General features: G+C 46.9%; 1 protein-coding gene across 2 annotated transcripts; it reads left to right on the top strand.

Moving 5' to 3' along the window:
• The first annotated feature begins 35,620 nt into the window (after window positions 1–35,620).
• On the top strand, window positions 35,621–66,202 carry LOC120941707. 2 transcript variants are annotated; one of them, XM_040355294.1, is made up of 2 exons: window positions 35,621–35,742; window positions 64,488–66,202. In XM_040355294.1, the coding sequence occupies exons 1-2, from the start codon at window positions 35,721–35,723 to the stop codon at window positions 66,125–66,127; spliced, it is 1,662 nt and encodes a 553-aa protein (XP_040211228.1). In that variant the 5' UTR covers window positions 35,621–35,720; the 3' UTR covers window positions 66,128–66,202. The 2 variants fall into 2 exon arrangements, with proteins under 2 accessions (XP_040211228.1, XP_040211230.1); XM_040355296.1 differs by lacking the exon at window positions 64,488–66,202 and adding an exon at window positions 48,015–50,063.
• The last annotated feature ends 5,887 nt before the right edge of the window (window positions 66,203–72,089 follow it).

Here is a 72,089-nt window from a genome sequence, read left to right as displayed (position 1 = left end):
AGACTTGCTTTGGAGGTCGTTTTGGATGGGCTTGTCCAAAAAATCGAGGAGGCAATGTTTAAACAGCGTGAACTGAAAGAAACAGAGAGAAATCTGAAAGAACACAAGACGGACATTGAAAGGAACGAGCTTTTTAAATTTGAGGTGAGAGAAACTGTGAAAACAAAGATAGACTCTGAGACCGAATACTCAACCAACTGCCGGGAGTGCAGCTCCACGTGTCACCGAGACTGCCTCGTGTATTTCGACTCCCTGGTTTATTTTTGTGAAGTTTTTAACGTCAAGGGAACTTGTCGTGTGTGTGGACATAAGTCTAGCGCGCATTTTTCTGAAACGTCTTACTGGCAAACTCTTGTTGACAAAAAAATGAAAAGTTATGTCGAAGTAAAAGAAATATATGAAAAAGAGAAGAAGATGAAGATGACCCCAGAAATGGTTCTCAAAAAATTGAAGGATGACATTAAGACGACAGAGGATGAGGTCCTGAAACTTATTAAGAAGGTGGCCAAGATCCTAAAACATCTCCAGGAGATTGCCTTAAAGCCAATTCCAATGTCTGTTGTGGATTACATCCAGCTGCTCATCGAACAAGAGAAGCGGGAAGGAAGGAGTGGATTCGAGGAGAGAATTAACATGCTGGAAGAAACCAAAAAAAAATGTAATATTATCAGTACTATTCACTCTGATGGAGCAGGTGCCAGCTTTGACACAATTGTCAATCTGGAGTAGAGAACAGATAGAAGACTGGTGGGAAAAAGATGTTTATGCCTTCAGCTACCGTATTTGCCGGCGTATAAGACGACCCCCTAATTATCCAGCTAAAATGCTGGTTTTGGGATATACTCACTGTATAAGACGACCCCTCACTGTGCCATTATACATGCCTCACTGTACCATTATACATGCCTCACTGTGCCAGTATGCCTGCCTCACTGTGCCAGTATGCCTGCCTGCCTGGACGATCTTCCTACCTTCTGTCTGCAGAGTTTCTCAGGCTGCGGGCGTCCATTATTCAAAAGCCGCGCCTCCGCCTCGGGCTGTTCCGTGATAGGCAGAACACTAATTTTCCCAGCAGAGCCTCTGTCCAGTGTTTCCGCCTATCACGGATGTCCTCTCGTCCGAGGCCGAGGATGAGAAGGCATCCGTGATAGGCGGAACACTGGACAGAGGCTCTGCTGGGAAAATCAGTGTTCCGCCTATCACGGAACAGTCTGAGGAGGAGGCGCGGCTTTTGAATAATGGATGGCCGCCGTGGACAGACAGATACCCGACTCTTGGGGCATGGTTTTAGATGCAAAAAGTCGTCTTATACATCGGAAAATACGGTACTTACTGTTTTTTTTTTTGTCTTGACCCATACAAAAAAAGACAAATGACAAAAAAAATGTTTTATTATTGCATTTTAGTGCAAATATGAGGTCTGAGGTCCCCAGATCTCATATTTAAGAGGACCTGTCATGCTTTTTTTCTATTACAAGGGGTGTTTACATTCCTCGTAATAGGAATAAAAGTGACACAATTTTGTTTTAAAGAACAGTGAAAAAATTAAAAATATAAAGTAAAATAAATAAGAAAAATAAAAATGTAAACGCGCCCTGTCGAGCTTGCGTGCAGAAGCGAACGCATACGTGAGCAGCGCCCCCATATAAAAAAAACGGTGTTCAAACCACACATGTGAGGTATCGCCGCGATCGGTAGAGCGAGAGCAATAATTCTAGCCCTAGACCTCCTCTGTAACTCAAAACATGCAACCTGTAGAATTTTTTAAACGTCGCCTATGGAGATTTTAAAGGGTAAAAGTTTGTCGAGCGGGCGCAATTTTGAAGCGTGACATGTTGGGTATCAATTTACTCGGCGTAACATTATCTTTCACAATATAAAAAAAAAAATAGGCTGACTTTATTACTGTTGTCTTATTTTTTTTTTATTAAAAAAAGCATATTTTTTCCAAAAATAGTGCGCTTGTAAGACAGCTGCGCAAATACGGTGTGACAGAAAGTATTGCAACAACCGCTATTTTATTCTCTAGGGTGTTAGAAAATATATATATATAGGGCCAGATTCACAGAGGAAATACGCCGGCGTATCTGCTGATACTCCGGCGTATTTTCAAATTTGCCGCGTCGTATCTTTAGTTTGAATCCTCAAACCAAGATACTTTTGGCATCGATCCGACAGGCGTACGGCTTCGTACGCCTTCGGATCGTAGGTGTAATACTTCGCAGGCTGCTGGGTGGAGTTTGCGTAGTTTTCCACGTCGGGAATGCTAATTAGCTGTTTGCCGCGATCCACGAAGATACGCGCGTTCGTCGCATTCTCTTACGTCTTCGCTAGTCGGCTTTTCCCGTCGCAAAGTTACGGCTGCTATTTTATGGCTTAGATTTAGACTAGCCATGTTAAAGTATGGCCGTCGTTCCCGCGTCGAATTTCAAATTTTTTTTTGCGTAAGTCATCCGGGAATACGAAAGGACGTAACGCACGTGGCCGTTCAAAAAATTACGTAGGGGCGACGTCATTTCGCGCAAAGCACGGGGTTAAATTTGAAAACGGAGAATGCGCAGTACGTTCGGCGCGGGAAAAAAAAAAACAATATGGCGTGAGCCATACTAATGAGGCGTGACCCCATGCAAATGATGGGCCAAGCGTCATAGAAGTACTTAAAACGAACGGCGCATGCGCCGTCCCGTGGACGTATCCCAGTGCGCATGCTCAGAATCACGTCGAAACTACTCCCTAAGATACGACGGATCACTGCCTGCGGCGTGAACGTAACCTACGCCCAGCCCTATTCAGGTACTACTACGTAAACAACGTAAAATACGACGGCTGTTCCCTGGTCCATACCTTTGCATGAATTGTGCCTCATAGATGGGGAATAACTATACGCCGGATGTAAGCCTTACGAAAACCGCGTATATTATGCGCCGGGCGCAACTACGTTCGTAAATCGACGTATCTCCCTCATTTGCATATTTGCAATGAGGCGGCCAGCGTAAATATGCGCCCACGATACGCCGGCGTAGGAAAGTTACGTCGGTCGGATGAAGCCTATTTTCAGGCGTATCTAGTTCTGTGGGCACGGCGCAGAGATACGACGGCGCATAGTTACACTTACGCGGCGTATCTCGAGATACGTCGGCGTAAGTGCTTTGTGAATCCGGGCCAATAACTTTTGCGCAAAACCAATCAATAAACGCTTATTTCGATTTTTTTACCAAAAATATGTAGAAGAATAAGTATCGGCCTAAACTGAGTTAGGTTATTTTTTATATATTTTTATATATTTTTGGGCGATGTTTATTATAGCAAAAAGTAAAAAATATTGCTTTTTTTTTTTCAAAATTGTTGTTCTTTTTTTGATTATAGCGCAAAAAATAAAAAACCGCAGAGGTGATCAAATACCAGAAGAAAGCTCTATTTGTGGGGAAAAAAAGGACGTCAATTTTGTTTGGGTGCCGCATCGCACGGCCGCGCAATTGTCAGTTAAAACGACGCAGTGCCGAATTGCAAAAATGGCCTGCTCACTCAGCAGCTAATTCTTTCAGGGCTGAAGTGGTTAAAGTTCATGGGCCAGATTCAGATACAATGGCGTATCTGTCTGGCCCGCGTAACGTATCTCAGAACTTATGTGCCCTTAGTTACGGCGGCGTAACGTATGTGTTGCGGCGTAAGGCTGCGTAATTCAAATGGGGATGTTGGGGGGGCGTGTATTATTTTAATCTAACTTGACCCCGCGCTTTTGACATTTAATTTGAACGGCGCATGCGCCGTCCGTAAAATATCCCAGTGTGCATTGCTCTAAATGACGTAGCAAGGACGTCATTGCTTTCGACGTGAACGTAAATTACGTCCAGCCATATATTCGCGAACTCGGCGCGGGAACGACAGCCATACTTAACATAGGATACGCAGCAGATACCCCTCATATAGCGGGGGTAACTATACGCCGGAAAAAGCCGAACGCAAACAACGTAAAAAAAAAAAAGCGCTGGGCGGGCGGTCGTTTCTGAATCGGCGTAAATCCTCATTTGCATATTCCTCGCGTAAAAATACGGAAGCGCCACCTAGCGGCCAGCCTGGAATTGCAGCCTAAGATCTGACGGTGTAAGACACTTACACCTGTCGGATCTTAGGGATATCTATGCGTAACCTGATTCTATGAATCAGTCGCATAGATACGACCGGCGGAACTCAGAGATACGACGGCGTATCAGGAGATACGCCGTCGTATCTCTTTCTGAATCCGGCCCCCTGTGTGTAAAGGCAGGTGTCCCAATACTTTTGGTAATATATATATATATATATATTAATGAATACAGAGCTACATTAATTTATGTCTTTTATATCTTTTTATAGCTTTAAAGTCATCCTTGAAATTTTATTGGACTTCCATTTTTTTATTATAACTATTTCTATACTAACATAAAAATTTTAAATAATTATTTAGAAAACTTGAACTGGGAGATGAATATGATGATGTTTTCCTCTCACGCTGTTGTGTAGCACAGGAGATGGAATTGTTTACTAACTAGACATGTGCAATTTGTTTAGTTACGAAATTCAACTTTTAATGATTTTTGACAAATTCGTTAATTCCTAAATTAATTAATTAAAAATTTCCGAAGTTTCGAATTTCCGAATCTTAAAATTTTCGAATTTCCGAATCTTCAAATTAGCGAATTTTCGAATTTTCAAAATTCTGACATTTCGGAAACTCGGAAATGTGAAAATTCAGGAATTCCGGATTTCATAAATTCGGAAATGTGAAAATTAGACATTTTGGAAATTCGGAAATGTGAAAAACCAAAATTTCGGAATTTCGGAAATGTGAAAATTGGAAATTTCGAAAATTCAAAGTTTCGGAAATCCGTGAATTCGTAATTTCGTAAATTTGAAAATTTTGTAAATTCGAAATGAAAAAAATTTAAAAATCGGAAATTCAGAATTAGAAAATTGGAAATTAGAAAATTTGGCAATTAGAAAATTTGGCAATTAGAAAATTTGGCAATTAGAAAATTTGGCAATTAGAAAATTTGGCAATTAGAAAATTTGGCAATTAGAAAATTTGGAAATTAGAACATTTGGAAATTAGAACATTTGGAAATTAGAACATTTGGAAATTAGAAAATTCAGAATTAGAAAATGAGAAAATTCATAAATTAGAAAATTCAGAATGCGAAAAAGAAATAGAATATTAAAATTTTCGAATTTCCAAATTCCGAATTTTCGAATCTTCAAATTTACAAATTTTCTAACTTCCAAATTCCGAATTTTTTAATTTTCCGAATTTCCAAAAAAAGCACTAAAAACGAATTAAACGAAAATGAACACATTTTTCGGCAGTGCACATGTCTATGACTAACTAGACTTTGTTTACTATCAGCTGATCTAATACTCTGATTTATTATGTAGTAAATGTAAAGCAATGTTGTGCAGAACTGATTATTACTATAATGTTCTCTTTTTTTCTGTACATTAATTATAATAAAATAAACACTAATGACACAGTAATGGAGCTGATTGTGTTTATTAATTTTCAATAGCGTTGTAAAATCCTCTCAGGCTTTTTGGACATTGTGGGCCAGATTCACAGACAAATGGACAGGTGCAGCGTATCAGAGATACGCTACGCCGCTGTACCTTACCTGGCGTGCTTTCAAATCCACAAAGATTTTGCGCCGTAAGTTACGACGGTGTAGTGTATTTCTGGCGGTGGAATTCAATTCGGCGGGTAGGGGGCAGGTTTCATTTAAATGAAGCGCGTCCCCGCGCCGAAATGAACTGCGCATGCGTCGTCCAGAAATTTCCCGCCGTGCTTTGCGCAAAATGACGTTGCAACGACGCCATTTTTTTAAATTAGACGTAAGTTACGTCCATCCCTATTCACGGACGACTTTGGCAAAAAAAAAAAATTCTAATTTCGATGCGGGAACGACGGCCATACTTTCACATGGCAAGTCTATCTATACGCCGCAAAAATATCAGCTTTAACTATACGCCGGAAAAAGCCGACTACAGACGACGTTAGAAAATGCGACGGCTGCGCGTACGTTCGTGGATCGTCGTAAATCCCTAATTTGCATACCCGACGCGGAAAACGACGCGAACTCCACCCAGCGGGCGCCGAAAGTATTGCACCTGCGATCCGAAGGCGTACGGAGCAGTACGCCTGTCGGATCGAACCCAGAAGCCGTCGTATCTTGGTTTGAGGATTCAAACTAAAGATACGACGTGGGAAATTTGAAAGTACGCCGGCGTATCTACTGATACTTGCTCTGTGAATCTGGCCCTTTTTATTTATTTGGGGAGATTTTTTCCTTTCCTTCCCGTCCGAGAGACAGGTTTACAGGCAAGTGCTTTGTGAATCAAGCACTTGCCCGTAAAACTTGCGGCGGTGTAACGTAAATGCGATACGTTACGCCGCCGCAATTCTATGTGAATCTGGCCCCAAGAGTATATCTTGGGCCAGATTCAGATAGAGATACGACGGTGTATCTCCTGATACGCCGTCGTATCTCTGAGTTCCGTTGGTCGTATCTATGCGCCTGATTCATAGAATCAGTTCCGCATAGATCTCCCTAAGATCCGACAGGTGTAAGTGACTTACACCGTCGTATCTTAGGCTGCAATCTCACGCTGGCCGCTAGGTGGCGCTTCCGTTTGTATCCGCGAGGAATATGCAAATGAGGAGTTACGCCGATTCAGAAACGAACGACCGCCCGGCGCATTTTTTTTACGTCGTTTGCGTTCGGCTTTTTCCGGCGGAAAGTTACCCCTGCTATATGAGGGCTATGTTAAATATGGCCGTCGTTCCCGCCCCGAGTTTTGAATTTTTACGTTGTTTGCGTAAGTCGTTCGCGAATACGGATGGACGTAATTTCATTCACGTCGAAACCAATGACGTCCTAGCGACGTCATTTGGAGCAATGCGCGCTGGGAAATTTACCGGACGGCGCATGCGCAGTTCGTTCGGCGCGGGGACGCGCCTGATTTAGATTTTACATGCCCCCTAGCCGCGGAATTTGAATTCCGCCAGGGGATTTACAATACGCCACCGCAACTTTACAGGCAAGTGCTTTCTGAATTAAGCACTTCCCTCAAAAACTTGCGGCGGCGTAACGTAAATCAGATAGGTTACGCGGATCTAAAGATCCGCTGACCTATCTGAATCTGGCCCACTGTATGTATATAACAACTTGTGCTAACATAGTGGACTATTTGATAAGTAGATACATTGAATGATACATATACAGTACAGACCAAAAGTTTGGACATCCCTTCTCATTCAAAGAGTTTTCTTTATTTCCATGAGTGAGTCACACTGAAGGCATGAAAACTATGAAGTAACACATGTGGAATTATACAGAAGAAAAAAGTGTGACACAACTGAAAATATATTTCATATTCTAGGTTCTTCAAAGCCGCCACTTTTTGCTTTGATTACTGCTTGGCACACTCTTGGCATTCTCTTGATGAGCTTCAAGAGGTAGTCACCTGGCGCAGCACCCCATCACTCTCCTTCTTGGTCAAATAGGCCTTCCCCCGCCTGGAGGTGTGTTTGGGGTCATTGTCCTGATGGATGGAATAGCATGCCGCTGCAAGATGCTGTGGTAGCCATGCTGGTTCAGTAGGCCTTCAATTTTGAATAAACCCCCAACAGTGTCACCAGAAAAGCACCCCCACACCATCACACCTCCTCCTCCATGCTTCACGGTGGGAACCAGGCATGTAGAGTCCATCCGTTCACCTTTTCTGCGTCGCACAAAGACACGGGGGTTGGAACCAAAGATGTCAAGTTTGGACTCATCAGACCAAAGCACAGATTTCCACTGGTCTAATGTCCATCCCTTGTGTTCTTTACCCCAAACAAGTCTCTTCTGCTTGTTGCCTTTATTTAGCAGTGGTTTCCTAGCAGATATTCTACCATGAAGGCCTGATTCACACAGTCTCCTCTTACCAGTTCTAGAGATGTGTCTGCTGCAAGAGGTGGAAGAACCTAGAATATGAAATATATTTTCGGTTGTTTCACACTTTTTTGTTCTGTATAATTCCACATGTGTTACTTCATAGTTTTCATGCCTTCAGTGTGACTCTACAATTTTCATAGTCATGAAAATAAAGAAAACTCTTTGAATGAGAAGGTGTGTCCAAACTTTTGGTCTGTACTGTACATTGACCTACCTGACCCTACACTGACCTACCTGACACCTGCACTGACCTACCTGACACCTGCACTGACCTACCTGACACCTACATTGACCTACCTGACACCTGCACTGACCTACCTGACACCTACACTGACCTACCTGACACCTACACTGACCTACCTGACACCTGCACTGACCTACCTGACACCTACACTGACCTACCTGACACCTGCACTGACCTACCTGACACCTGCACTGACCTACCTGACACCTACACTGACCTACCTGACACCTACACTGACCTACCTGACACCTGCACTGACCTACCTGACACCTACATTGACCTACCTGACCATTACACTGACCTACCTGACCCTACATGGACCTACTTGACCACTGCACTGACCTACCTGACAATTACATTCACCTACCTGACCCTACACTGACCTACTTGACCACTTCACTGACCTACCTGACACCTGCACTGACCTACCAGACACCTGCACTGACCTACCTGACACCTACATTAACCTACCTGACACCTGCACTGACCTACCTGACACCTACACTGACCTACCTGACACCTGCACTGACCTACCTGACACCTACATTGACCTACCTGACCATTACACTGACCTACCTGACCCTACATTGACCTACCTGACACCTGCACTGACCTACCTGACACCTACACCTAATTCTGAATTTTCGAATTTTCAAATTTACGAATTTTCTAACTTCCAAATTCCGAATTTTTTAATTTTCCGATTTTCCAAAAAAAGCACTAAAAACGAATTAAACGAAAATGAAAATGAACGAATTTTTCGGCAGTGCACATGTCTATTACTAACTAGACTTTGTTTACTATCAGCTGATCTAATACTCTGATTTATTATGTAGTAAATGTAAAGCAATGTTGTGCAGAACTGATTATTACAATAATGTTCTCTTTTTTCTGTACATTAATTATAATAAAATAAACACTAATGACACAGTAATGGAGCTGATTGTGTTTATTAATTTTCAATAGCGTTGTAAAATCCTCTCAGGCTTTTTGGACATTTTTTATTTATTTGGGGAGATTTTTTCCTTTGCTTCCCGTCCGAGAGACACAACGGGAAGCGGGAGACAATCTGAGAGACAGTTTGCTAACTAGACACGTGCAATTTGTTTAGTTACGAAATTCGTCTTTTAATGATTTTTGACAAATTTGTTAATTCCGAAATTAATTAATTTAAAATTTCCGAAGTTTCGAATTTCCAAATCTTAAAATTTTCGAATTTCCGAATCTTCAAATTAGCGAATTTCCGAATTTTCAGAATCCCGAAAATTTCGGAAACTCGGAAATGTGAAAATTCAGAAATTCCGGATTTCGTAAATTCGTAAATGTGAAAATTAGACATTTTGGAAATTCGGAAATGTGAAAAACCAAAATTTCGGCATTTCGTAAATGTGGAAATGTGAAAATTGGAAATTTCGGAAATTCAAAGTTTCGGAAATCCGTAAATTCGTAATTTCGTAAATTTGAAAATTTCGTAAATTCGAAATAAAAAAATAAAAAAAATCGGAAATTCGAAAATTGGAAATTCGAAAATTTGGAAATTAGAAAATTTGGAATTAGAAAATTTGAAAAATTGGATATTCGAAAATTCAGAATTAGAAAATGAGAAAATTCATAAATTAGAAAATTCAGAATGCGAAAAAGAAATAGAATCTTAAAATTTTCGAATTTCCAAATTCCGAATTTTCGAATCTTCAAATTTACAATTTTTCCGAATTTTCGAACTTCCAAATTCCGAATTTTCGAATCTTCAAATTTACGAATTTTTACATTTTCCGAATTTCCAAAAAAGCACTAAAAACTAATTAAACGAAAATGAAAATGAACGAATTTTTCGGCAGTGCACATGTCTATTACTAACTAGACTTTGTTTACTATCAGCTGATCTAATACTCTGATTTATTATGTAGTAAATGTAATGCAATGTTGTGCAGAACTGATTATTACTATAATGTTCTCTTTTTTTCTGTACATTAATTATAATAAAATAAACACTAATGACACAGTAATGGAGCTGATTGTGTTCATTCATTTTCAATAGCGTTGTAAAATCCTCTCAGGCTTTTTGGACATTGTGGGCCAGATTCACAGACAAATGGACAGGCGCAGCGTATCAGAGATACGCTACGCCGCCGTACCTTACCTGGCGTGCTTTCAAATCCACAAAGATTTTGCGCCGTAAGTTACGATGGCGTAGTGTATTTCTGGCGACGGAATTCAAATCGGCGGGTAGGGGGCGGGTTTCATTTAAATGAATGAATGAACTGCGCATGCGTCGTCCAGAAATTTCCCGCCGTGCTTTGCGCAAAATGACGTTGCATTTTTTTGAACTTAGACATAAGTTACGTCCATTCCTATTCACGGACGACTTACGAAAAAAAAAAAATTCTAATTTCGACGCGGGAACGACGGCCATACTTTCACATGGCAAGTCTATCTATACGCCGCAAAATACCAGCTTTAACTATACGCCGGAAAAAGGCAACTGCAGACGACATTAGAAAATGCGACGGCTGCGCGTACGTTCGTGGATCGTCGTAAATCCCTAATTTGCATACCCAACGCGGAAAACGACGCAAACTCCACCCAGCGGGCGCCGAAGTATTGCACCTGCGATCCGAAGGAGTACGGAGCAGTACGCCTGTCGGATCGAACCCAGAAGCCGTCGTATCTTGGTTTGAGGATTCAAACTAAAGATACGACGCGGGAAATTTGAAAGTACGCCGGCGTATCTACTGATACTTGCTCTGTGAATCTGGCCCTTTTTATTTATTTGGGGAGATTTTTTCCTTTCCTTCCCGTCCGAGAGACAGGTTTACAGGCAAGTGCTTTGTGAATCAAGCACTTGCCCGTAAAACTTGCGGCGGTGTAACGTAAATGCGATACGTTACGCCGCCGCAATTCTATGTGAATCTGGCCCCAAGAGGACGTCACGTCGAAACCATCCTAGCGACGTCATTTGGAGCAATGCGCGCTGGGAAATTTAGCGGACGGCGCATGCGCAGTTCGTTCGGCGCGGGGACACGCCTGATTTAGATTTTACATGCCCCCTAGCCGCGGAATTTGAATTCTGCCAGGGGATTTACAATACGCCGCCGCAACTTTACAGGCAAGTGCTTTCTGAATTAAGCACTTCCCTCAAAAACTTGCGGCGGCGTAACGTAAATCAGATAGGTTACGCGGATCTAAAGATCCGCTGACCTATCTGAATCTGGCCCACTGTATGTATATAACAACTTGTGCTAACATAGTGGACTATTTGATAAGTAGATACATTGAATGATACATATACAGTACAGACCAAAAGTTTGGACATCCCTTCTCATTCAAAGAGTTTTCTTTATTTCCATGAGTGAGTCACACTGAAGGCATGAAAACTATGAAGTAACACATGTGGAATTATACAGAAGAAAAAAGTGTGACACAACTGAAAATATATTTCATATTCTAGGTTCTTCAAAGCCGCCACTTTTTGCTTTGATTACTGCTTGGCACACTCTTGGCATTCTCTTGATGAGCTTCAAGAGGTAGTCACCTGGCGCAGCACCCCATCACTCTCCTTCTTGGTCAAATAGGCCTTCCCCCGCCTGGAGGTGTGTTTGGGGTCATTGTCCTGATGGATGGAATAGCATGCCGCTGCAAGATGCTGTGGTAGCCATGCTGGTTCAGTATGCCTTCAATTTTGAATAAACCCCCAACAGTGTCACCAGAAAAGCACCCCCACACCATCACACCTCCTCCGCCATGCTTCACGGTGGGAACCAGGCATGTAGAGTCCATCCGTTCACCTTTTCTGCGTCGCACAAAGACACGGGGGTTGGAACCAAAGATGTCAAGTTTGGACTCATCAGACCAAAGCACAGATTTCCACTGGTCTAATGTCCATCCCTTGTGTTCTTTACCCCAAACAAGTCTCTTCTGCTTGTTGCCTTTCTTTAGCAGTGGTTCCCTAGCAGATATTCTACCATGAAGGCCTGATTCACACAGTCTCCTCTTACCAGTTCTAGAGATGTGTCTGCTGCAAGAGGTGGAAGAACCTAGAATATGAAATATATTTTCGGTTGTTTCACACTTTTTTGTTCTGTATAATTCCACATGTGTTACTTCATAGTTTTCATGCCTTCAGTGTGACTCTACAATTTTCATAGTCATGAAAATAAAGAAAACTCTTTGAATGAGAAGGTGTGTCCAAACTTTTGGTCTGTACTGTACATTGACCTACCTGACCCTACACTGACCTACCTGACACCTGCACTGACCTACCTGACACCTGCACTGACCTACCTGACACCTACATTGACCTACCTGACACCTGCACTGACCTACCTAACACCTACACTGACCTACCTGACACCTACACTGACCTACCTGACACCTGCACTGACCTACCTGACACCTACACTGACCTACCTGACACCTGCACTGACCTACCTGACACCTGCACTGACCTACCTGACACCTACACTGACCTACCTGACACCTACACTGACCTACCTGTCACCTGCACTGACCTACCTGACACCTACATTGACCTACCTGACCATTACACTGACCTACCTGACCCTACATGGACCTACTTGACCACTGCACTGACCTACCTGACAATTACATTCACCTACCTGACCCTACACTGACCTACTTGACCACTTCACTGACCTACCTGACCACTTCACTGACCTACCTGACACCTGCACTGACCTACCAGACACCTGCACTGACCTACCTGACACCTGCACTGACCTACCTGACACCTACATTGACCTACCTGACCATTACACTGACCTACCTGACCCTACATTGACCTACCTGACACCTGCACTGACCTACCTGACACCTACACTGACCTACCTGACACCTGCACTGACCTACCTGACACCTACACTGACCTACCTGACACCTGCACTGACCTACCTGACACCTACATTGACCTACCTGACCATTACACTGACCTACCTGACCCTACATTGACCTACCTGACACCTGCACTGACCTACCTGACACCTACACTGACCTACCTGACACCTGCACTGACCTACCTGACCCTACACTGACCTACTTGACCACTTCACTGACCTACCTGACACCTGCACTGACCTACCTGACACCTGCACTGACCTACCTGACACCTGCACTGACCTACCTGACACCTACATTGACCTACCTGACACCTACACTGACCTACCTGACCCTACATTGACCTACTTGACCACTGCACTGACCTACCTGACACCTGCACTGACCTACCTGACACCTGCACTGACCTACCTGACACCTGCATTGACCTACCTGACCATTACACTGACCTACCTGATCCTACATTGACCTACCTGACCACTGCACTGACCTACCTGACACCTACATTGACCTACCTGACACCTACATTGACCTACCTGACCCTACACTGACCTACTTGACCATTGCACTGACCTACCTGACAATTACACTGACCTATCTGACACATACATTTACCTACCTGACTCTACACTGACCTACTTGACCACTGCACTGACCTACCTGACACCTACATTGACCTACCTGACCATTACACTGACCTACCTGACCATACACTGACCTACTTAACCACTGCACTGACCTACCTGACACCTACATTGACCTACCTGACACCTGCACTGACCTACCTGCCCCTTACACTGACCCATCCGTACACTGACCTACCTGTTTCCTAAGAAAATGTCAGTGTTCTTCACTCACTGGGGCTCTGCTCTGCTCTGCATGCATCCGATGACCCTGAAAAAAACCTGCGTTGGTGCCTCCAGGCTCCAGCTGTCACCAGCCCCGGAGCACCTACTACTCTGATCCGATTATGCTATACTATTATTAGGACAGGCCGGGAGGGAGAGCGGGCTCTACGAAATGTGGTGACACCAATGGCGGATCCAGGGGGGGGGGGCTACAGGGCAATTGCCCCCCCCCCGAGACAATCATGTCACATTGGCTTTAAATTTTTTTTTTATCATTTTGTTTTTAAAACTGCTTTGCGGTGTCTGCAGCTGCCGCTGCCGAGTCTCTCACTCTCTCTCATCACCAGGGCCAGACTGGCCCAGCCCGGTAGGCTGCCTGTCCTGAGGCTGCTTTGAGCTGTAGCTGACTGCAGCGCTCCCCCTCTCTCCTGCGTGTATGACACCGGGCATCTCTCGCTGTGTGTGAGAGCTGGGTCTGTGTTCTGCTGTGCTGCCTGTGCTAGACCTGCTTGTGTGATAGTAGATGGAGATGGAACACTGATTGAATCAGTGTTTTGTCTATCACACAAGCCCGTCTAGGGGGGGGGACCTTGCTAGAGCACACTGCCCTGCCAAACACAGACCTACAGCTCCTGGTTGTTCCATGACACACGTCGGGAGAGGAGATACCTGCTGTGTGTGATCGAGGCAATGCCACGGTGAGTGCCATGCACAGTGAGGCTTCATTCATATACAAAAGTGGGGCTGCATTCATATACAAAGTGGGGCTGCATTCGTATACAAAGTGGGGCTGCATTCATATACAAAGTGGGGCTGCATTCATATACAAAGTGATGCTGCATTCATATACAAAGTGGGGCTGCATTCATAGACAAAAGTGGGACTGCATTTATATACAAAAGTGGGACTGCATTCATAGACAAAGCGGGACTGCATTCATATACAAAGTGGGGCTGCATTCATATACAAAGTGGGGCTGCATTAATATACAAATTGGGGCTGCATTCATATACAAATTCGGGCTGCATTCGTATACAAAGTGGGGCTGCATTCGTATACAAAGTGGGGCTGCATTCGTATACAAAGTGGGGCTGCATTCATAGACAAAAGTGGGACTGCATTTATATACAAAAGTGGGACTGCATTCATATACAAAGTGGGGCTGCATTAATATACAAATTGGGGCTGCATTAATATACAAAGTGGGGCTGCATTTGTATACAAAGTGGGGCTTCATTCATATACAAAGTGGGGCTGCATTCATATACAAAGTGGGGCTGCATTCATATACAAAGTGGGTCTGCATTCATAGACAAAAGTGGGACTGCATTCATATACAAAAGTGGGACTGCATTCATAGACAAAAGTGGGGCTGCATTAATATACAAAAGTGGGGCTGCATTTATATACAAAAGTGGGGCTGCATTAATATACAAAAGTGGGACTGCATTCATAGACAAAAGTGGGATTGCATTCATATACAAACGTGCGATTGCATTCATAGACAAAGTGGGGCTGCATTCATAGACAAAAGTGGGGCTGAATCCAGGGGGGGGGCTACAGGGCAATTGCCCCCCCCCCCCGAGACAATCATGTCACATTGGCTTTAAATTTTTTTTTTATCATTTTGTTTTTAAAACTGCTTTGCGGTGTCTGCAGCTGCCGCTGCCGAGTCTCTCACTCTCTCTCATCACCAGGGCCAGACTGGCCCAGCCCGGTAGGCTGCCTGCCCTGAGGCTGCTTTGAGCTGTAGCTGACTGCAGCGCTCCCCCTCTCTCCTGCGTGTATGACACCGGGCATCTCTCGTGTGTGTGAGAGCTGGGTCTGTGTTCTGCTGTGCTGCCTGTGCTAGACCTGCTTGTGTGATAGTAGATGGAGATGGAACACTGATTGAATCAGTGTTTTGTCTATCACACAAGCCCGTCTAGGGGGGGGACCTTGCTAGAGCACACTGCCCTGCCGAACACAGACCTACAGCTCCTGGTTGTTCCATGACACACGTCGGGAGAGGAGATACCTGCTGTGTGTGATCGAGGCAATGCCACGGTGAGTGCCATGCACAGTGAGGCTTCATTCATATACAAAAGTGGGGCTGCATTCATATACAAAGTGGGGCTGCATTCGTATACAAAGTGGGGCTGCATTCATATACAAAGTGGGGCTGCATTCATAGACAAAAGTGGGACTGCATTTATATACAAAAGTGGGACTGCATTCATAGACAAAGCGGGACTGCATTCATATACAAAGTGGGGCTGCATTCATATACAAAGTGGGGCTGCATTAATATACAAATTGGGGCTGCATTAATATACAAAGTGGGGCTGCATTAATATACAAAGTGGGGCTGCATTCATATACAAATTCGGGCTGCATTCGTATACAAAGTGGGGCTGCATTCGTATACAAAGTGGGGCTGCATTCGTATACAAAGTGGGGCTGCATTCATAGACAAAAGTGGGACTGCATTTATATACAAAAGTGGGACTGCATTCATATACAAAGTGGGGCTGCATTAATATACAAATTGGGGCTGCATTAATATACAAAGTGGGGCTGCATTTGTATACAAAGTGGGGCTTCATTCATATACAAAGTGGGGCTGCATTCATATACAAAGTGGGGCTGCATTCATATACAAAGTGGGTCTGCATTCATAGACAAAAGTGGGACTGCATTCATATACAAAAGTGGGACTGCATTCATAGACAAAAGTGGGGCTGCATTAATATACAAAAGTGGGGCTGCATTTATATACAAAAGTGGGGCTGCATTAATATACAAAAGTGGGACTGCATTCATAGACAAAAGTGGGATTGCATTCATATACAAACGTGGGATTGCATTCATAGACAAAGTGGGGCTGCATTCATAGACAAAAGTGGGGCTGAATTAATATACAAAAGTGGGGCTGCATTAATAGACAAAAGTGGGGCTGCATTAATAGACAAAAGTGGGGCTGCATTAATATACAGAAGTGGGGCTGCATTAATATACAGAAGTGGGGCTGCATTAATATACAAAAGTGGGGCTGCATTCATATACAAAGTGGGCTGCATTCATATACAAAGTGGGGCTGCATTAATATACAAAGTGGGGCTGCATTCATATACAAAGTGGGGCTGCATTCATATACAAAGTGGGGCTGCATTCATATACAAAGTGGGGCTGCATTCATATACAAAGTGGGACTGCATTCATATACAAAAGTGGGACTGCATTCATGGACAAAAGTGGGACTGCATTCATAGACAAAGTGGGGCTGCATTAATATAAAAAAGTGGGGCTGCATTAATATAAAAAAAAAGTGGGGCTGCATTAATATACAAAAGTTGGACTGCATTCATAGACAAAAGTGGGACTGCATTCATAGACAAAAGTGGGATTGCATTCATATACAAAAGTGGGACTGCATTCATAGACAAAAGTGGGACTGCATTCATAGAAAAAAGTGGGATTGCATTCATATACAAAAGTGGGACTGCATTCATAGACAAAGTGGGGCTGCATTCATATACAAAAGTGGGGCTGCATTCATAGACAAAAGTGGGGCTGCATTCATAGACAAAAGTGGGGCTGCATTCATATACAAAGTGGGGCTGCATTCATATACAAAGTGGGGCTGCATTCATATACAAAGTGGGACTGCATTCATATACAAAGTGGGGCTGCATTAATATACAAAGTGGGACTGCATTCATATACAAAGTGGGGCTGCATTCATATACAAAATGGGTCTGCATTCATATACAAAAGTGGGACTGCATTCATAGACAAAAGTGGGACTGCATTCATAGACAAAGTGGGACTGCATTCATAGACAAAAGTGGGGCTGCATTAATATACAAAAGTGGGGCTGCATTAATATACAAAAGTGGGACTGCATTCATAGACAAAAGTGGGACTGCATTAATATACAGAAGTGGGGCTGCATTCATAGACAAAAGTGGGACTGCATTCATAGACCGAAAGTGGGATTGCATTCATATACAAAAGTGGGACTGCATTCATAGACAAAAGTGGGGCTGCATTAATATACAGAAGTGGGGCTGCATTAATATACAAAAGTGGGGCTGCATTAATATACAAAGTGGGGCTGCATTTATATACAAAAGTGGGACTGCATTAATATACAAAAGTGGGGCTGTGTTCATATATACAGTGGGGCTGCATTCATATGTACAGTGAGGCTGCAATGATGGGCACTGACGAGGCTGCATTGATCTCTTGTACCATATCTTCAGTCTCTGACCATCTCTTGTACCATGTCTCCAGTCTCTGACCATCCCTTGTACCATGACCATCTCTTGTACCACGTCTGCAGTCTCTGACCATCCCTTGTACCATGTCTGCAGTCTCTGACCATCTCTTGTACCATGTCTGCAGTCTCTAACCATCCCTTGTACCACGTCTGCAGTCTCTGACCATCTCTTGTACAATGTCTGCAGTCTCTGACCATCCCTTGTACCACGTCTGCAGTCTCTGACCATCTCTTGTACAATGTCTGCAGTCTCTGACCATCTCTTGTACCATGTCTGCAGTCTCTGACCATCCCTTGTACCATGTCTGCAGTCTCTGACCATCCCTTGTACCACGTCTGCAGTCTCTGACCATCTCTTGTACCATGTCTGCAGTCTCTGACCATCCCTTGTACCACGTCTGCAGTCTCTGACCATCTCCTGTATCATGTCTGCAGTCTCTGACCATCTCTTGTACCACGTCTGCAGTCTCTGACCATCCCTTGTACCATGTCTGCAGTCTCTGACCATCTCTTGTACCATGTCTGCAGTCTCTGACCATCTCTTGTACCATGTCTGCAGTCTCTGACCATCTCCTGTACTATGTCTGCATTCTCTGACCATCTCTTGTACCATGTCTGCAGTCCCTGACAATCGTCTACAAATTATGGGATAGATTTATGGCATTTATATTTAAATATTTTTTTCTAGTAATGGCGGCGATCATTGATTTTTTTAGCGGTACTGCAACATTGCAGCGGACACACCGGACACCTAAATTGAGTTCTGTAAGCAACACCTTATTTTCTGGCAGTGCCCCTCCCGAGACTAGACTCTGGATCCGCCCTTGGGTGACACGGGGGTCACATGACTCGGAGTAGGAATCACGTATGGGCAGAGCTGGCTGTACTGGGACATCAATTACCAGAGACTCAGAGAAAGAGACAGACAGGTCTATCGGGACACATCAGTGCAGCCTACCAGTGCACACCAGTGCCCACCAGTGAAGGAGAGAAGTTACCTGTTTGCAAAATTTTATAACATGAAACATTTTCTGTATTGTTTCCTTTGTTTAGCAAAAAATAAAAACCCCAGTTGTGATTAACCGCTTCCCGACCGCCGCATGTAGATATACGTCGGCAGAATGGCACGTACAGGCACATTGGCGTACCTGTACGTCCCTGCCTTTCCGCGGGTCGGGGGTCCGATCGGGACCCCCCCCCCCGCTACATGCGGCGGTCGGGTTCCCTCGGGGAGCGATCCGGGACGACGGCGCGGCTATTCATTTATAGCCGCTCCGTCGCGATCACTCCCTGGAGCTGAAGAACGGGGAGAGTTGTATGTAAACACGGCTTCCCCGTTCTTCACTGTGGCGGCGCATCGATCGTGTCATCCCTTTTATAGGGAGACTCGATCGATGACGTCACTCCTACAGCCACACCCCCTACAGTTGTAAACACACACTAGGTGAAGCCTAACACATTCAGCGCCCCCTTGTGGTTAACTCCCAAACTGCAACTGTCATTTTCACAATAAACAATGCAATTTGAATGCATTTTTTGCTGTGAAAATGACAATGGTCCCAAAAATGTGTCAAAATTGTCCGAAGTGTCCGCCGTAATGTCGCAGTCACGAAAAAAAAACGCTGATCGCCGCCATTAGTAGTAAAAAAAAATTATAAAAATGCAATAAAACTATCCCCTATTTTGTAAACGCTATAAATTTTGCGCAAACCAACCGATAAACGATTATTGTGATTTTGTTTACCAAAAGTAGGTAGAAGAATACGTATCGGCCTAAACTGAGGGAAAAAAAATGTTTTATATATGTTTTTGGGGGATATTTATTATAGCAAAAAGTAAAAAATATTGCATTTTTTTCAAAATTGTCGCTCTATTTTTGTTTATAGTGCAAAAAATAAAAACCGCAGAGGTGATCAAATACCACCAAAAGAAAGCTCTATTTGTGGGGAAAAAAAGGACGCCAATTTTGTTTGGGAGCCACGTCGCACGACCGCGCAATTGTCTGTTAAAGCGACGCAGTGCCGAATTGTAAAAACCCCTTGGGTCATTTAGCAGCATATTGGTCCGGTCCTTAAGTGGTTAAATACCACCAAAATAAATCTCTATTTCTGTGAAAAAAATGATAAAAACCAATTGAAAGTGACTTCCCTGGGGGAAGGGTTGACGGTTTGAACATTGAAAAGACACGTACTTCACATACTTCAGCATTTCCACCACTCCCTTCACCTCTGTAATGATTGAAGAATTCGAAGTACCTCGAGGTCTTTGGATGTTCATTGCTTTGTTGGTTGGGTGGGTTTGTCTTTATACTCTTTTTTCAGAGCCAATTTTCTCGCAAAGAGATTAAAATCTTTTCATATATTCAAATAGGTAAGAAATCCTGAGGGGGCACAAAAGATAATCCCCTCCTCAATACTGCAATATGGTCCTCCGTCATATCGGGGAAAGATTGAAAACCTGTAAATCACTGTCCCGGGTGGTGACATGAGTTGCCCCCTGTCCTGGTGACCCTGTAGTTCCACTGATCTCAATTCCTCAAGTAGGGGTAGCTGAGCTGGTTAGATTTCTCAAAAAAAAAATCCCCTGAGGTCTGAACTGGCCTCAACCTCTTCTAGAGGTATACCTGGAGCCGCTCCTACTATCACTGGAGTCCCTTTTGTCTCTCCCTCTCACAGTCATGATCTCTCTTGTGCCACCTCATTGGATCTTCCATTGGGTGTCTTGGTCCCCTTCCACTAATCCCGTCTCAGACACTGAGCAGCGGCCACTGTTTGGAGACGCTACGTTTTATCAGGTTCCAAGCTGGTTTTATAGGGTTTTGTTGTTGGAGGCATCTGCTCCTGAAGAAGTGAAAGTATTCACGAAACGCGTTGAGTTACAAAATGCATTCCTCATATTGCAATCATCTTGGTCATTGGTAGGAATTGTGTCCCATTATTTCTTTCATTGGGCCCCATCATTGGGGTCATTGGTAGGAATTGTTTTCCAATCTTTGCTGTTATTGGTAGGAATTGTGTCCCATCATTGCTGTCATTGGGCCCCATCGTTGGTGTCATTGGTAGGAATTGTGTCCCATCATTGCTGTCATTGGGTCCCATCGTTGGTGTCATTGGACCCATCGTTGGTGTCATTGGTAGGAATTGTGCTCCATTCTTGGTGTCATTGAGAGGAATTGTTCCCCATGGTAGGAATTGTGTCCCATCATTGCTGTCATTCGGCCCCATCATTGGTGTCATTGGGTCCCATTGTTGGTGTCATTGGTAGGAATTGTGTCCCATCATTGCTGTCATTGGACCCCCATCATTGGTGTCATTGGGTCCCATTGTTGGTGTCATTGGTAGGAATTGTGTCCCATCATTGCTTTCATTGGGCCCCATCGTTGGTGTCATTGAGAGGAATTGGGAAATGTTGATGGGGACAAGGGCCTCATCCCCACAACTCTGGCCGGTGGTTGTGGGGGTCTGCGGGCGGGGGGCTTATCAGAATCTGGAAGACCCCTTTAACAAAGGGGACCCCCAGATCCTGGCCCCCCCTATGTGAATTGGTAATGGGGTACATTGTTTTTAAAACTTTTTTTTGCATTGATACATGTCCCCTGGGGCAGGACCCGGGTCCCCAAACACTTTTAGGACAATTACTTGCATATTGGCCTTTAAAATGAGCACTTTAGATTTCTCCCATAGACTTTAACAGGGTGTTCCGCGGCTTTTCGAATTTGCCGCGAACACCCCAAATTGTTCGTTGTTTGCCGAACAGGCGAACAGGCAATGTTCGAGTCGAACATGAGTTTGACTCGAACTAGAAGCTCATCCCTACTCCTTGGCATCCAATAGGATCGGCTAATCGGGTAACGGGTCTCAGACTGATTGGTGGGGAGGAGATTTATAGGTAGATTCAGTAAGAGTTAGGCCGGCTTGTCAGTAGATAAGCCGACCTAACTCGGAATCTACGCCGACTTATGTTTAAGCGTATGCTCAAACAGAGATACGCTTAAACATATCTAAGATACGACGGCTTGCGCCGTCCTATCATAGATTGCAATATTTCGGATGGTGGCTAGGTGGCGCTTCCATTGCGGTCGGCGTAGAATATGTAAATAAGGAGATTCACGAACGTACGCCCGGCCGCCGCAGTACTTTTACGCCGTTTACGTTAGAGATAGGCCGCGTAAAGTTAGAGCTGGGCCCTAGTTGGAATAGTAATGCTAAGTATGGCGTAAGTCGTTTGCGTAAGTCGTCCGTGAATCGGGATTTACGTAGTTTACGTCCACCTCAAAATCAATAGGCCCGTGCGGCGTACTTAGCCACAATGCACACTGGGAAATGTAGGCGCCCGGCGCATGCGCAGTAAAAATAAACGTCAAAAACGTAAGGTCAAGCCTTATTAGCATAAAACACGCCCCCCTCAAACACATTTGAATTAGGCGCCCTTACGCCAGCCGCTTTAGGCTACGCCGCCGTAACTTAGCAGGCAAGTACATTGTGAATCATGTACTTGCCTCGCAAACTTACGGCGGCGTAGCTTAAATTCCTTAAGCTACGCCGACGCAAATCTACCTGAATCTACCTATTAGTGTGGAAATAGCGAATACCCATTCGCTATCGTCACATAACTGGGTGGACTCGTAGTACAATGCTCTGCGCCCTGTGCCCACCCTTTTTTGAAGACCATTAGAGTCTCATCACGTGCTTCAAAAAAACACCCCCGCCCATTGGAATCCATGCATCCGGCATCCTGTATGTAGATCAGGGTGCCGGATGCATGGATAGGGGGGCCGGCGCCTGTGCGCCCCTAATGGACGGGCCGCCACTGCGGTCAGCTATCTGATTATGGCAGTAAAATTGCAGGTTTTTCCTGAGAGCTATGAAGACTTCCCTTTGTTTGGTATTGGCTGATTGTGCTTTTTGCAACCATGTGGTGAGAATGGAGGCAATGAAAGGTTGATTTACTAAAGGAAAATTAGACTGTGAACTTTGCAAAGTTCAATCTGCAAGAGCAGTTAGTTGAGCTTAGTAAATGAGCAGACGCTCTGCTGACTTCCATCATTATGTGCAAACAAAAATGTGTGTTTTTTTTTTATTTTGCTTGCACGTGATTGGGTACTATTTACAAAATGATGCTTTACTTCATTTACTAGGTGTAACGGAACGTCCCATACTCCGCTTGAGTGCTTCCGTCATATACCGCTTCCTATCAGTCTGGATAGAGATATCAGATATTCCAGCTGCTCTCAAGCATACAACGAAACGAGACTTGTTTGTCTGCTGAACATGGAGTGTGTATTAGAACCAAGAATACAACCTTATATACAGTTAAAGAGGAGGTAACCAATACATAAATTAACATGAGCTAATTAACTAATCATTTACCCAGACTAGGTAACTCATAGATATGACCTTTCAGGGTAGACGTCACATCTCCTTGCTCACCTGCTATACAATACACATTATCATAAGTGTAAACACAGGACATCTTCACACAATAGCAGGGTCAAATAGCACAGAGAAAAGACAGATGGCTGGAGACGACGGCATTAGCATCTCCTTACACTGTATGTCCCAACAGTATGAATCAGTCACTCTAATGGCATATACAGGGTCCTCAGGCATACAGCTCACAAAGAGCACCGTTCCCCCAAATGCCAGGGCCCGTGATCGCAAGGCAAGAGGCGAGCATTTAGTCCCCTCCAAAAGCCTCTGTCCCGGTTGAGTCTGTCACACTAAGCTCTGGAGAAACTGCACTTGCAGAGTGCACAGTCTATTTGCCTTTAGCCCTATTTGACTTTTTTTTGGGGGGGGGGGTATGACAAATGCCCCCCCCCCCCCAAACAGGATATTGCATTAAACCTGTAGGTCAATAAGAGAACAAGAACCTTCAGTAAGTGGAGGAGAGGGATTGATAATAAAGTTGGCCTCCACCCAGGACAGGACCTCTGTGAACAGAAAGGAGTCCCTTCCTGGGAAATGAACCAGCAATCTAATCAAAGTCATTGGGAGCAGAGGAGCTACTGCAACCAGCACTTCACCTTAACCATAAGTATATACAGGAGATGTACATCAGTATAGAACTAATACAAGCTTTGTATAAGGAAAGGTTGCACATAGCCTGGAGCCACCCTGAACTCAACCAATCAGTCAATCAGGATGACTCAGATAGTGACAGTGGTGTTCGCATCGTTCTCTTTATAGACGTAGAAGCTCTCTGGTATTTCCAAGCAAATGAAAGTAGGTTCGTTTCTGTTGGCAAAAGTCCAGACCTACAGAAAGTGAAAGAGAATGAAGAGTACAGTCAGTGGCGAAGCTAGACATTCTTTCACCCGGGGGGCAAATAATCCGTTTGGCGTCCCCCTCCCCACCCCCAGTAACGGGACAAGATTAGGCAGGAAAGTGAGAAACTCCCAGGCTATAGCTGTTGAGTCAGTTGTCTGTCCTCTTCCCCCGTGCTTCTCTGTTCCACCCCTCTGCTCCTCTGGTGCCCCCCATTCTCCTCTGGTGCCCCCCATGCTCCTCTGGTGCCCCCTGTGCTTCTCTCCTCCCCCACATGCTCCTCTGTTTTCCCCTGTTCCTCTATTCCCCCCGTGTTCCTCTGGTACCTCCCTGCTCCTCTGGTACCACACATGCTCCTCTGGCCCCCCAAGCTACTCTGTTTTCCCCTGTTCCTCTATTCCCTCCATGCTCCTCTGGTACCCCCTGCTCCATCTATTCCCCCCCATGCTCTTCTGTACCCCCATGCTCCTCTGGTCCCCCCTGTTCTCCTTTGGTCTCCCACATGCTCCTCTGGTCTCTTCTACTCTCATTTGATCCCCACATGCTCCTCTATTCCCCCTGTTCTCTTCTGGTCCCCCATGTGCTTCTCTGGTCCCCAACACGCTCCTCTGGCCCCCCATATGCTCCTTGTGTCCTCCCTGTGTGCCTCTGGTCCCCCACATGCTGCTTTATTCCCCCTGTGCTCCTCTGGTCCCCCACATGCTCCTCTGCTTCCCCCCATGCTCCTCTGGTCCCCCATATGCTCCTCTGTTCACCTCCCATGCTTCTCTGGTCCCCACATGCTCCTCTGGTCCCCCATGCTCCTCTGGTCCCCCCAAGCTCCACTATTCCCCCACATGCTCCTCTGTCCCCCCCATTCTCGGCTGGTCCCCCCAAGCTCCTCTGTTCCCCCACATGCTCCTCTGGTCCGCAAATGCTCCTCTGGTCTCTCCTGCTCCTCTGCCCCCTGGTACCACACATGCTCCTCTGGCCCCCCAAGCTACTCTGTTTTGCCCTGTTCCACTATTCCCTCCATGCTCCTCTGGTACCCCCTGCTCCATCTATTCCCCCCATGCTCCTCTGGTCCCCCCTGTTCTCCTTTGGTCTCCCACATGCTCCTCTGGTCCCCCACATGCTCCTCTGGTCTCTCCTACTCTCATTTGATCCCCACATGCTCCTCTATTCCCCCATGTGCTTCTCTGGTCCCTAACATGCTCCTCTGCCACCCCATATGCTCCTCTGGTCCTCCCTGTGTGCCTCTGGTCCCCCACATGCTCCTCTATTCCCCCTGTGCTCCTCTGGTTTCCCACATGCTCCTCTGGTCCCCAACATGCTCCTCTGTTCACCTCATGCTCCTCTGTCCACCCTTATCCTAAAATTATGACCCCTATACAATCACACAGTTGACCACCCGCTCCTCCTCAACAAACTCTAATTCCATGGCCTCCGCGATTCTACTCTTTCCTGGTTCTCCTCCTACCTATCTAAGCCCTTCCAAACTAGGGCTTATTTTTGGGGTGGGGCTTATTTTTGGGGTAGAGCTTATATTGCAGTCATCTCCGAAAACCACAGTAGGGCTTACTTTCGGGGTAGGTCTTATTTTCGGGGAAACACGGTAGGTACATTCAAACTTAGATTCACAATTAAATCTGTAACTGGGCACGTAGACAGCCTTACAGCAGAAATTCCCCCTCTAGCCACTTATAGATGACAGTGATTTCATTAACCCTTAAGCTAATCCACATAAACAGATGTAGCACCCTGGAGTTTAGGAAAGGTTGCTCTTAAATTTACCTGCCAGGAGTAGCTACCTTGGCTGACTGTTAGGGATCATTTGATTTCTCCCTAAGTCTGGCACTGCTGCACTTTTCTCTTCTGCCGCTAGGTGGCCAGGTAGCTGGTGGCATTAGATACAAGAAAGGCAATGCAAGGTCAGATTATGGGTATATGCGGTATCTCAGCCAATTGGCAGGGGTTTTCTTGAATCCCTTGGCCTGCTGGTAGAACCTATATATTTGAGTGGAGTCAGGTGATCGGTGTTCTGTGCCACCTGGATGGCTGTCTGCGTGGACGGGGGTTGTATTGCCCGGGCTGCTAGGCCGGAGTTTGGGCCTATCCTGGGGGCATCTGACTGCCAGGCTGTCTGAGGGCCTATCCAGAAGCAAGAAGAGCAGCGCAGGGTTGGGATACCTGTCGTGGTCAGCGGTAGAAGGGAAGCTCTCGCCACTAAGGGACCATTTTGCTACCAGGGACCACAGCGAGTAGCTGAAGCAAGTACCTGAGCAATATTCTCACCAACTGAGGACCGTGAAGAATCTGGAAACTTCAGTGGGTATCAAGCCAGGGACCCAACCAGCGGATGTGACGCTTGCAGAGCAGCCTTGTGTGTCAAGCCAGGGACCAAGCAGGCCAGTGGGGTGAAGCTTGAGAAGTATATTGAGTGGCAAGCCAAGGACCCAACCAGCGGAGGTGACGCTTGCAGAGCAGCCTTGTGTGTCAAGCCAGGGACCGAGCAGGCCAGTGGGGTGAAGCTTGAGAAGTATATTGAGTGGCAAGCTAGGGACCCAGCAGGGAAGCGGGGGTGATGCTTGAGGAATTTACTACCGTGAGGATTGGAGGAGCTCAAGGGATTCAGTGGCAGTGAATCAGCGGGTCTAGTGAGAGACTGGGAGCTCAGTGGGCTGAAGAACTAAAAGAAGTGATTGTAGTGGAAGGGAAGGAACTGTTACACTTTGTGTTAGGAACTGTTAAAGACTGTTGCCATAGGAGACAGCATTCCTGCACATGCAGATGTGGCGTCTTGCTGGAGGCCTTTCCCTGCATGGCTCTCCTCCTGTTGAAGTCTCAGAGTCTGCCAAATAATCTTGCAACTACCTAAGGGGGTCCTGGCCCAAACCCTCTCTCCCAAAGTTCTGTTAAGAGAAATAAAATCTCTTTTGCATTCAAGAAGCGTGTGGCGCCCAATGACTCTAACTACTTTGCACCCACTATGCCTCACAACACACCATATACAGAAGGATGTCAGCTATCTCTGGCCCTGGAGGTTCTCATTAGAGAAAAGGAGGCCAGGGACCTTGCTACACATATAACATCCCACAATAGCTTGCTACCAAGGCGGAGTGGATCTAATACTAGCAGACAGACAGAAACAATAGGTGACCCAATTAGCAATTAACAGTGGGAGAGACATACTAACAGAAAAACAGACTATAGCAGGAGACCAACTTACAATAAAAACATTATAAACCCCACGCCACTTTAGACTATCTGGTAAAAAGTCTACAGCAGTCTATGAGACAAACACCTACACAATTCCAGCAGTCTGAAAAGGTGGAATTCATTTATCTTCATTGATTTCTTAAGGGATAAATATTTTTGTCCCAAGTGACGGAGTGTAACAGAATGACCCATGACACCCAAAGACTTTTGAAGGATGGGGGGTACTCCTGTGCCAGCGTCACTAATGACTCTTGGGTCTAGGGTCATCCTGTGCCCCTTTTGGGCATAGGGTGACTGAGAAATATTAATTATAAATTACATGAGATGGGACATTACTGATAATTAATGTTTTGCAGGATATCTTGGAATTTTACAGGTTGTTAAAGTCTGACTCCAAATGGAGTGTTTTCATTCAATGGGGGGACACATGCTTTTGAGGTGTTAATTGCGTAGACTCCTGAAAGACATTCCATTGTCCATTGTGTGATGCTAACTAAGTCCGAAGGGTCAGATGTCTCCTATCAGGGGTAGGGAATTAGCATGTCAATTTATGTTATTTTTAGTTATGTTTAGTAAAGGAATGTGTTTTGTGTAACAGGTGAGGGGAACTTGTCAAGCTGTAGTAATTAACCCCTCTAATGCGGAGACGGGACGTCTGAGGGATCATTAGTAATTAGCCCATCTGAATGTGTACTGAACCCTCATTGTGTGATATTGGGGGTGGAGAGTTTCTTTGTCCCTGTGATTAACTTTAACATGTTTGTACTGTATATAAGAAAGCTAAGATACCATTAAAAGCGTTCATACATTTTGAAACCAGAGCTAGAGCTTGTGTCTTGGTTATTCTGGGAAATGGGATGGATCGTGTCTGCTGGCTTGTCGGACTGTCGGATAAGCTGTCGTGGTTGATGGAAAGGAATATCGTAAACGGTGGTGACCGTTACACGGAGCTTGTCCAACTTTCAACACAAACCACACATATAAGACCCAGGATAACAGGGGTAAAATGAAATGCTGAGTCCAGGGAAAAGTACATCTAGGAGGGGCAAGAGCTGCTAAGGAGGGTATCTGTGGTTGTACGGTGAGTCTGGTTAGGGCAGACCAGACTGGGCTTCTCGGTCACCCTGTGCCCCTAATAGACACATGGTAACTTACACATAGGAGGGGTCTGGGGAGCTGGAAAATGGCTTTCCAGAGCTCTCTATGGTAAGCTGGGTTCCACGGGCCCCCTGCCCAAAGTGACTCCTGTCCCATTATTCACAGTCAGCTGACATTACTTAAGCATTGATATGTACCTTCCTTGTGTTGCTATGGTTGGGTATAACAGTTATTAATAGCTTCTTTAAGAATTTAATCACCACAGTGTAATATATGCTGCATCTACTGTATTGTCAAACCTTCAAGTGCACTTGGAAATATGGAATCACACAGAGTGTTGCATCTGATACTCTGATATTTTAATGCCTGGTTAGTGCATATATGTAGCACCCTCTAGTGTAGAGCGCTAGCTGTAAATAGTTAGTGTTAATTGTAGGTAAATGTTAGCCTGGGTGAGTAACTCAGGGAGGCTGGATGACTCAGCAGGCTGCACCTTTGGTAACCCCCATACTTGCTGGAACTTTGGAGAAGCTTCCAGAAGAATGGGAGGGAGGTTACGAGGAGCTACCTGGAGTATTGAGGAGGACCCTAACCAATCCCCAGCAAGTGGGTTGGCAGGGGGTAGGCACCTCTTAAATACATTTGAGTCATGCCAGCAAGGACAGTCGAGTGCAAGATGGAGGAGTGCTAAAGAGGCCCTTGAGAATGCCCCCTAGTCTGGGGTTGTGGGGAGGAGGCTGACCTTGGGCCTGGGGCTTGGGTGCTGGAAGGATCCCACAGAACAGCCCTTTCCTGGAGACACGGGAGCAGGAGTGAGGATAGCAGCAGCCAGCTAGCACGTCCAGGAGTCTCCAGGAGAAGTCAGCCGGGTGGGCCGGGGAGCAGGGCTGTCTTAATGAGTGGGCACACCTGGGCACTGCACTTTCCCCAAAGCATCTGATCCTTGAGCCCATGCTGCCCCAAAATCGGGGGCCCCATGATGGCACTGAGAGTGATGGATACACAGGGGAGGCAGGCTGGCAGCGGTGCGCTGTGCTGTGCAGAACAATACCTATTATTTTACAGCCAGCAGGGAGGGGCAGGACCGAAGCACCAGTGATGCTCTGACCCCGCCCCATGCAGCTTGAATGCTCGGGACTCGAAGGCTGCGGGGTAGGAGCTGGAGTGGGAGCTGTTGTGTCGGCAGCACTGAGAGCTCACCTGTGGAAGTAGCATTGCAGATGGTGTCATGGTGAGCGCAGCTGTCCAGCACTGTTTGCACCGAAGGGCTTGGAATGCCCAGAGGGATGCTCCCTCCACCGCCCCTCCTTCTGCCTGCTTGATTGGTATAGGCGAGTCCAGTGCTGGAGGTGGGCACAGAGCCAAAAGTTTACATGCACTGTATCTCCACTGGAAAAGGGGGTACTACATTGATGGAATAATGGTGCTGGGGGATATCAAGGGTGTATGGAGGAAAACAATGCGGAGGGGGAGGATCGGGGGTGTATAGGGGGTAACAATGCTTGGGGTATCTTGGGTGGCTATAGTGCTAGAGGTATGAGGGATGTAGAGAGTCCACATTGTAAGGGTATCAGGGATGTAGAGAGACCACAGTGTAGGGGGTATCAGGGATGTAGTGGGGTCACAATACAAGGGGTATCTTATGGTATATGGTTACAGTGCTGGGAGAATATCTGGGGTGTAGAGGGGTCAGAGTGCTGGGGGGATATCTGGGATGTGTAGAGGGGTCAGAGTGCTGAGGGGGATATCTGGGATGTGTAGAGGGGTCAGGGTGCTGGAGGGGATATCTAGGGTGTAGAGGGGTCAGAGTGCTGGGGGGGGGGGTATCTGGGGTGTAGAGGGGTGTATGGGGAAAACAATTCGGAGCGGGAGGATCTGGGGTGTATTGGGTAGCAATGCTTGGGGTATCTTGCGTGGCTATAGTGCTAGAGGTATAAGAGATGAGACCACAGTGTAGAGGGTATCAGGGATGTAGTGGGGTCACAATATCTGACATCTGGGGTTTAGACGGGTCAGAGTGCTGGGGGGATATCTGGGGTGTAGAGAGGTCAGAGTACTTGGGGGGGATATCTGGGGTGTAGAGGGGTCAGAGTGCTTGGGGGGGAAATTTGGGGTGTAGAGGAGTCAGAGTGCTTGGGGGATATCTGGGGCCCATGGGCCCATGATGCTATTAAGACGGCCCTGCTGGGGAGTGTGCAGTCTGGCAGGACTGTGGGAAGTAGCCAGGTGGGCTAGTGAGAGAGGCAGCTGCAGCCAAGTGGGCTGGCAGTGCCTGAAGAGGTGGTGCTGAGATCATTAGGCACAAGGATGTAAGCTGGACACAACCAAAGGGGCCCGGGGTCCCTGCCTGTAAAGGGCTTTTGCCTCAAAATCTGACTATTGCCTTTTTGTCAGATTAACTATTAGTATGCCAGCTGGGCAGGGCCGGCGCTATATCACAAGGCAGCACAGGCAGCCGCCTTAGGGCGTCAGGCTACTGTTGCCCCCTTCTCCCCCCCCCCCAAGTGTTTCCACTCCATCCCCAGTCTGCAGTGCAGTGCGAGCGGGAGAGGAGAGACCTGTGATAAAGAGAAGCCTGCAACTATCCATGCGGTATGATTACCATGGCCGGGGGGCGGGTGCGTCAGAAGACCTGCATGTAAGTTCTTGCTTGCCTGATATCACCTCTATCCACCTCCTCCCCGATCATCGGAATCTGTAGCAGGAGGACATGCAGCTTGTCACGCATAGTTCTACATCAGTAGAGCAGGGGGAGGGGGGGCACAGTGGAGAACACAAGAATGTAGGCGAACGGGTGCGTGTGTGTTGATTGGGGGGGGGGGGGGTTACAGTGAAGAGCAGGTACTGTATGTAGGAGGTACAGTTGTGAAAAGGATTTGGGGGTTATAGAGGGGAACAGACATTAAGTGTGGGGGGGGGGGTCTAAAAATAAACATATTAACCGCTTCCTGACCGCCGCACGACTTTGTACGTCGACAGAATGGCACGGCTGCGCACATGGGCGTACAGGTACGTCCCCTTTAAGATGCAAGCCGCGTGGTCGTGCGTGCACGCCGCCGGCACGCTCGCAAACCCAGACGCAAACTCCGTGACCCCCACCCGCGATCGGGTCACAGAGCTTGAAGTCACTGGTTGCATGTTCCCTGTCATCGGGAACAGCGACCAGTGACGTGTCGAGGCAAGCCACGCCCCCTAACAGTTAGAATCACTCCCTAGGTCGCACTTAAAGCGGGAGTTCACCCATTTCTAAATTTTTTTTTTTCTTCCCCTAGATTCCTGCTCGTTCGGTCTAGGGGAATCGGCTATTTGTATTAAAATAGGTGCAGTACTTACCCGTTTTCGAGCTGCATCTTCTTCCGTCGCTTCCGGGTATGGTCTTCGGGAGCGGGCGTTCCTTCTTGATTGACATTCTTCCGAGAGGCTTCCGATGGTTGCATCCATCGCGTCACTCGTAGCCGAAAGAAGCCGAACGTCGGTGCGGCTCTATACTGCGCCTGCGCACCGACGTTCGGCTTCTTTCGGAAAATCGTGACGCGATGGATGCGACCGTCGGAAGCCTCTCGGAAACCTGTCAATCAAGAAGGAACGCCCATTCCCGAAGCCCATACCCGGAAGCGACGGAGAGGATGCAGCTCGAAAACGGGTAAGTACTGCACATATTTTAAAATAAATAGCCGATTCCCCTAGTAATAACGAGCAGGAAGCGAAGGGGGAAAAGTGCCCTCTAAGGGTGAACCCCCGCTTTAAGCCCTTCAGCGCCCCCTACAGGTTAACCCCATTCACTGCCAGTGTAATTTTTACAGTAATCGGTGTATTTTTATAGCTCTGATCGTTGTAAAAATGACAATGGTCCCAATATGGTGTGAAAAGTGTCCGAAGTGTCCGCCGTAATGTCACAGTCCCGATAAAAATCGCTGATCGCCGCCATTACTAGTAAATAAAAATAAAAATGCCATAAATTTTATAGACACTATGGGCCAGATTCTCAAAAGATATACGACGGCGTATCTCCAGATACGCCGTCGTATCTCTGAGTTGCGCCGTCGTATCTATGCGCCTGATTCTTAGAATCAGTTACGCATAGATTTCCCTTAGATCCAACAGGCGTAAGTCTCTTACGCCGTCAGATCGTAACTGCATATTTACGCTGGCCGCTAGGGGCGTGTACGCTGATTTACGCGTCAAAATATGTAAATCAGCTAGATACGCAAATTCACGAGCGTATGCCCGTCCGATGCAGTACAGTTACGCCGTTTACGTTAGGCTTTTCCCGGCGTAAAGTTACCCCTGCTATATGGTGTCATAAGTGCGGCGTACCAATGTTAAGTATGGCCGTCGCTCCCGCAACGAAATTTTAAAATTTTACGTCGTTTGCGTAACTCGTCCGTGAATGGGGCTGGACATAATTTACGTTCACGTCAAAACCAATACGTCCTTGCGGCGTATTAGGAGCAATGCGCACTGGGAGATTTCCACGGACGGCGCATCCCTCGTTCGTGAAAAACGTCAATCACGTTGGGTCACATAGCATTAACATAAAACACGCCCCCCCTGTCCCACATTTGAATTAGGCGGGCTTACACCGGCCGATTTACGCTACGCCACCGCAACTTACGGAGCAAGTGCTTTGAGAATACAGCACATGTCTAAGTTGCGGAGGCGTAACGTAAATCAGATACGTTACGCCTGCACAAAGTTACGCGCTCCTACGAGAATCTGGCACTTTAACTTTTGCACAAACCAATCAATAAACGCTTATTGCGTATTTTTGTTTACCAAAAATAGGTAGAAAAATACGTATTGCCCTAAACTGAGGAAAAATATGTTTTTTTAATATATTTTTTGGGGGATATTTATTATAGCAAAAAGTAAAAAATATTGGCCCGGATTCAGAAAGAAGTTACGTCGGCGTATCTCCAGATACGTCGTCGTAACTCCGAATGCGGGCCGTCGCAACTCTGCGCCTGATTCATAGAATCAGATACGCCTCTCAGTTGCCTAGATACGAGCGCCGTAAGTCTCCTACGCCGTCGTATTTTAGGGTGCATATTTAAGCTGGGCCCTAGGTGGCGCTTCCGTTGATTTCCGCGTAGAATATGCAAATTAGCGAGATACGCCGATTCAGAAACGTTACGTACGCCTGGCGCTATTTTGTTACGCCGTTTACGTTAGGCTTTTTCGGCGTAAAGTTTTTCCTGCTCTTATGAGGCGTACGCAATGTTAGGTATGGACGTCGTTCCCGCATCGAATTTTGAAATGTTTACGTCGTTTGCGTAAGTCGTTCGCGAATAGGGCTGTGCGTAATTTACGTTCACGTCTAAAGCAATGACTATTTGCGACGTAATTTGGAGCATGCGCACTGGGATTTTTTCACGAACGGCACATGCGCCGTTCACAAAAAACGTAAAATACGCGGGGTCATGTTAAATTTAAATAAAACACCCCCATAACATCCCCATTTGAATTAGGCGGGCTTACGCCGGCTCACATACGTTACGCCGCCGTAACTTAGGGTGCAAGTTCTTTCTGAATACGGAACTTGCGCCCAAATTTACGGCGGTGTAACGTATCTGAGATACGTTACGCCATCAGAAAGATCCGCTGATCTTTCTGAATCCAGCCCTATAACGTTTGCGCAAACCAATCAATAAACGCTTATTGCGTTTTTTTTTTTTTTTTTTACCAAAAATAGGTAGAAGAATACGTATCGCCCTAAACTGAGGAAAAATATGTTTTTTTAATATATTTTTGGGGGATATTTATTATAGCAAAAAGTAAAAAATATTGTTTTGTTTTTTTCAAAATTGTCGCTCTCTTTTTTGTTTATGGCGCAAAAAAATTAAAACCGCAGAGGTGATCAAATACCACCGAAAGAAAGCTCTATTTGTGGGGGGGGGGGGAGGACGTCAATTTTGTTTGGAAGCCACGTCGCACGACCGCGCGATTGTCAGTTAAAGCAACGCAGTGCGGAATTTGCAAAAAGGTGGCCCGGTCTTTGGCCAGCCAAATGGTCCGGGGGCTGAAGTGGTTAAAGTGATCCTGAAGGTTGTAATAAAAACAAAACGTGTGAAGTGGGAAGTACAAGTTCAGTGTTATTTGTAAGAAATTAAAATGCTAATTCTTCTGCTGACGTACGGAGAAGAAGAAAGTGAAAGAGGATGAAGAGAGGAGAGAGGAGTATATAAGAGAGGAGAGAGGAGTATATAAGAGAGGAGAGAGGAGTATATAAGAGAGGAGAGAGGAGTATATAAGAGAGGAGAGAGGAGTATATAAGAGAGGAGAGAGGAGTATATAAGAGAGGAGTATATAAGAGAGGAGAGAGGAGTATATAAGAGAGGAGAGAGGAGTATATAAGAGAGGAGAGAGGAGTATATAAGAGAGGAGAGAGGAGTATATAAGAGAGGAGAGAGGAGTATATAAGAGAGGAGTATATAAGAGAGGAGAGAGGAGTATATAAGAGAGGAGAGAGGAGTATATAAGAGAGGAGAGAGGAGTATATAAGAGAGGAGAGAGGAGTATATAAGAGAGGAGAGAGGAGTATATAAGAGAGGAGAGAGGAGTATATAAGAGAGGAGAGAGGAGTATATAAGAGAGGAGTATATAAGAGAGGAGAGAGGAGTATATAAGAGAGGAGAGAGGAGTATATAAGAGAGGAGAGAGGAGTATATAAGAGAGGAGTATATAAGAGAGGAGAGAGGAGTATATAAGAGAGGAGAGAGGAGTATATAAGAGAGGAGAGAGGAGTATATAAGAGAGGAGAGAGGAGTATATAAGAGAGGAGAGAGGAGTATATAAGAGAGGAGAGAGGAGTATATAAGAGAGGAGTATATAAGAGAGGAGAGAGGAGTATATAAGAGAGGAGAGAGGAGTATATAAGAGAGGAGAGAGGAGTATATAAGAGAGGAGAGAGGAGTATATAAGAGAGGAGAGAAGAGTATATAAGAGAGGACTCGGGACTCTGGAGGAAACAGACACAACGCAGAGACCATGGCCGGTGCTCCAGAGACAGGTAGGACTACATATTATTATAATGGGGGGACGGAGGAGGAGGGGGGGGGTTGCAGAGGAAAATGATGAGATTTATTAGTCACAATGTTGGTGGGAAGAAGAGGAGTCTCCTCTTTATTTGGGTCCAATAAGAAGTTTGTAACATTTTATTATCTTTAAAAAAAAGAAGTTTGTAACATTTTATGACTTTTGTAACATTTTATATCCTCAGTATCTAAATCATTTTTTGATGTTCGTGTCTAACAATTCCGCTTTCTAATGCCGCGTACACACGATCGGAAATTCTGCCCAAAAAAAAACGTGCATTTTTTTTCCCGACGGAATGTTGGCTCAAACTTGTGTTGCATACAAATGTTGCCGGAAATTCCGACCGTCAAGAACGCGGTGACGTACAACACGTACGAAGAACCAAGAAAAATGAAGTTCAATAGGCAGTGCGGCTCTGCTGCTTGATTCCGAGCATGCGTTGGATTTTTTTGTGCGTCGGAATTGCATACAGACAATCGGAATTTCCGATAGAAACCTTTTCCGTTGGAAAAAAAATGGGAACCAGCTCTCAAATTTTTGTTGTCGGAAATTCCAACAGAAATTGTTTCGATGGAGCCTACGCACGGTCGAAATTTCCGACCAAAAGCTCACATCTGACTTTCTTGTCCGAACTTCCAACCAAAAGCTCACATCGGACTTTTCTTGTCGGAATTTCTGACCAAAAGCTCACATCGGACTTTTCTTGTCGGAATTTCTGACCAAAAGCTCACATCGGACTTTTCTTGTCGGAATTTCCGACCAAAAGCTCACATGGGACTTTTCTTGTCGGAATTTCTGACCAAAAGCTCAAATCGGACTTTTCTTGTCGGAATTTCTGACCAAAAGCTCAAATCGGACTTTTCTTTCTCATATACGGTCTGCAGTCAGTCTGTTTATCATTCTTCTCTATTTGTATTAGGGTGGTGGGGTTGATAGGAGGGTAGTGGGGTGCATAGGAGGGGGTAGTGGGTGGATAGGAGGGGGTAGTGGGGTGTACAGAGGGGGTAGTGGGGTGGATAGTAGGGTAGTAGGGTGTACAGAGGCGGTAGTGGGGTGGATAGGAGGGTAGTGGGGTGTACAGAGGGGGTAGTAGGGTGGATAGGAGGGTAGTGGGGTGGATAGGAGGGGGTCGTGGGGTGGATAGGAGGGTAGTGGGGTGTACAGAGGGGGTAGTAGGGTGGATAGGAGGGTAGTGGGGTGGATAGGAGGGGGTCGTGGGGTGGATAGGAGGGTAGTGGGGTGTACAGAGGGGGTAGTGGTGTGGATAGGGGGAGGTAGTGGGGTGTACAGAGGGGGTAGTGGGGTGTACAGAAGGGGTAGTGGGGTGTACAGAGGGGGTAGTGGGGTGTACAGAGGAGGTAGTGGGGTGGATAGGAGGGTAGTGGGGTGGATAGGGGGTAGTGGGGTGTATAGAGGAGGTAATGGGGTGGATAGGAGAGGGTAGTGGGGAGGATAGTAGGGTAGTAGAGTGTACAGAGGCGATAGTGGGGTGGATAGGAGGGTAGTGGGGTGTACAGAGGGGATAGTAGGGTGGATAGGAGGGTAGTGGGGTGTACAGAGGAGGTAGTGGGGTGGATAGGAGGGTAGTGGGGTGGATAGGGGGGGAGTGGGGTGTATAGAGGAGGTAGTGGGGTGGATAGGAGAGGGTAGTGGGGTGTATAGTAGGGTAGTAGGGTGTACAGTGGCGGTAGTGGGGTGGATAGGAGGGTAGTGGGGTGTACAGAGGGGGTAGTAGGGTGGATAGGAGGGTAGTGGGGTGGATAGGAGGGGGTAGTGGGTGGATAGGAGGGGGTAGTGGGGTGTATAGGAGAGAGTAGTGGGGTGGATAGGAGGGTAGTGGGGTGTACAGATAGAATAGTGGGGTGTAAACATAGGATAGTGGGGTGGATAGGAGGGGGTAGTGGGGTGTACAGAGCGGGTAGTCAGGTGAACAGAGAGGATAGTGGGGTGATACAGAAGGGAGTCTGAGAGACAGAGGAGGGGTCTGGGAGACAGAGGGGGGCTAGGAGACATAGGGAGGATCTGAGAGACAGAGGAGGAGAGCTGAGAGACAGAGGAGGGGGCTGAGAGACAGAGGGGGGCTAGGAGACATAGGGAGGATCTGAGAGACAGAGGAGGAGAGCTGAGAGACAGGGGAGGGGCCTGAGAGACAGAGGAGTGGTCTGAGAGACAGAGGGGGTTCTGAGAGACAGAGGAGGGGCTAAAAGAGGGGGGGCTGTGAGACAGAGGAGGAAAGCTGAAAGACAGAGGAGGGGTCTGAGAGACAGAGGAGGGGTCTGAAAGACAGAGGAGGGATCTGAGAGACAGAGGAGGGGTCTGAGAGACAGAGGAGGGGTCTGAGAGACAGAGGAGGGACAGAGGGGGACTGAGAGACCGAGGGGGGAGATGAGAGAAAGAGGGGGAGAGCTGAAAGATAGAGGAGGGGTCTGAGAGACAGAGGGGGAGCTGAGAGACAGGAGGGAGCTGAAAGACAAAGGGGGGTCTGAGAGACAGGGGGGTCTGAGAGATAGAGAGGGGCAGAGAGACAGAGGAGGGGGCTAAAAAAAGGGGGGGTCTGAGAGACAGAGGAGGGGTCTGAGAGACAGAGGAGGGGTCTGAGAGACAGAGGAGGGGTCTGAGAGACAGAGGGGGGGTCTGAGAGACAGAGGGGGGAGAAGGGAGACAGAGGGGGGAGATGAGAAAGAGAGGGGGAGAGCTGAAAGATAGAGGAGGGGTCTGAGAGACAGAGGGGGAGCTGAGAGACAGGAGGGAGCTGAAAGACAGAGGGGGGAGATGAGAGACAGAGGGGGGAGATGAGAGACAGAGGGGGAGATGAGAGACAGAGGGGGGAGATGAGAGACAGAGGGGGAGATGAGATACAGAGGAGGAGAGCTAAAAGATAGAGGAGGGGTCTGAGAGACAGAGGAGAGGTCTGAGAGACAGAGGGGGTCTGAGAGATAGAGGGGAGCAGAGAGACAGAGGAGGGGGCTAAAAAAGGGGGGGTCTGAGAGACAGAGGAGGGGTCTGAGAGACAGAGGAGGGGTCTGAGAGATAGTGGGGGGGGGTCTGAGAGACAGGGGGGTCTGAGAGATAGAGGGGGCTGAGAGACAGAGGAGGGGGCTAAAAGAGGGGGGACTGAGAAACACGGGGACTGAGACAGAGGAGGGGTCTGAGAGACAGAGGAGGGGTCTGAGAGACAGAGGAGGGGTCTGAGAGACAGAGGGGGGGTCTGAGAGACAGAGGGGGGTCTGAGAGACAGAGGAGGGGTCTGAGAGACAGATTAGGGGTCTGAGAGACAGAGGGGAGCTGAGAGACAGAGGAGGGGCTAAAAGAGGGGGGGCTTAGAGACACATGAACTGAGAGACAGAGGGGGGACTGAGAGACAGAGGGGGGTCTGAGAGACAGAGGGGGGGGGTCTGGGAGACAGGGGGCTAGGAGACAGAGGGGGGAAGCTGAGAGACAGAGGGGGGAAGCTGAGAGACAGAGGGGGGAAGCTGAGAGACAGAGGGGGGAAGCTGAGAGACAGAGGAGGGGCTAAAATAGGGGGGACTGAGAGACACAGGAACTGAGAGACAGAGGGGGGACTGAGAGACAGAGGGGGGTCTGAGAAACAGAGGAGGGGTCTGGGAGACAGAGGAGGGGTCTGGGAGACAGGGGGCTAGGAGACAGAGGGGAGAGATGAGAGACAGAGGGGGGAAACTGAGAGACAGAGGGGGGAGCTGAGAGACAGAGGAGGGGTCTGAGAGACAGAGGGGGGTCTAAGAGATAGAGGGGAGCTGAGAGACAGAGGAGGGGCTAAAGGAGGCGGGACTGAGAGACAGAGGAGGAGAGCTGAGAGACAGAGGAGGGGTCTGAGAGACAGAGGGGGGGCTGAGAGACAGAAGGGGGAGCTGAGAGACATAAAGGGGCTGAGAGACAGAGGAGGGGATAAAAGAGGGGGGGTCTGAGAGACAGAGGGGGGTCTGAGAGACAGAGGGGGGTCTGAGAGAAAGAGGGGGATCTGAGACAGAGGGGGATCTGAGAGATAGTGAGGGGGCTGAGAGACAGAGGAGGGGACTAAAAAAGGGGTGGCTGAGAGACAGAGGGGGGGCTGAGAGATAGAGGGGGCAGAGAGACAGAGGGGAGTGCTCTGGCACGTTTGTGTAGGATGACTCCTTGGCTTTTACATCCAACTGCCCTCCTCGCTGGCCACTTTCCCCGAATCCCCGCTGCTGTTTGATGCCACGCTCCCGCTGCCGCCGAACTCTGCATAAAACGTTTTTTTTAAACGGCCCACTGAGCCATCGGCCCACCTGCCAACTCCCGTTAGTCCCGATGGCCAGTCCATCCCTGTGTACAGAGGGGGTAGTGGGGTGCATAGAGGGGGTAGTGGGGTGTACAGAGGGGGTAGTGGGGTGGATAGGAGGGTAGTGGGGTGTACAGAGGGGGCAGGGCCGTTTGAAGGAATTTGGGGGCCCCAAGCAAAATGAACATGGAGGGCCCCCCCCCCCCCCCAAATGCACGCACACAAAGCCTACAAGAACCACAGCATAGCGATACAGTGTAAGTTCACCCACACTTTATATAAAAAATAAAGGTTTACAGTGCAAATACTGCTGTTGTATATAATGTGCATAAAATGTTATCATTTGCAAAAAACACCACTGTACCATAAAATCAAGTATACATTAAAGTGCACAATAACGACTGTGTTATGCCATCAAACACAGCCACTTTGCCATCAATTGTGGCCACTGTGCCCATTAATTGTCACCACTGTGCCATGCCATCAAACGCAGCCACTGTGCCATCAATTGTCGCCACTGTGCCCATCAATTGTCGCCACTGTGCCATGCCAAACACAGCCAGTGCCGTGCCCATCAATTGTCACCACTGTGCCCATCAATTGTCGCCACTGTGCCCATCAATTGTCGCCACTGTGCCCATCAATTGTCGCCACTGTGCCATGCCAAACGCAGCCACTGTCTAATCAAACGCAGCCACTATGCCATGCCATCAATTGTCACCACTGTGCCCATCAATTGTAGCCATCGTGCCCATCAATTGTAGCCATCATGCCCATCAATTGTAGCCATCATGCCCATCAATTGTAGCCACTGTGCCCATGAGCTGCTGGCTCTGATAGGCACTTCCAAAGCCAACCAGCTGCCATTATTCAGATGGCCGGCGCTCACTAGGGAGCCGGCCATCTGAATAGTGGACGGCAGCGACAATACATGGATTCATGCAATGCATGAATCTATGTATTGTTGATCAGTGGTGGTGCAGGAGAGAGAGGGGGCGGCATTCCTGCGCCCTCTATGGACGCACTGCCACTGGTAGATATACTGTGTCCACTGTACAAGATGTTTATCCCTTATATGCCCAGCCATATGGGTGCTTTAAGATCTCATTGTTTACTGCCACATGATGCTTTCATGTTGGTGTGTACCACAGTGTACGTAACCCTCCTATTTTGGTTGTTCCACTCTGGAGGGTTACGTACACACCAACATGAAAGCATTGTGGCAGTAAACAATGAGGTCTTAAAGCACCCATATGGCTGGGCATATAAATTATGGATACTAGGATAAACATCTTGTACAGTGGACACAGTATATCTAATGACATCTAATGAGGAGAGCAAAAAATAAAGATTTACCATAGCTTTACCATAGAAACCATTACCATAGCTTTCTTTCCGTTTTCTTTCTTTACCATCCCATTTCCATCTAAGAGTCCTTTCACACTGAGCCGCTCATAGCGTCGGCGGTAAAACTCCGCTATTTATACCGCCAACGCTATGGGCGGATTTGCTAGTGCCCGAGGAAGGGTTAAAACCACCCGCAATGCACTGCTGCAGCAGCGCATTGCCAGCGGTATAGCTGCGCTGTCCCATTGATTTCAATGGGCAGCAGCGGTGAAGGAGCGGTAAATACACCGCCCCTTCTCCGCTCCAAAAATGCGGCTAGCAGGACTTTTTTACCGTCCTGCTGGCGCAATTCAATTCCGAGGGCTTTCACACTGGAGACAATTGAGCAGCTTCTTAAGGGCGGTTTGCAGGCGCTATTTTTAAGAAGCTGCTCAATTGTCTCCAGTGTGAAAGCCCTCGGGCTTTCACACTGGAGAATTGCGCCAGCAGGACGGTAAAAAAAAGTGTAAAAAAAAAGTCCTGCTAGCCACATCTTTTGAGCGGAAAGGAGCGGTGTATTTACCGCTCCTTCACCGCTGCTGCCCATTGAAATCAATGGGACAGCGCAGCTATACCGCTGGCAATGCGTTGACAGTAAAAATAGCAGAGTTTTACCGCCGACGCTATGAGCGGCTCAGTGTGAAAGGACTCTTAGATGGAAATGGGATGGTAAAGAAAATGGAAAGAAATCTATGGTAATTGTTTTGTATATATTACCTGATTCAAAAAAGAAGCAATAAGACCCCTTTTACACTGGAGCGTATTGCAGGCGCTATAAGATTAAAAATAGCGCCTGCAAACCGCCCTTAATCTTATAGCGCCTGCAATACGCTCCAGTGTGAAAGAGGTCTAATTGCTTATTTTTTTAATCAGGTAATATATACAAAACAATTACCATAGATTTCTTTCCATTTTCTTTACCATCCCATTTCCATCTTATAGCTTCTATTTTGAATCAGGTCATATTTATTAAAGATTTTTGCAAAAATGTACAAAGCAGAGTCTTTTCTCTGCTTTGTACATTTTTGCAAAAAGCTTTAATAAATATGACCTGATTCAAAATAGAAGCTATAAGATGGAAATGGGATGGTAAATAGAATGGAAATAAATCTATGGTGGTACCGTAATTGTTTTGTTTATAATACATAAGAGTGGGGTTATTAATTATAATCACTGTCTGTCGCCTGTCGGCTAACATATTTTTGTAATGGCAGTCCCCCCCCCCTGTTCTTTTTAACCCCCCTCCCTACAAGCTACAGTACCTCATACCGCGCGGCAGCCGACAGGAGAATTGTTGTTCCTGGCCGGCCGGACTGAAAGGAAGTGAGCACAGAGGCAGAGCACTCAGTGTGTGCACTTCCTGTTAATCTGCAGTCCGGCCGGGTACAACGAACTGAATCTCCAGTACCGCGCGGCGTGGATTGAAGCATAGGACGCGGCGGCTCGGTCAGTGTTGTTAACAGTCCGGCCGGGTACACAAACTGAATCTCCTCCAGTACCGCGCGGCGTGGGATCATGCAGCATAGGGCTGCAGCGGCTCGGTCAGTGTTATTATCCCCATTAAAGATACAAAAATCCTGCTGCCTGTGCCGTTGGATGCTGGGGCCCCTGACCAGCTCGAGGCCCCAAGCAATTGCCTCCTTTGCCTCTCTTGTTCCGACGGGCCTGAGAGGGGGTAGTCGGGTGTACAAAGGGGGTAGTGGGGTGTATAGAGGGGGTAGTGGGCTGCACTTTAAGAAATATTGCACAAATGGGGAGGGGGAGGGGTTATTGTTTTCGTGCCCATAATTGAAGCCTCACAGTGCCCATAATTGCAGCCTCGCCTTGCCTAAATCGCAGCCTCGCGTGCCCATAATTGCAGCCTCACCATGCCCATAATTGCAACCTCACCGTGCCCATAATTGCAGCCTCACCATGCCCATAATTGCAGCCTCACCATGCCCAAAATCACAGCCTCGCCTTGCCAAAATCGCAGCCTTACCGTGCCCATAATTGCAGCCTCACTACAGTCAGTGCCTGTGCCTGGATTACACACAGTCAGCAGGCATCTCCCACTGTGCGTCTCGGAGCTTAGTGTGAAATGTTTGGCCGCGCTGTGAGAAAGGTCCCGCCCGCCTCCTAGACCAGCTTGTGTGATAGACAGAACAATGCGCCTGTAGCGCTCACCCCAAAGGAGCCGCTGATTAGTTTGGGATCAGCGTACCAAGTTGCCCTCATGTTTTTGTCTAGAGTGATACTTGTCAGTGTGGATAAAGAGTGAGTGTCCAGACATCAAATAAGTTTTCAATGCTTTATTCCAAGGCCCAACACGGCCAACATCAACATGGCACACAATAGAGAAAGGTTGATGAGCAAGGAGAGAACTTTGGTATCAGGCCTTGGATATGAAGGAGAGCAAGCCCGCTCTCGGCAATAATAAATCTCAACTCGTCGTCACTCCAGCCTGAGTGGGTAAAGTGCCCCCGGACTGGCGATCGTCATAGGCCTGGCAGCCGGAGCGCCACTTGCAAATCACTGGGAGGAACAGGCCTCTGCCACAGGCTTAGCAATTTGAGATATAAGAGATTAGGTTGAGTGAATCCTCCCAGTCAGTTCAAATAGTGTCACCAATTGACAGCTTTAAGCATACCTGTCATGCAGTGTGGTGACTGGATGCCCGATGGTTCATCTAGGCCTCCTGGACAACCTCTAGTTCTAGGTTCTCCCCGAGCCGATACCCATCGCACAGCTCCCAGCTTAGGATCCTTTCAGCAGAGGGTTGGGACCCAGCAAGCTGCTGGGGCCCCTCTCAATGTTAGGTTGACAACCTCGGTGAAGTAGGCCACGGTGGCGGGGCCCATGGATGCGCGCACCCTGAGGGTGGATGCCGCACCTGGAAATCGGGCCCCGCACAGAACAGAACAACTAATGGCCGTTGCCACAGATATACCCCCCCAGCATGCCCGACGAGGGAAACACTCCTCTGATTGGCTGCTGGGGAAGGTGGGTCTGTCAGAACCCCTCTAGCACCAACTGTCACCCAGGGGTGGTAACGCACCTCTGGAGCGCAGACTGACCCACAGGACAGTTCTGAATTGACAACAGCCCAAATTTCAATAAATTATGAATGGGAGTAAACTAATCCTCCCATTCCCCACTAACTTTAGCGTAGTGCCCATACTGAAAGTAAGGGGGCGCTACACGCCTATCACCAAAGCTGGTCTAGGAGGAGGGCGGGACCTTTCTCACAGCGCGGCCAAACTTTTCACGCTGAGCTCCGAGACACACAGCGGGAGATGCCTGCTGACTGTGTGTGACATGTGTGCTGCACTGCAGCTACAGCTAAGCCCGAAGCGGCCCCAGGGCAGGCGGCCTACCGGGAAATTTCCCGTTATCCCGGTAGGCCAGTCTGGCCCTGCAGAGACCAGATGCTAAATGTTTCGGAACTGCTCTGGGCACAGGAAGATTTGAAGTTTCTAGCCATTCAGAAATGGGAGCTGGAGATCGCCTACAGACAGCTGCTGGGCTGGGCTCACTTTGCTGGGGACTATCCAAAAGTACCCACCAACAGCTATACCTGATAATACCGGCTGAAGTTTCGGCAATGAGGTAGAGTTACAGTGTGCTTTGCCCGCAGCTATGGAAGCAGAGCTTATATGGCAGATGCAGCAAGCGCTGACTCACCTTGACCAACCTGTTTCTACTCAGGATGAGCTTGGATGGAGGAATGGGTCTGTCCAGTAGCCAGATAAGGGTACAGAAGATGGAGCAGCTGGCTCACCTCCCCAGGGGAAATTTAAAGACCAGGGAGGAGAGAAAGACATCACTCCCCAGCCACGGATGCCAGAAAACATGGACTTAATTGACTTTTCATCAGAGGATGTAATGTGTACTGAGCTTCCAACTGAAGTGCTAGAATGAGGGCAGAGCACTGCCAACCTCTGCCCAACACCTTCAGTGGCTACAGGTATTCGGAGAGAAGAGCTAGCACACCTCTGTCCCCCTCCACCAACTCTAGAGACTGGGGATTTAATAGATTTTTCTGCTGAGGGGGAACGACCCAGGGAGCCTCCAGCAGAAGAGCTGGCATCAGGACAGAGTGCTGCTGACCTCTGCCTACAACAATCGGTGGCCCTGGAAAATTTGTGCAAGGACACCGCATTTTCATTCTTCTTCCCAGGGGAAGAGCTGGCATCAGGGCAGAGCACCGCTGACGTCTGCCCATCATGGCACCCACCAGGGCAGGCAGTCCTTGTCCCCAGAAACTGGTCAATGCAGAGCCGCTCAAACACCCAGCTGAAGCGCCGGCATTCGAACAAAGGGTCCGAACCTCTGCCCCACACTTACAGCCGTTCCCGGGGGCCCAGGGAGAGGAGGTGGTTGTCCTCCCTCCCCAGCGGCAGATCCACAGTTTTGGAAAGTAGGTGGTTGTTCTCCCTCCGCAGCAGCATATCCACAGTCTGGGAGTGGAGGAAGCCGGGTTCCCTCCCCAACAGTTAGCCAGATCAAATGATGTGGGGTCCCCAGAATAAGTGCTGGCATCAGAGCAGAGTGCCACCAACCTCTGCCCAGCACTGGAAACAACTTCAGAGCTCCAGGTAGTCAGGGCAGTTGGCCCCTCTCCCCAGCAGCAGACCAAGCCCTGGAACGGTAAAGACCACCCAGCTGAAGCGCTGGCAGCTGGACAGAGGGTTCATGACCTCTGCCCCACCTACTGATGACAACCATTCCTTGCGGCCAAGAATAAAAATCATGTGGACAAAAAATGCTGCAGCTGTAAAGTAGAGCATTGCAGCTGTGGCATGTATACAGCCCTGTCAGACTATATTTAATACTACATTGCAGTAAATCCATGGCTCAGTTGCCCGTGTGAAGAAGCCTTAAGACGGTATTCACATTTAATGTTTCCTGAATGTGTGACAAAGTGCATAGGTGATGCGCGTTTTGCAGTGCATTTCAGAAATGCACTGCAAATGCGCATAGCACTTGTGGTGCCATTAATTGTCAATGGCACCCCAATTGCAATTAGCAGCCCGCGTTTTGTCATGTGGCAGACTTGCAAAGCTGCATGCCCTCAAAGGTTCTAGAGGCTCTACGATGTGTTTGCCACACATATGGAAGCCAATTCAAGTGCAGCCCCTGATGATGTCTGTGTATGACGAAACGCGTTGAATGGAGTCTGGTCACATGCCATGTCTGGTAGTCGACCATCTTGCTAGTATAAAACATTCTCACTGATATATGGATTTCCATGCAATTTTAACCTACATTGTTTGGGAGTACCTTAGTTTGCCTTTTTTTTTAATAAACGTTATCATTGACATACTGTGTAATGAGGTGTCATCTTGCCTGTTCCCACATTTTTTACCATTTGGGACCATGTCCTGGATGAAGTATGCCATAGCCTGAGGGATACAGCCATTAGGAGATCTTATCGGTGTGAAGAGCTGGAGTTGATTACCATAAAGTGCTTTTGACTGCTTTTGATTAAGTGCTCCACCTTTTGGATAAGAGTCAGTATGTATCTCTGCTACTGGTGACGGATTTGTATCAGCACCCTTCATGTGGAAGTGCACTGGATCCCTACTTATGAATTTTGAATCCGTTTATTACATGGACTACATTACCCCAGTTTTGAGGGACAGGGGACCTTAATGTTGCTGTGCTCAGGCAGCGTTAAGAGCCCTGACTCAGGAGCCGCCAGCATCCCTAACCAGTGAATATCTGTGACCCCACCCCTTGTGACGTTAATGACCCAGTATGCCCTCGGTCAATGACGTCACAAGGGGGCGGGTTCACCAGGTGACATCTCCAGATGGCCCCGCCCCTTAGTTATTAAAGAGCAGGATCTGGGGTCGCCTTGTTAAAGGGGGCTTCCAGATTTCGATAAGCCCCCCTGCCCGCAGACCCCCACAACCACCAGCCAGGGTTGTGGGGAAAATGGCTCTTGTCTTTGAATTAATTTTCCCATCATGGGGGTGAGAGTTGGGCCCCATGTCAAGTTTTGCCTAAGGCCTCACAAAGCCTAGAGCTGCCTCTGTGTCTATTTGTGAATTGTCGGGTCCCAGCATTCCAGCAATACAGATAAAAGTCATTGAAAAAAACGGCATGGATCCCCCCCAGTCCATTACCAGGCCCTTTGGGTCTGATATGAATATTAAGGGAAACCCCGAACCAAAATAAAAAAAAATGTGTGGGGGTCCCCCCAAATTCCATTACCAGGCACTTCAGGTCTGGTATGGATATTAAGGGGAACCCTGTGCCAAATTAAAAAAAAAATGGAGTAGGGGTCCCCCTCAAAATCCATACCAGACTCTTCAGTTCTGGTATGGATTTTAAGGGGAACCCCGCACCAAAATAAAAAAATGGCGTCGGGCTCCCCCCCAAAATCCATACCAGACCATTATCTGAGCACGCAACCTGGCAGGCCGCAGGAAAAGAGGGGGGGACGAGAGAGCGCCCCCTCCTGAACCAGTAAAACAGTGTATAGAACGTGATAGGGCTTAGCCCATCTCACCAAAACCTGTCTGCTTGTGCCCTTGTATGATATTCAGTGTTTTGATGATTATAGTGATCATATAAAGATATTAATAACTGTGTGTATGTGGATTTTGTAGGAACTGAACGCGGCCTTTCTATGGTAGAAGATCGTAAAGGGTCTCTACTGGAGAAACTGAACAAATACACAAGCAGCACAGAGAAGGTTGGACCTCTGACTATTTACAAGAGAAAAATAGAGCAGCAGAGTATATGCAAATTTAAAACAGTGCAGCTCAATAAGAAAAGTAAAGTGATCATGATGGTCGGTGAAACTGGATCCGGTAAAACAACCCTGATTAACACTATGGTCAACTACATCTTTGGTGTGGAGTGGAAGGATGATCACCGGATCAAGCTAATTGAGGAGAGTAGTGGGAAGAGTCAAGCCCACAGCCAAACATTGAGTGTTGCCTTGTACCAGATCCACCAAGAAGATGGCTTCCGAATCCCGTACACCATAACCATCATTGACACTCCGGGGTTCGGAGACACCAGAGGGATAGATCATGATGAGAAAATCATGAAGAAGATACGAGAATTTTTTTCTAAATGCAAATTCACAGAAATTGATGCGATTTGTTTCGTGGTTCAGTCATCTTTGGCTCGGTTAACTCCAACCCAGGTGTACATCTATGACAACATTTTATCCATTTTTGGGAAAGACATCAAGGATAATATAGTCTTCTTCACAACTTTCGCTGATTTTGAGGAACCCAACGTTCTCTCAGCAATTACTGAGGCTGATGTTCCCTGCGCAAAATCTAAAGATGGAAAACCTGTGTATTTTATGGTCAATAACAGCATGCTGTACGCTAATAACCGCCCTGGTGAAGTTGGCAAACGTGCCTGCAAGGCTCAGGAGATGCAGTGGGAAGTGGGAATGGAAAGCATTGAGAAGTTTTTTTTACAATATTTGCCTGAATTAGCCAGTAAAGATTTAACTTTAACAAAGGAAGTTCTAGCAAAAAGAAATGCTTTGGAGGTGAGTTTGGATGGACTTGTCCAAAAATTTGAGGAGGTGACCGGGAAACAACATGAATTGGAGCAAACCGAGAGAATTCTGAATGAACACAGGGCGGAGGTTGAAAAGAACAGGGATTATGAGTATGAAGTGACGGAAACTGTAAAAAGAAAGGTAGACTCGTCCGAATACTCAGTCAACTGCCGGAATTGCAGCTCTACATGTCACCAAGACTGCAACGCGTTCGCTGACTTCCTGGTTTATTTATGTGGAGCTTTTAATTGGAAGGGAATTTGTCGTGTGTGTAAACATGGCACCAAAAGACACTTTTTAGAAAAGTCTTGCTGGAAAACTTTTGTTGAAACCAGGAAGGAAACGTATTTTGATATTAAAGAAAAATATGAAAACGCGAAGAAGAAGGAGATGACTCTGGAAGATGTTCTCTCAGAGATAAAGAAAGACATTACGAAGAAAGAGGACGAGTTACTAAAAATTACTCAGGAGATTGCCGAGATCCTCAAACTTCTCCAGGAGATCGCCTTAAAACCAAACCCGGTGTCTGCCGTGGATTACATGAAGCTGCTCATCGAAAAAGAGAAGCGGGAAGGAAAGGCTGGATTCCTTGAGAGAATTAAAATAATGGAGGGAAACATTAAAAAATTTGAAAATATCAGTAAAATTTCATCTGGCAAACGGCCAAACTGAAAAAAAAAAAAACAAGGTGCCATTGTAAATCTTGTTGGTCCCAATTATTGTTTTGTTTGATTAAGAAGTTCTCCAATGCCTCCCATCTCACCCATTTTTATATATGATAGAGAACATTACCCGAGTGTTCCTCAGGCTACTCACTGTTTTTCCTTTTTTCCTCCTCCATACCATAGAGTATGTGATAATTAGTGAATACATAGACAGGCCCATTTGGAATTTCAGTAATTATAGAACTTCCTGCTATCGCGATGTTGGAGCCAATGAAATTATATCTGATGTTCTTCAATCACTAAAGAACAGTTTTATCCGATTTTGAAAGGAAAGCATTGTTGTGTCTAGAAGATAATTTATCATCATTTGGCTAATCCAAGTATTCACCATTCAGTCCATCATGAATGCTGCTGCCATCCACCTTACCAACTGCTCAGTTTCCTCCACCCCTCTCCGCTAATCCTTCCACTGGTCTCCATTCAGTGTCCTCCACCCCTCTCTGCCAATCCCTCCACTGGTCTCCATTCAGGATCTTCCACCCCTCTCCGCCAATCCCTCCACTGGTCTCCATTCAGTATCTTCCACCCCTCTCTGCCAATCCCTCCATTGATCTCCATTCAGCATCTTCCACCCCTCTCCGCCAATCCCTCCATTGGTCTCCATTCAGTATCTTCCACCCCTCTCCGCCAATCCCTCCACTGGTCTCCATTCAGCATCTTCCACCCCTCTCCGCTAATCCCTCCATTGGTCTCCTTTCAGTATCTTCCACCCCTCTCCCCAATCTCTCCATTGGTCTCCATACAGTATCTGCCACACCTCTCCACCAATCTCTCCATTGGTCTCCATTTAGTATCTTCCACCCTTCTCCCTCAATCTCTCCATTGGTCTCCATTCAGTATCTGCCACACCTCTCCGCCAATCTCTCCATTGGTCTCCATTCAGTATCTTCCACCCCTCTCCGCCAATCTCTCCATTGGTCTCCATTCAGTATCTTCCACCCCTCTCCCCCAATCCCTCCATTGGTCTCCTTTCAGTATCTTCCACCCCTCTCTGCCAATCCCTTCATTGGTCTCCATTCAGTATCTTCCACCCCTCTCCCCCAATCCCTCCATTGGTCTCCTTTCAGTATCTTCCACCCCTCTCCGCCAATCCCTTCATTGGTCTCCTATCAGTATCTTCCACCCCTCTCCTCCAATCCCTCCACTGGTCTCCATTCAGTATCTTCCACCCCTCTCTGCCAATCCCTTTATTCACTTCCGCTCACCCAACAAATTAATATCAAAATACGAACAATACCTTACAAAGCCATCCATAACGTCACTGACCTAGTCTCAGAATATCAACCAAATCATTCTCTTTGTTCCTCCCAAGATCTCCTGCTCTCTAGCTGTCTCATCGCCTGCTCCCATACTTGTCTCCAGGACTTCTCCAGAGCATCTTCCATCTTATGGAACTCCCTACTCCAATCTGTCCAACTATCTCTGACTTTATCCACTTTTAGGAGATCCCTGAAACTTCTTCTCTTCAGAGAAGTCTACCCTGTCCCCACCTAACAACTGTACATTTACTTTCTCCATCAAACCATCCCCCACAGTTCTTACCTTTTTTATCACTTGACCCCCCCCCTCTTAGATTGTAAGCTCTCAGGATCAGGGCCCTCTGATTCCTTCTATTATGATTTTTGTATTGTAACTGTAATGTCTGCCCTCATGTTGTAAAGCGCTGCGCAAACTGTTGGCATTATATAAATCCTGTATTTTGATAAAAATAAGGGGGAATTCATAGATAATTTATTTAAACTGTTCTGGAAATATACAATGTATACACTTTGCTCTGTGCTTGCATTAAGTAAAAGTTTAGAGCTACCAAGGAGATTTTTACTGATCAGTAATGATCCATTAGAATGGCAATTGATGGAACACATGGGCTCCCTATGGAGTAAGATACACAAGTACCATGCAGAGGCGATCAATGTCACACGATCATAAATTGCACCAATCACATACCACCAACCATGGTAATATTCTGCTGACCACCAGAGTAAGGGGCAAACTGACCACCAGGATATGGTGTACACTGACCACCAGGGTATGGGATACACTGACCAACAGGGTATGGTGACACACTGACCACCAGGGTATGGGGTACACTGACTATCAGGGTATGGGGGCACACTGATCACCAGGGTATGAGGACACACTGATCACCAAGGTAAGGAGGCACACTGACCACCAGGGTATGGGGGCACACTGATCACCAGGGTATGGGGGCACACTGATCACCAGGGTATGGGGGCACACTGATCACCAGGGTATGGGGGCACACTGATCACCAGGGTATGGGGGCACACTGATCACCAGGGTATGGGGGCACACTGATCACCAGGGTATGGGGGCACACTGACCACCAGGGTATGGGGGCACACTGACCACCAAGGTAAGGAGGCACATTGACCACCAGGGTATGGGGGCACAATGACCACCAGGGTAAAGGGGCACACTGACCATCAGGGTAAGGGGGCACACTGACCACCAGGGTAAGGGGGAACACTGACTACCAGGGTACGGGGGCACACTGACCACCAGGGGAGGGCATACTGACTATCAGGATATGGGGGCACACTGATCACCAGGGTATGGGGGCACACTGACCACCAAGGTAAGGAGGCACATTGACCACCAGGGTATGGGGGGCATACTGACCACCAGGGTAAGGGGCACACTGACCACCAGGGAAAGGGGGCACACTGACTACTAGGGTACAAAGGCACACTGACCACCAGCATAAGGGAAGCATACTGAGGTAGAATTTGTAACTTGCAAAGCTTCTACCCTCAAGCACATGTAAAACTTGAGAGGCAATATAATATATTATATAAACGCAACCATTTATTTTTATGTCAGACATTATAGAAAGGGACTTTTGCTTCTTTGTATCAGAAAGACAAATTATTTATTTGCAATTTGTTTTTATATCTACACTAAGCTACTTATATATCCTGCTTAGAGCTCAGCCAGCTTCCCGCCTATTATACAGAATAAGAGAGAAGAGTTTTGTTGTGTAGACCCCTAGAAATATTGTGGAGTACACGGTCATATCTAACATGTAACATTTAACCATAACTGAGTGCTGTAACAATTTTTTTTTTATTGATGTGGTATAATGAAAAACATTTTGATTTGCGGTATAAACATTATATAATATATATATAATTCTGGGGGATCACAGATGATGACGTGGTGCGCGTGAAGCACGCACGTCTGAGGGAGCGGCGGCCCATGTACGGATCTGACCCGGAGGAGGATGGAGGGACCTAGACCCGGCGGTGCTCCAGTGGCAGCGATCGCGCTGCAGTGAGGGAACTCACCGCGGGGCTAGCCCTCCTACAGCGGAAAAGACCAGCTTCCGCCGCCATCTGATAGCCCGCACTCTCCGGCCCCCCCGTGCCTCCCCGGGAGACAACAGATAAGGCACGGGACGGGTTGCATACAGAAAGCTTCCACTTGCAGCACTCCTGCCTGCTGCCCATCCCCCCCCCACTTGTCGGTAGTGAGTACAGATCACCCTATTGGACGGGAAACCAAAAGGTAATATGGATCCTGTTTTTTCTATCTCTCCCCATAAGACCAGATCAGTGAAATCCATGGAGCAAGGACCAATGCCCTGAAGGCTGGGGACAGGTATTAACAACGCTGTGAATTAACTTTATTCCCAGTGCCCCTGTATCTGCATATTGCTAATGTGTGGAAGTAATTAATAATAAGGATGAACTGAGTAACTGCTTATATTTTGCATAGCATAACAGGGGCATTAGCAGGAACGTTGTACCGCACCAGTATTTTCACTGTTTTTTCACCTCATATTTAATTATACGTGAACTCAAGTATATATAGCCCATAGGCTTATGGGGCCTCAGCTTAAACATTGTGGATATTGATTTGGGTGGGAGTGCGGAAGAGTATATGTCATCCCAGAGACATTACCTAACCCCGCAAACCATAATTAATTTGGTAAGGGGAGTTGCCCTGGAGTATGGGTGCGAACATCAGGGGACTCTATGTAAACTGTCTCAACTATAAATAATAAGGCTGACTATTAACCAAAAAAAAAAAAACACGCGGGTGCTAGGTGCAAACGTGTCAGTTTCTCAAGAGACTTCTGTTCCCACCCTCGTAAGGGGCTGCCAAAATACGGGGGGGCTGAACGGAGGCATCAGCAGAGGCACCTGCAAAGTTTTACCCCCCGGGTTCGGCCTGGCCCATTGGGCAGAAAAAAAAAAAAAAAAAAACCAACCTCTCTTACCCTTAGGAACTCATGCCTCAGTGAGCAACAAAAACTGCGCTGTTTTGAAAAAAAGGGAGGGTGGTGCTAGGCCCCTCACTTACTGCTCAAACTGGGGAAACGTATTAGAGCGACAAAGAAACATATAATGAATAAATCAACAAGGGGGGCTGCTTCGAAAGCCCCAAAGGATATCCCCTCCCCCACTACGATTAGACACTACATGACATCGGGCGGGAGCTCAAAGAGCCCAGGCCCAATTAAAAAAACAGAAAAAACGGGGGTAAACAAAAAGGGAGGAGGGGGGGAAACAACCCCAATAGCAGACACCTTAACAGAGTTGGAGCATGTAGTTAGCCAAGTGGAAGAACATAGCTTTGACTCTCACATTCCAACCACGGGTGAAATGGCGGCAATGTTAAAGGGATTGGAGAACGTTATAAAAGAGGAAATCAGTACATTGAGAACGGACTTATTTCACATTTTGGAACGGGTAGAGGAAGCCGAGAAAAAAATAGAAAAACAGGACCGGGATTTAAATGAATTGAAAATTCAACATCTGGCCATGAAACAAAATCAGAGATGGCTGCAATATCGTCTCGAGGATCAAGAGAACCGCAATAGAAGGCAAAATCTAAGATTGCGCTCTGTCAAGGAGGAGAAGGGCGAAGACCTGAGGAAAATTCTCGATGATTTGTTCCTCCCCCTCCTTGATAATGCCTCGGAAGGTCCCCTCAAAATAGAACGGGTCCATTGTGTGGGGAGAAGGAAGGAGGGAGGAGGGAATTGGCACAGGGACATAATTGTGAGGTTTAGACATTTTGAAGACAAAGAGAGAATTTGGACAAAATTGAGAAGAAAACCTCCCTTATCCTATGATGACAGGGAGATCCAGATCTTCACGGATCTGGCCTGGGAAACCCTGGCCAGAAGAAGACACCTAAAACCTCTCTTGGAACAGATGCGCCAACTTAACATAAACTACCAATGGGGCTTTCCGGCCTGCTTGATAGGTCACAAAGAGGGAGTGTCAGCTAAATTAATATTTCCAGAGGAACTTGCAGGATTCTGTCGTAAATTGGACATGCCGGTCATAGAACTACCAGGATGGGTTGAATAGTGGTTAGTTAACAGCCCGCCCATAGCGGCGGCTGTGAGCATGGCGACTCGACGGGATGGGGGGGGGAGGGAGGGAGGGTTGGGGGGTGAATAAAGAAGGGCAAAAGGAGGGCAGATCCGTAACCCCTCCCACATAAGATCTAGTCCTGTGAGAACAGGAGGGAGGGGCGTGGGGTGTCACACCTCATTCACAAGAACCGATGGGTAGGGGATACCAAGGATCCCTACGGTTCAGGGGCGATGATTTGGCCTGGGTAGGGGGGGGGAGGGGGGGGGAGGGGGGTGGGAAGGGGATTATGGCTCCCAGGGATCATCCTGAAAAGTCTCATTTGTTCAAGGAGGGGACTTAGTTATTGGAAATGACAGATGTAAAATTTTTATCCTATAATGTAAAGGGATTAAACTCAGTAGGTAAAAGACTAAAGGTCTTAGCTGAGATTGAACAACTAAGAGCGGATGTAGTGTTTATTCAAGAATCTCACTTGACCCTGGATGCTAACATCAAGCTTTACTCCCCGGCATACCCTAATTGGTTCTACAGTGACTCCATCTCAAAACGCGCAAGGGGAGTTGCAATTGGGTTTACAAGAGGGTTCGGGTTTACCTTGGAGGCAAGGATGACTGACCCAGATGGGAGATTCTTGTTCCTCAAAATAAGGATTGAAAATATTATTTACACCTTAGCCAATATATACGCCCCTAATGCACACCCAACCCAATATCTAAATAAAACTCTGGGGAAATTGAACAACTTTGCCGAGGGATTTATAATCCTGATGGGCGATTTAAACTTTGTTTTGAATCCAACAGAAGATAGTACGTTCCGTGGGAGGGAGACAAAAAATGCACATCTACAGAGAATCAAACACAAGCTCCAGGAATGTCAACTAGTAGATATCTGGCGGATTAACCATCCAAATGAACATGACTACACATTTTTCTCCCCCCCCCACGGAACGTACTCCAGGATCGACTACATCCTGGCGGACCACAGGTTGATTGACGTTATTACGGAGACAGAAATTGGAATTATGACTGTATCGGACCATGCTCCTGTCTCTATGAAAATTTCATTAACCACACAAAGGAGACAGCGGCCGACGTGGCGCCTGGATGATAGCCTGATCCACGATGAAGGAGGGGGAAGTAGGGTGGAGGCTGAATTAAAACAATTCTTCCTCACGAATGACACAGAGGGGATTACCAGCGCAACCCTCTGGGAGACGCACAAAGCCTTTATTAGAGGGATCTTAATTGCTGAGGGCGCAAGAAAAAAAAAAGAGAGAAAAAGCAAAGCTATCACTCTGAGGAAAGAGATAGAGACTCTGGAACACGAACACAAAGCGCTGAGATCAAAAGTGACTTACCAAAATTTAGTTCTAAAAAGAGACGCACTCAAGGAGATCATGGAACAAGAAGCAAGGTATAAACTTAACTGCATTTCCAAAGAGAGGTATATATGGGGAAACAAACCAAGCAAACTTTTAGCTAAAATGGCTCAAAAAAAGAAAGCTAGGAATTATATTGAGAAAATTAAAGGTAAAGACGGGAAATTGGTTCACGCAACCTGCGAAATCGCGGACACATTCAAAAAATATTACGAGGACCTATATACAATAAAACACCCAGGTCGGCAGGTAGGGGAAAGGGAGGAGAAGACCCGAGAGTTTCTTGATAATGCAGGACTTCCCAGATTAGAGGAGGTGGAAAGCTTGACCATGGATCGCCCCATAACCGAGGAAGAAATAAAAAGGGCCATAAATTCCACCACTGGTGGAAAGAGCCCGGGTCCGGACGGGTTTTCCACCTTTTATTATAAGAGATTTAGTAACATCCTGATACCGAGGCTGTGTAAGTATTTTAATGGATTGGGATCGGAATTTGAAACGAGCAGCGGAGCTATAGCAGCTGTGGTTGCAATAATCTTGAAGGAAGGCAAGGATAGCTCTCTCTGTTCGGGATACAGGCCTATCTCTCTGTTAAACACAGACATCAAAATTTTTGCAAAAATTCTGGCGGGCCGCCTGAAAGGGGTCATGCACCTATTGGTGCACCCCGACCAGGTAGGCTTTGTGCCTAACAGAGAGGGCAAAGATAACAGCCTAAGGGCAATTCTTCTGCTCCAGACTATAAGGCAGAATGAGCCCCCAGGTCTATTCCTGTCAGTTGATGCTGAAAAAGCATTCGACAGGGTAGACTGGGGGCTCATGATGGAAACCCTCACTGCCATGGGAATAGGAAGCAGGATGTCCCGCTGGATTAAAACATTATACCACCTCCCTACTGCGCAAATAAAAATTAATGGCATATTATCGGAACCTTTCGAGATGAAAAACGGGACGAGACAGGGGTGCCCATTGTCTCCCCTCCTCTTTATTCTATCCCTAGAGCCGCTATTGGCTACTATTCGTAATGACCCAGACATCAATGGAGTGAGAGTAGAAGGGGAGGAACACAAACTATCGGCCTTTGCCGATGACATACTATTTTATGTAACTAACCCAGTCAAATCTATCCCCAAGCTTTCCAGAGTGCTGCAACAATACGGCGCCATCTCCAACTTTAAAATTAACGTAACCAAATCTGAAATTCTGAACATTAACTTAAATAAAAGGGAGGTACATTTAGTCAAGGAAGTATGCGAGTTCCCATGGACTAAAGAACTTAAGTATCTAGGTATAAAACTTGCCAACACAATACAGAAGATGTATAAAATAAACTATATTCCCCTATTAAACGAGATCAAGAGTGAACTAAAAAGAACGATCAATAAACCCATATCATGGATTGGACGCATTAACATGTTGAAGATGGTAGTAGTTCCTAAAATCCTCTATAAATTCTTATTAGTCCCAATTGCTCTCCCTCAGCAATTTTTGAGAATCCTTAATACCTTATTACTAAATTACGTTTGGAAAAATAAAAAGCATAGAATATCCCTCTCCATAATAAAACAGGGCAAGCCACTCGGCGGTCTGGCCGTACCGGATATCAAAAGTTATTATAAGGCGGCTGTCTTATCACGTGCGGTAGAGTGGGCTCGGGACAGGACAGATAAAAGGTGGGTGCAAATTGAGAAAGCGCTGACAAATAATTATTTGAATAACATCATCTGGATCCCTGCACAACACAGAGCACTAGATCACAAAACACACGATATAACACGGGACACTTTAAGAATGTGGGACAGGACGCAGGCACAATTAGAAGGTAAATTTAACTCCCCTTTAATGAATCTAAAAGAAAATCCTTATTTCCCACCTGGGGAAAAAAAGATAGGAGGAAACTGGATTAGGAGAGACACAGTGCACTTAGGGGATATTATTAAAAATGGTGAGATAATGACCTATGAAGATTTGAAGGCCAAAACGGACTATTGGAATCTGGATGGGTGGCATTATCTCCAGTTGACTCACTTTGTGCGGCACCTCCCCCGCCCTCTACGGACGGAGGGGGAGCTGACTTCACTCGAAAAAATTTGCAAATTTAAGAATTCTAAGGGCACAATCACCAAATTGTATGGGTTATTGGTTAGGTTAGGAACTCAGGGTGAAGCACCCTTTATAGATAAATGGGAAAGAGAGTTAGGGGTCACGAGGGGGACTAACACTGTTCAGAGGATCACTCAATTAACCCACTCATCTGCAATAGATATACGAACAGCCGAAGCAAATTATAAGTGCCTCTCGGGATGGTATATCACCCCGGACAAAGCAAATAAATTTAAAGCAGGTCAGACCGCAAACTGCTGGAGGGGCTGCCCAGAAAGAGGTACGATGGCCCATTTATGGTGGCTATGTCCTAAAATCCAAACGTATTGGGACACAATACTGAGCCAAATAAAGATTATCACGGGAGAGGAGATCAAGAAAGACCCGTGGGTCGTCCTCTTTCATGGCAGCCAAGAGGGTGTAAAAAAATACAAGCAGTCCCTACTCCCCCACCTCTTAAATGCAGCCAAGAGACTAATACCTAAGAAGTGGCAGGAGACGGAAAGCCCACATATCTGGAGTTGGATAGATGCGGTGGAGGAAACGTATAGATTAGAAGAGCTAAAGGATAGGTATTTAGAGAAAAATAGCGAACATAGGGAGAAATGGGGTAAATGGAAGGAATATAAAAAAACATGGAGCTACGCAGAAAGAGTTAGGGTTTGATTGATACTAGATATATGTAAGGGTCGTGCAAATATGGTCATCCCTCCCTCTGTCACTCTAAAGAGGGATACATATATCTTTTGCTCTCTTTGGCCGTTTCCTAACTTTATTATTCCTTTCCCTAGTTTATCTTCAGCCGAAAAGCTGAGGCTAAGTCCTCTTCCTGTTTCTTTCTTGTTCGGCTTGTTTTCTGTTTTTTTTTACTATGGGACAAACGGGTGATTCCTGGGAGCCATGAGGGGTAGGGAGGGTGGGCATAATTAAAAAAAAAAAAAAAAAAAAAAAAAAAAAAATATACATAAAAGTGTCTTCTTGTTATAGGCCAATCTAGTTTCGACCAGCCAATATGGGGCGCAGGGGGAAAAACAGCGGGGTCATGACCCGGACGCCCACACAGGTGGTCGGTATCTATATTGAGATGTACACAAATTTATATATTTAAAAAAAAAAAAAAAAAAAAAAAAAAAAAAAGAGAAAGACTATGTATAGAATACATACCACACATGATGCAAACCTCAGATAGAGACGTAAGAAGCATCAAATCATGAGCCGGTCTCTAGAAATTGGTAAAAAGCTGAGGTGGTATAAAAAAAAAAAAAAAAAAAAATAATATATATATAATTCTATCTTAAGCTGAAAAATGGGTGTTAACTTGTTGAAATTGTTGTAATTTTGGTTAGCATTTGTAATTTTCCTTCTAGGTATCCATGATAGAATATTATGTTTTCATATTTTGGAACCACCCAAATGATCGGCACATGGAAATGTACGAAGCATAAAACTTCTGTGCGATGGATGAAAGAACTCCGAACCTCCATATTGTCTGAACTCTTCTCCATATCTGTGAAAATAAAACCTTCTTATTGCATGAAGAGAAGAATCTGGTCTTCGTAATTTGTATTCAGCTCAGACATTTTTTGGGCCTCTTGGTGGTCAGACTGGCTACTTACCTGACCACCATTTCTGGTGTAAGATAGTGTAAGATTGGTGGTTCAACTAGACCCGGGCTTTAAGACTTCTGGATGTATGGAGTTCTCTCATGCATCGGCGAATCAAGCATACACAGAGCAATATGGTGAATGCAAGACTAGGCTTCATTTCTCGTGCGTACTTGCACCTAGTCAAATCATACAAGAAAAGGAACACCCTTGGCTTAGCCAATCATAGCTAAGTAATTCGGTTATACAAGTAATATTCGTCACAATTTATACAACGTGTGTAAAACATAGCAGTCTATATTCTGTGTGACCAGCTAAAACCTTATTCCCTCTGTTATCGTTCTCTGCTCAGTACATAAATAACATTTGGTAAGGTTGTTCTTAGCTTCTGTGTAACTAATCCTAGAAGCTCAAGGATACATCTTCATACAAGCATTAATTACTATGGGGGAACTCTAGCAAGCCTTATAATGCATTGATATTATGGGGGAACTCTAGCAAGCCTTATAATGCATTGATATTATGGGGGAACTCTAGCAAGCCTTATAATGCATTGATATTATGGGGGAACTCTAGCCTTTCAGATAGAAGCGTCAAACTAGACAACCGACACCCAACTGTGATGCCGCGTACCCACGACATTTTTTCATGACGAGAAAAGATGCCATTTTTTTAATTGGTTGTGAAAAACGGTCGTGTGTAGGCTCCAGAGCATTTTTCTCGACAAGAAAAATGCCCGATTTTTTTTTAGAACCTGCTCTATTTTTTTCTCGTTGTTCTTTTTCACGTCGTGAAAAACAGTCGTGTTTAATCTTTAACAAGGGGGAAAAAAGCGCATGCTCAGAAGCAAGCTATGAGACGGGGAAATTAGCAAAAGCAGCCCAAAGGGTGGCGCCATTCGAATGGAACTTCCCCTTTATAGTGCCGTCGTACGTGTTGTACGTCACAGCGCTTTGCTCGAGCATTTTTTTTTCACGAACGTGTGTATGCAAGGCAGGCTTGAGAGGAATCACGACAAATCACGTTGAGAAAAACTTTATTTTTTTTCATGACATGAATAACGGTCGTGTGTACGCGGCATTAGACTTATGTACCTATTCTGTGCTCACCCAGGGCTGTAGATAATTTTTTTCCCGGGGGGGTTCAGCCCTGGACAGCCAGATGAAAAATAGGCGGCATAAAGATTGCGCCACAGTGAATTATGGGTAACATTTTGTGGAAGGGGCGGGCTTAAAACCTGAGCCTGCTCAATGGCATATATTTACTAAAGACATATAGATTATACACTTTGCAAGTGCAGTACCACTTACAGTGAAACTTCGGATTGAGATCGGAAATACTCGGAAATACTCAGTTCCCGAGCCTTTCCGAGTTCAGTCAAGCTGTTCCTGAGTGTTTCCGAGGCTCTCCGGCGCCCCCCACCCCACCCGCCATAGAAGTCAATGCGGAACAAATTATTTTAGTTTCCATTGACTTCTATGAGGAAACTCACTTTGATATGTGAGCGCTTTGGATTACAAGCATTCTCCTGGAACGCATTATGCTCATAATCCAAGGTTCCGCTGTATTTTTTTCTCATTGGAGGAAGATACACAGCAGGCCTAAGTACAGAAGTATAAAACTTTTAATATACCCTAAAGGGGTTAAAATCACTTACAAGATGGTGGATGAAACAGGCATGTAGCAGGTAAGTGCGTCCAGAAGATGTTCCAGTGGCAGGGCAGTCCCAGTCTGATGATAAAGATTCCAGGGAAGTCCACGAGATAACAGCCAACTTGTGCTGTGAATGTTCAGGGAACACAATAGTGCTGGATCCTGGGGATGATGTCAGAGGAAGCGAGACAAAAACCAGCATGGAACACAAACAGGAAGTGGACAGGAAGTGTGTCATAGAGGCAGGATGCGTTTCGGGAACAGCTCATTGGTTCCTTCTTCAGCCAGTGACCATAATGGTTTTGCCCAAGGGGGAAAGGTCTACTCCGGCCCAAATAGTCACTATACTGGAAGGCCTCTTTGGAGGGAATATCTCACCGACCGAACTGAACTGAGATACCGGTTCTTTAAAGGGTGAGAACCTCATTTTGTTGTGAGCCTGCAGAGGCTATGGAAGTGGTAGGAAAAGAAAGACCATCAGACGTGTGCTGACATAGGTGCCCCAGACAAGCTGTTATAGGACCAGTTCATAGGTGGGGTGGCTGCTGGGCCTGTATGTAGGGCCCTACAAGAATGAGTGAGGTGCCAACCCAACCTGACAGATATTGTGGTGGACGCAGTGGCCAGAGAGCAGGTGGACGATTGAGCCACCATGGTGGTAACCCAGAAGGGTGTACGCAGGATCTTTAAAGCGGTATTCCGCCTGCAAAAAAAAAATAAGGACACTTACCTGTCCAGGTGGCCCGCGATGCCCTCACTCAAAGCCGCCCCGTTCCGCGGTTCCCGGGTAGAGTCGCCGGCATCTTCAGTAAGGGAATCAGGCAGTGAAGCCTTTGTGGCTTCACAGCCCGTTTTCCTACTGCACATGCGTGAGTCACACTGCGTGTTCTGAATGGTCCTTGCTGTCTTCTGGGACCTGTGTGTCTCTTAGAAGACAGTGGGGGGGGGGAGATGGAGAAGGGGCCGGACATGGCATAGTTTGCTGCGGATTTTGTGGTGCTCTTTCACCGGAAGTCAGAGCAAAAATCTGCTCCCCCCTCCCCCTGAAAGGTGCCAAATGTGACACCGGAGGGGGGGAAGGAACCGGTTTAGTGGAAGTTCCTATTCTGGGTGGAACTCCACTTTAAAGGGGTTGTAAAGTTAATTTATTTATTTTTTTAAATAACAAACATGTTATACTTACCTCCACTGTGCAGCTGGTCTTCTGGGCTCCCCGCAAGAACTCAACACCTTCATGCGAGCGAGCTTGCATGGTGTTGAGTTCCTGCGGGCACGATCCCGTGATGCAGCCGGCAGCTATAGCCGCTCACTATCACTCTGCCCCTTCCCCGGCGTGCCGCGTCATTGGATGTGATTGACAGCAGCGCGAGCCAATGGCTGCACTGCTTTTAATCCATCCAGTGTAGCCAATCAACGGCCAGACTCAGAAAACGAGGAGGATGACGGGGGCGAGCACGAGACTTTCGAAGGGTCATGTAAGTAAAATGGGGGCTCGGGGGGGGGGGTGCGGGGTGCATTATTGTCCGATGTTTTTTCATCTTAATGCATAGGATGCATTGAGGTGAAAAAACATTTACCTTTACAACCCCTTTAAGCTGCATTGGGAGATTTTCATTGTTAGGGTGGTAAGGACGTGGAACTCACTTTTCTGGGTGAAACTCTGCTTTAAGGCCCTAGAGGTAGCTTTACATTAGCCGATTGGCCTTTGCCTCTATGCAATAAGAAATGGATGAGGTTAAGCAGTAACTGGCTCTGGTTTCCCCAGGGAGAACACATTATGGAGGGACCTCGAACCCAAAGAAAATCGGAAAGGGCTGTCGGTGTGGACGATATAGTCACCTGTCCAGGAACTGTGCATATGAAGAGAATAGAGGCTCCCCTCACAAACAGTTAAGACATACCTCTCGATGTGCTCAGATTAAGAGGCCAGCCACTCTCACTTGGCTGCTTAAGTAATCTCTCCTCTTAGCATGGCTCCACCCTAGGCCCTATCAGGGAACTCTATTTTAACCTGTGCACTGCAAGCCAGCCGTGCTGATCAATATTGTGTGTTTTTGCTCCAGTGTGCTCATTGCTCTGTGTCCTACGTCTGATCCTGTTTACCGACTTTGGCTTGTTCTTGACTGTCCTCGTCTGCTTCATACCCCGACCTTTGGCCTGTTCTTTTGACTATTCCTATCTGCTTGTTGCCCTGACCTTTTGGCAAATCTCCCAACTATCCTTGTTGTTCTGGGCTGCTGCTTCCTTCCTCTTTCTCTTGTAGTCTACTGTGAGCGTGAGCTGGGAGACCTTGGGGGCCGCAAACTGGAGCCAGTCCATCCTCACCACTAGAGGCTCTGCTGGCTCTTAGACTCCGCGCCCTGGGGAATCTATGCTCTAGCTCCCAGTGGGATTTGTGTTGGTGCTCCAGTGGATTTGCCTTCCTGAACCTCCCAGAGTTCCATCCGCAGCAGTCCACTACCTTAGCGGTGCACTCCTGACTCCTACAGAGTGCAACTGTCACCTGGCCTCAGGTGACCTAACATTCTGCACTTCTGCTGACCTATAGATGTTTGCGACAAGGAAATAGGTTTAAGAGCTTGTTTTTGCTTATTCGGTAAAACCGGGTATAGAAGATGATAGGGCTTGGCTCACCTCACCATCATTTGTCTGGTTTTGCCCTTGTAAGATATCCAGGGTTTGGGGAATTGTTATAGTGATCATATAAAGATATCAATAACTGTGTGTATGTTGATTTTACAGATGCTGAACGCGGCCTTTCTATGGTAGAAGAACATAAATGGTCTCTACTGGAGAAACTAAAGAAATACCCGAGCAGCACAGAGAAGGTTGGACCTCTGACTATTTACAGGATGAAAATGGAGGATTTGAAGCTGCAGAACAAAGTGATCATGATGGTCGGTGAAACGGGATCCGGTAAAACAACCCTGATTAACACTATGATCAACTACATCTTTGGTGTGGAGTGGAAGGATGAGCACCGGATCCAGCTTATGGAGGAGAGTAGTGGGAAGAGTCAAGCCCACAGCCAAACATCGAGTGTCACCATGTACCAGATCCACCAAGAAGATGGCTTCCGAATCCCGTACACCATAACCATCATTGACACTCCGGGGTTCGGAGACACCAGAGGGATAGATCATGAAGAGAAATTCATGCAGGAGATACGAGAATTTTTTACTAAATGCACATTCACAGAAATTGATGCGATTTGTTTTGTGGTTCAGTCATCTTTGGCTCGGTTAACTCCAACACAGGTGTACATCTATGACAAAGTTTTGTCTATTTTTGGTAATGACATCAAAGATAATATAGTCGTCTTCACAACCTTCGCTGATTTCCAGGAACCGGAAGTTCTCTCAGCAATTACTGAGGCTGATGTTCCCTGTGCAAAATCTAAAGATGGAAAACCTGTGTATTTTATGGTCAATAACAGCATGCTGTACGCCAATAACCGCCCTGGTGAAGTTGGCAAACGTGCCTACAAGGCTCAGGAGATGCAGTGGGAAGTGGGAATGGAAAGCATTGGGGAGTTTTTTGTACAATATTTGCCTGGATTAGTCAGTAAAGATTTAACTTTAACAAAGGAAGTTCTAGCCAAAAGAAATGCTTTGGATGAACTTGTACAAAAAATTCGGGGGGTGACCGGGAAACAGCATGAGCTGGAGCAAATCCAGAAAGCTGTGAATGAAAACAAGGAGGAGGTTGAAAAGAACGGGAATTTTGAGTCTGAAGTGACGGAAACTGTAATAAGAAAGGTAGACTCGTCCGAATACTCACTCAACTGCCGGGAGTGCAACTCCACATGTCACCGAGACTGCACCGCGGAGGATGACTTCCTGATTTATTTATGTGAAGTTTTTAATTGGAAGGGAATTTGTCGTGTGTGTAAACATGGCACCAAAAGACACTTTTTAGAAAAGTCTTACTGGAAAACTTTTGTTGAAACCAGGAAGAAAACGTATTTGGAAATGAAAGAAAAATATGAAAAAGTGAAGAAGAAGGTGATGACTCTAGAAGATGTTCTCTCAGAGATATATAAAGACATGAGGAAAACAAAGGACGAGTTACTGGAACTTACTCAGGAGATTGCCGAGATCCTCAGACTTCTCCAGGAGATCGCCCTAAAGCCAAACCCGGTGTCTGCCGTGGATTACATGAAGCTGCTCATCGAAAAAGAGAAGCGGGAAGGAGAGGATGGATTCCTTGAGAGAATTTGCATAATGGAAGAAAACATTAAAAAATTTGAACTTATCGGTGACATTTTATTCTTGCAAAACTATAAAACAAGATGTCCTTGTAAAAATTGTTGGTTCCAATTATGGTTTCGTTTAATTAGGAAGTTCTCCAATGCCTCCCATCTCACCCATTTTTATATGTGATAGAGAACAGTACCAGTGTGTTCCATACGCCGCGTACACACGATCATTTTTCGGCATGAAAAAAAACCGCTGTTTTTGAAAAACGTCATTTAACCACTTAAGGACCGCCTCCTGCACATATACGTCAGCGGAATGGCACGGCTGGGCACATGTACGTATAGGTACGTCCTGTACATGTATTCAGCTGTGGGTCGGGGGCGCGTGCCCGCGGCGCGCTCCCGCGCTCCGGTCCGAAGCTCCGTGCCGCTGGAGTCCCCGGAGCTGAAGAACGGGGAGAGCCGCGTGTAAACACGGCTTCCCCGTTCTTCACTGTGGCGGCTGCATCGATCGTGTGATCCCTTTTATAGGGGGACACAATCGATGATGTCACTCCTACAGCCACACCCCCCTGTAAACAAACATTAGGTGAAACATAACTCCTTCAGCGCCCCCTGTGGTTAACTCCCAAACTGCAACTGTCATTTCCACAGTTAACAATGCATTTTAAATTGTCCGAAGTGTCCGCCATAATGTCGCAGACACGAAAAAAATCACTGATCGCCGCCATTAGTAGTAAAAAAAAAATTATTAATAAAAATGCAATAAAACTATCCCCTATTTTGTAAACGCTATAAATTTTGCGCAAACCAACCGATAAACGCTTATTGCGATTTTATTTTACCTGAAATAGGTAGAAGAATACGTATCGGCCTAAACTTAGGATTTTTTATATATATATATTTTTTTGGGGATATTTATTGTAGCAAAAAGTAAAAAATATTCAATTTTTTTCAAAATTGTCGCTCTATTTTTGTTTATAGCGCAAAAAATAAAAACCGCAGAGGTGATCAAATACCACCAAAAGAAAGCTCTATTTGTGGGGAAAAAAAGGACGCCGATTTTGTTTGGGACTCACATCGCACGACCGCGCAATTGTCAGTTAAAGCCACGCAGTGCTGAATCGCAAAAAGGGGCAAGGTCCTTTAGCTGCATTTGGGTCCGGGTCTTAAGTGGTTAAAATGATGGTGTGTGGGCTGCACATCATTTTTTAGGTTCTGAAAAACGACAATTTTTTCTTTCGAACATGCTGCATTTTTTAACGTCATTTTAAACGATGTCTTTTTTCGGGTTATAAAAAACGATCATGTGTGGGCTAAAACGACGTTTTAAACCCGCGCATGCTCAGAAGCGAGTTATGAGACGGGAGCGCCCGTTCTGGTAAAACTAGCGTTCGTAATGGAGTAAGCACATTCATCACGCTGTAACCGACAGAAAAGCGCAAATCGTCTTTTACTAACACGGAATCAGCTAAAGCAGCCCAAAGGCGAATAGAACTTCCCCTTTAGAGTGCGGTCGTACGTGTTGTACGCCACCGCGCTTTGTTCATAATTTTTTTAAAACGATGGTGTGTGGGCAACGTCGTTTTTAATGATGAAGTTGGAAAAATGCTGAAAAATGATCGTGTGTACGCGGCATCAGGCTGCTCGCCGTTTTCCTTTTTTCCTCCTCCATACCATAGAGTATGTGATAATTACTGAATACATAGACAGGCCCGTTTGGAATTTCAGTGCTTATAAAACTTCCTGCATGTTTTCTGCCATCGCCGTATATTATAAAAAAAGAAACCCTTTGGGCCAGATCCACAGATAATTAGATGGGCGCAGCGTATCAGAGATACGCTACGCCGCCGTACCTTACCTGGCGGATCTTCGAATCCTCAAAGAATTTGCGCCTTAAGTTACGGCGGCGTAGTGTATTTCTGGCGGTGGGTAGGGGGCGTGATTCATTTAAATGAAGCGCGTCCCCGCGCCGAATGAACTGCGCATGCGTCATTCCGAAATTTCCCGCCGTGCATTGCGCTAAATGATGTCGCTAGGACGTCATTTTTTTAACTTAGATGTGAGTTACGTCCATCCCTATTCACGGACGACTTACGCAAAAAAAAAAAAAAATTCAAATTTCGACGCGGGAACGGCGGCCATACTTAACAACATGGCAAGTCTAACTATACGCCGCAAAATACCAGCTTTAACTATACGCCGGGAAAAGCCGACTACAGACGACGTTAGAAAATGCGACGGCCACGCGTACGTTCGTGGATCGTCGTAAATAGCTCATTTGCATACCCGATGCAGAAAACTACGCGAACTCCACCCAGCGGGCGCCGAAGTATTGCACCTACGATCCGAAGGCGTACGAAGCCGTACGCCTGTCGGATCGAACCCAGAAGCCGTCGTATCTTGGTTTGAGGATTCAAACTAAAGATACGACGCGGGAAATTTGAAAGCACGCCGGCGTATCAGTAGATACTCCGGCGTACTCTCTCCGTGAATCTGGCCCACTGTGTTTAGTGTTCTGTCTATCATGGACGTCTTTTCATCCTTGGACAGGGCCGTCATCAACGGGGTATAAAGGCATTACACCTGTAAGGGGCCCGGCTGGCCCCCTCCCGTTTTTTTTTATTTATTTTTTTTGCATTACACCTGTAAGGGGCCCGATGGTCTCCAGCCCCTTACAGGCCCGGCCGGTACCCCTCCCGTTTTTTTTTTACTTTTTAATTTTTTTTTGTATTACACCTGTAAGGGGCCCGATGGTCCCCTGGCTGCTGGGAAACGCCTATCACGGAACAGGACCAGGAGACGACTTTTAAACAATGAATGAACGCCCGCAGCCTGTCAAGGCTAACTTGGGCACAGGGGGGCTGCAATGGGCACAGTGAGGTGGCAATAGGCACAGTGAGGCGTGCAATGGGCACAGTGAGGTTGGGCACAGTGAGGTGGCAATGGGCACAGTGAGGTGGCAATGGGCACAGTGAGGTTGGGCACAGTGAGGTGGCAATGGGCACAGTGAGGTTGAGTTGGGCACAGTGAGGTTGCAATGGGCACAGTGAGGCGTGCAAACTGGCATTGCTGACCCTCTTCTCCGCTTACAGTAGCTGCTGCATTTCTCACCCTAGGCTTATACTCGAGTGGCAATATTTGGGGCACAGGGGCAGCACATGGGGAAATATTTGGGGTAAAGTGGCAAAACTTGGGGCACAGTGGCTGCAATTGCTGATTTTTTTTCATAATTTTTCAGTTTGTTTGCGCCCCCCCAAAAATTTGGAGCACCAGCCGCCACTGGCTCAGGGTACATTATGGGGCACACAGCAGAGCACCTTACATGGCATCAGGACACATGAAGGGATACACAGTAGGGCACCTTACATGGGATGAGGGCACATTAAATGGGGGTAGGGCACAATATAGGGTACATAGCAGGGCATTTTAATACAGGGTGTAATACATGGGATCAGCAGAACAGCCAGGGAATTTGCATTTTCAGAAGGGGGTTAGCAGTAGTCTGGTTGCATAGACCAATTTCGGAGTCTTTGGACCTCCACCTGTGATTATGATGGATTTATAATTTAAAGTAGAGCTTTAGCCACAACAGTTAATGTGCAACCGATTTAAAGGGACCATCACCAGGGAGCTCTGAACACAAGGAGCCTGTAGAAGACAATAATTCATACTGAGCTTCCTGGCAGGTAAGTGACTCCAATCTTTGCCCTCTTCCAAAGATACTGCTACTGATCTAAAGCTTCCGGGTGTGTTCTTCCACACCTCCATCAATGAGTCTTTCTTCCCCACCTCCATCAATGAACCTTCCCTCCCCCACCTCCATCAATGAGCCTTTCCTCCCCCACCTCCATCAATGAGCCTTCCTTTCCCACCTTCATCAATGAGCCTTGGCCGCCCATGAACCTGTCGCTGGTTGGCCAGTTTTCCTTCTTTGGACCACTATTAGTCAGTCCTGACCACTGCAGACTGGGAACGTTCCACAAGAGCTGCAGTTTTGGAGTTGCTCTGACCCAGTCATCTAGACATTACAATTTGGTCCTTGTCAAAGTCCCTCAAACCCTTACACATCAACGAGCCTTCCCTCCCCACCTCCATCAATGAGCCTCCCCACACCCACCTCCATCAATGAGCCTTCCCTCCCCCACCTCCATCAACGAGCCTTCCCTCCCCCACCTCCATCAATGAACCCTTCCTCCCCACCTCCATCAACAAGACTTCCCTCCCCACCTCCATCAACGAGCCTCCCAACCTCCATCAATGAGCCTTCCCTCCCCACCTCCATCAACAAGACTTCCCTCCCCACCTCCATCAACGAGCCTCCCAACCTCCATCAATGAGCCTTTCCTCCCTACCTCCACCAATGAGCCTTCCCTCCCCACCTCCATCAACGAGCCTCCGCACCTCCATCAACGAGCCTCCCCACCTCCACCAACAAGCCTTCCCTCCCCACCTCCATCAATGAGCCTTCCCTCCCTACCTCCATCAACAAGCCCCCCCACCTCCATCAACAAGCCTCCCCACCTCCATCAATGAGCCAGTTTCCTCCCCACCTCCATCGAGCCTTCCCCCCACCACTATAAACAAGTCTTTCCTCCCCCACCTCCATCAATGAGCCTCCCCTCCCCCACCTCCATCAACGAGCCTTCCCTCCCCCACCTCCATCAATGAACCTTCCCTCCCCACCTCCATCAACAAGCCTTCCCTCCCCACCTCCATCAATGAGCCTTCCCTCCCTACCTCCATCAACGAGCCCCCCCACCTCCATCAACAAGCCTCCCCACCTCCATCAATGAGCCATTTTCCTCCCCACCTCCATCGAGCCTTCCCCCCACCCCTATCAACAAGTCTTTCCTCCCCCACCTCCATCAAGGAGCCCCCCAACCTCCATCAACAAGCCTCCCCACCTACATCAATTAGCCAGTTTCCTCCCTACCTCCATCGAGCCATCCCCCCACCTCCATCAACAAGTCTTTCCTCCCCCACCTCCATCAATGAGCCTTCCCTCCCTCACCTCCATCAACGAGCCTTCCCTCATCCACCTTCATCAAAGAGCCCAGTTTTCCTTCCTTGGACCACTTTTGCTTGGCCCTGACCACTGCAGACTGGGAACATCCAACACGAGCTGCAGTTTTAGAGGTGCCCCAACCCAGCCATCTAGACATTACGATTTGGTCCGTGTCAAAGTCCCTCAAACTCTTACACTGGTCTCTGGTTCCAAAACGAATGAACACTTTAATGGTAAACTCAGCTTGGTTATATACAGTTACTTGATTCATTCCTACTCAGTCAGTCAGTGAAGCAGGACGCTCTCCAACGAGTCTGCTCTCACTTACCAGGGCTTCCCAGATAGGCAGAGTCCTTCCAACTCCCCTGCCACAGCTCCTAGGACCAGAGGACCAGCGTTTCTCCCTTCCCCTCTTGGCCTCCCTCTTTACTACGCAGGCTTCACCTCCCGGGAGCATTTCAAGGTAAGCCCCTGACTCTCAGGGCTATTCCAGGGCTATTCCACCTCTCCTGGGACCTTTTTCGGCTGTCCTTTTCAGGACAAGCCGTGGCGGCGGCCTAACACAGCGGGTAAATGGCCAGCTTTTTTCCCCTCCCACACCACCAGCCCACCATCCCCCTGCCTCAGCCCCAGCCATCCACTACCCTGCATAACCCCAGCACAACCTCGCGGGAAGATTTGCGGCGGCCACATTTAGAAAAGTCTGCGGCTTCAGCCGTGGCCTAGCGGCGCGCCGCACACACACCTAAGCAATCCCCCCTTAAACTTCACAAAACCCCCCTTTGCCCCAGAAGGATCCCCAGTCTCTCCCCTAGATACCCCTGAGCCTCCTCCGCAGGCTGTGCGGACCCCCCAGACGCACAGCCCCTGGCTTGGGCCTGATCTCGGTTGGTGGCCATCTTGGTACACCCCAGTAACTGCGATTCTCCATCACTCACCCCCACTCCCCTTCCAGAACCCAAAAGCTTGGGAATTGGCTCCCACCTGTGAACTCAAGAGGGAGTACACCCCCCCCTCATTCTGCCCCTAACAGTTATTCACCACCATTTAGCACTTGATCCAGGGCTCGCCCAATCGCCCCTGAGGGGTCAGGAAGGAATTTTTTCCCCTGTGGCGGCATATTGGCATAGCACGGCTA

Source organism: Rana temporaria, chromosome 5, assembly GCF_905171775.1.
Source record: "Rana temporaria chromosome 5, aRanTem1.1, whole genome shotgun sequence".
Classification (NCBI taxonomy): Eukaryota; Metazoa; Chordata; class Amphibia; order Anura; family Ranidae; genus Rana; species Rana temporaria.
Note: the sequence above shows the minus strand (reverse complement) of the source record. Positions and strands in the feature narration are given on the sequence as shown.

What these genes read in the sequence shown, in the direction of transcription:
- LOC120941707 (XM_040355294.1), top strand. Translation starts at nt 35,721, where the DNA reads ATGGCCGGTGCTCCAGAGACAG. An exon ending in GGCCGGTGCTCCAGAGACAG is followed by an intron (nt 35,743 to 64,487) that starts GTAGGACTACAT and finishes TTGATTTTACAG; the next exon opens with ATGCTGAACGCGGCCTTTCT.